General features: G+C 37.4%; 6 protein-coding genes across 8 annotated transcripts in view; 3 read left to right on the top strand and 3 right to left on the bottom strand.

The window, feature by feature from the left end:
* The window catches only part of LOC131312643 (uncharacterized protein At2g27730, mitochondrial-like), a 5,838-nt gene extending 3,470 nt beyond the window's left edge, over positions 1-2,368 (top strand). For both annotated transcript variants that reach the window (XM_058340546.1, XM_058340547.1), the window contains exons 3-4: positions 107-145; positions 1,851-2,368. In XM_058340546.1, coding sequence (XP_058196529.1) covers positions 107-145; positions 1,851-2,063 — 252 coding nt within the window. In that variant the 3' untranslated portion in view covers positions 2,064-2,368. The remainder of the gene's footprint in view (positions 1-106; positions 146-1,850) is intronic.
* A 15,514-nt stretch (positions 2,369-17,882) lies between these two features.
* LOC131313889 (protein FAF-like, chloroplastic) lies at positions 17,883-18,671 on the bottom strand. The gene has a single exon (XM_058342385.1). It carries the CDS (start codon positions 18,669-18,671, stop codon positions 17,883-17,885), a length of 789 nt encoding a protein of 262 aa, XP_058198368.1.
* Positions 18,672-20,460: 1,789 nt separating this feature from the next.
* Positions 20,461-26,786, bottom strand: LOC131312642 (rho GTPase-activating protein 5). The gene is made up of 5 exons (XM_058340545.1): positions 26,067-26,786; positions 24,104-24,224; positions 23,852-23,971; positions 21,875-22,105; positions 20,461-21,312 (listed from the first exon to the last, which is right to left on the bottom strand). Exons 1-5 carry the CDS (start codon positions 26,450-26,452, stop codon positions 20,710-20,712), a joined length of 1,461 nt encoding a protein of 486 aa, XP_058196528.1. The 5' UTR covers positions 26,453-26,786; the 3' UTR covers positions 20,461-20,709.
* Positions 26,787-42,911: 16,125 nt separating this feature from the next.
* On the top strand, positions 42,912-48,863 carry LOC131312641 (DNA polymerase II subunit B4). 2 transcript variants are annotated; one of them, XM_058340544.1, is made up of 4 exons: positions 42,912-43,252; positions 44,163-44,281; positions 48,260-48,287; positions 48,396-48,863. In XM_058340544.1, the coding sequence occupies exons 1-4, from the start codon at positions 43,044-43,046 to the stop codon at positions 48,535-48,537; spliced, it is 498 nt and encodes a 165-aa protein (XP_058196527.1). In that variant the 5' UTR covers positions 42,912-43,043; the 3' UTR covers positions 48,538-48,863. The 2 variants fall into 2 exon arrangements, with proteins under 2 accessions (XP_058196527.1, XP_058196525.1); XM_058340542.1 differs by having other exon boundaries at positions 48,260-48,863.
* Positions 48,864-50,765: 1,902 nt separating this feature from the next.
* LOC131312636 (probable calcium-binding protein CML48) lies at positions 50,766-56,066 on the top strand. Its single transcript, XM_058340533.1, has 5 exons — positions 50,766-51,221; positions 52,435-52,481; positions 55,474-55,649; positions 55,746-55,764; positions 55,852-56,066. Exons 1-5 carry the CDS (start codon positions 50,903-50,905, stop codon positions 55,954-55,956), a joined length of 666 nt encoding a protein of 221 aa, XP_058196516.1. The 5' UTR covers positions 50,766-50,902; the 3' UTR covers positions 55,957-56,066.
* Positions 56,067-60,191: 4,125 nt separating this feature from the next.
* LOC131312635 (glucan endo-1,3-beta-glucosidase 14) lies at positions 60,192-65,785 on the bottom strand. Its single transcript, XM_058340532.1, has 4 exons — positions 65,633-65,785; positions 63,681-64,717; positions 63,384-63,548; positions 60,192-60,487 (listed from the first exon to the last, which is right to left on the bottom strand). The coding sequence occupies exons 1-3, from the start codon at positions 65,691-65,693 to the stop codon at positions 63,492-63,494; spliced, it is 1,155 nt and encodes a 384-aa protein (XP_058196515.1). The 5' UTR covers positions 65,694-65,785; the 3' UTR covers positions 60,192-60,487; positions 63,384-63,491.
* Positions 65,786-71,620: the final 5,835 nt, after the last annotated feature.

Below are 71,620 nucleotides of genomic sequence, written 5' to 3'. Positions count from 1 at the left end.
CGTTCTGATCTTTCATCTACAACAATTTGCCTTGTCTACTTGCTTTTTAAGTGTCTAGTGTTCATAAGGTGGGAACACCTCCTAAAAACTATCAGTGCTGTTGCAGAAAATTGAGCAAGAGAAGTTGGAGAAGCTTGCCCACAAGGTATGAGCATGCTACATACTTTCTTTGTATGCCCCTACTGCGTTTACACAATCACATATTTTCAAATCTCCTAAATGTATCCAGCAGTTTGATGGTACTGTTGACCATTCCTGACAATAATATGCCTTCACAGTGGCAGAGCGGCATGGCGGGTGGGGTAGGAACTTGTATACGAACAACTTAATGTTTCGTCCAACTAATGTAGAAATTGCAATTTGAGAAAATAACAGTCTGACCATAAAAATAATATCTCAATGCCTTCCATTTGAATACCACAAAATAATTGGTCCAAGACTTTATTATTTAAAAATAAAAATAAAGCCCTTGACATATGCAGAGTTGCAAAAGAAGTTAGGGCCTGCATATGCTCTTGGAGAAATTGAAACCAACTGATGAGAGCAGGCTGTTGACTAGGGATTGAGGAGTGAGCTCTAGAAATTTTTTGATGCTGTGTAGCTTCTGTGGCACACACTCGTTCTTGCTTCTTGTTATATTGGTTTTCTCTTAGTTTGATTGTTTCAGATTGGTCTGGACTGTTGTAGGGCTGTGCCCAGAGTTTCTGGTTTGTTTGCTTTGATAAATGGTTAAATTTACCAAATGACAAGGAAAAAAAGCCCACAACAAAGCCTAATTATATGACTTTACACTCAACTTTCCTCTTCACATGTTTACACGAAACATGCGACAAAGTAAGTAGATTCCCATCAAACAGTGCCACTCCCAAGTCCAAACATTCGCTCTGCTACTGTCAGCTCATTAGCTGATACGTTAATTCCCGATACCTAAATATGTCCCAAAGCTCTACCTATTTGTTTTTTTGTGCTTTGCTGATGGATTTGTCACCATATAATTTGCTTTTTTTTAATCCTAAGTTGCTTTATCCGCCACCATATAAGTTGCTGTTCCAAAACTCTACCAATTTGCGCTAGTTTAACAGTTGATGGAGTTGATGTACAAACCTGTTCAGCTTTGAACATAGATGTATGCAGGGTTGGCAGACTGATCACCATTGGTGATAATGATTTTACCATTGTGTACTTCTACTTTACTACTTCCAACAGAGTTCGGAGTTCAGTTCAAGTATACTTTATTACCTTCAGCACATTTTGGAGTTCAATTCAAGTATTTTGCAAATTCGTTCTATGTTATAAAACACTTACAGATCAATATTTCAGTGTTCGAATTAGTCGTCTAGGTATTGTATTTATTCGTAGATGTTTAGGTTTGCGATGCTGGAGCAATTTCTATTTTCCCTTTTAGGGGGAAAGGAGAACTTCATAGATGATAGAAGAAAAGGTACACTCAGCTTATTTACAGCTCGAGGAAAGGAAAGAACAATACTGAAATTAACCAATTTTCGTTTGAAGCTGCAAAGCAAAACACAGATTCCTCGCCATTTTAGATTTCAGTTTCTGTCTTCAAGGATGCCTTACTGTCGTCATTTCATCCATTGTCAAAATATGTATATACCTCTTTATATGTCAGATGGCTGCAAATCTTTCCATCGTCAAAGCCTGCAATAAAGCCCTTTTACTTTCATACAATTCGGCCATATTCCCACACGCCCTTTTACTTTCGAAAAATTTGGTCATATGTACATGTCATAAATAGGTCTACTTGGAAACAAGAATCCTACTCTCATTTGCTGCTTTGTTTTGGTATTTAAAACGTGAGGCTTGGCTTGTGGTTGTGCTGAAATATTCAGGGAGCTAAGCCAGAGGGAAAACCTCCAACTAGCTCGGAGGGTACTGCATCTGATGTGAAGCCAAGTGCTCCGGCGGCCTCGACGACATCCGGAGTATCAACTGACGAGTTCAGAAACTATGCAGTTGTAGCAGGAGTGGTTACCGGCCTCAGTGCTTTGGGATGGTGGTACTTCGGATCCAAGGACAAGAAGACGGAAGAAGTGCATGACTGATGTTCATCTTCTTTGTTTTTGAACGGCACCAGCATTCATCTTCTTTGATATCCCCATTGAAGAAAGAAAATGGCTGGCTTATGAACTTTTTGCTTCCTTATGGTAGCCTTCAGAAGATACTAACAGATACTACTTGTGTAGCGCGCACTCATGGAATTTCTTCTCCTTCAGTTGCGGCCTTTTACCTTCAAGTGCGAGTCCGTTTCTGTCTTGCTTTTACTTGTTGCGATAGCGAGAATTTTCAGCAGTTAATTGTCAAACCATGGTTATTTGAAGGGTATTAATTTTCACACTTTTTTGATAAATGCACCTCCTTTTTTGCCTTCTAGTGAAACTTTTATGTGTAATTTTTTCACTAAAAAACAAAAAATGGGTTGCGTTTTATTAAAAAAAAAAAGTGAAAATTTCTGTTTCTTCTTGGGGTATCTGCTGCCACAGAACCACCACCGATGCGGCGCGGCTACCTCTCTCTCACCGCCGTAGCCAACTTTTGGTTTGCAGAAAATGTCATCCGCCATTTTCACTAAAAGCAACACATTACACTGTAGCGATTAAACATCCCACCAACATAAAGCAGACAATCAAACTGGTTGGATCAAAAAAAAAAAAAAAAAACTGGTTGGCAAAAAGGCTGCAGTTTAGGTCACGAACTCACCACCCGGTACTACTCTAAATTTTGCCATAACAAATCTTGCAAGAACAGAAGTGGCAGATTTATCATAGAAAGCACAAAAAATGGTACAAATGCATTGGGGGAAGAGCTTAAAAACTCCGTGCGTGTGCTAATTGCTACTATATAGCAGTTATCGTGCTTCTTTAATCTTCTTCGACACCGCGAATATGGCTCCGATCACCGCCACGACCACCCCGGAAATTATAACTGCCGATTTCAGGGTTTGAATCCCATCTCTTGTCTCTTTCTTTGCGGCTTCCTAAAGAGTCCCGAAAGGCAAAACTTCAAATTCCAAACGCGCACACAGAGAAATTTGTTTCTAAACATATTCAAAAGAGAGAACGGGAGAGACTTGAGCGCTAGATAATTACTCACCTCGAACTGCTTAGAAGTAGTATACGCAGGATCGACGTGAAAATCAGCATCGAGTTCCGGGTCCAGCTCTCCGCCGGCCTCCGCCACCACCGTTGCCGCCTGTGCCACAGTGGCAGCCGCCAAGTCCGGGACGTCGGGGGTTGCCGCATCTAACTCTTCTAGTGCTGCCATCCTCTTCGCCGGAAGATAAAAAAGATACTGTATTAGTTCAGCTTTGTTTTATCCTGTTTCTCTGCTTTTTCATAGTACTAGAGAGGTTGAGAGGAGAAGACGGTTAGTGTATCTTTTTATTCGTTTCGGGGGGTTCATTTTTTGTTTGACGCGTGGATCATAGTTGTCATTTGTTCTTGGTTAGGTGTCATATGCACCACTGTTCCGGCTCCCCCACAGCTCTCATTCTCATCGTCCAAAAGTGTTTTAACGATTCAGATTTTAAAAGAACTCTTTTAGGGAATTCAGACAATTGATTGCCAAGATGGAAGGTGAAACTGAGCGTTCGATAAAAACAGAGCGGTGGACGCAGTTATTTTTGTGTCATTTATCGAATTAAGGATTTCCTCAAGTTTGATTCGGCAAGGTTTTAGGCCTAAATAAATTTCGTTTTAATAGATTCTGAAACTATTATTATAACATATCCAGAGTCAAATCAAATGTGTCAAAACCCTATAACGCAGATACTTGTAAGTAAATTTTTCAACACGATTTGGTTCAAGTGAACTCAAGTTGCTCTTTCTCCCCCAACACTGAAGCACGCCCAAGTTTTATCTCAATCTTGGGCCATTGGTGCGGCTGGTTGGACGCACTTCGGCCTCAGCTACGAGTATATTATGGAGTACTAGTCAATTAGTAGGCATGTGATGCACTCATTTCGGATTAATTCTTACATATCCTCCCATAACCGTTCCACACTTTTCCCATAAGTTATTGACGAGGGGAACCGAACCGAGATATTAGCAGAGAGCAAATCCTTAAATTCCAAAACATAAAGATTAAAGAAGCATGCATATATATGAATATGATGCATCGCCATTCTGGTCGGTTGCCATTTCATTTCAAACGAACTTTGCTACCTTTACTAGAACCAGGTATCTGGGACAAATGGAACATTTAGGATCCATCCCAGTAGTTAATACTCCATTCTTAATCCTTGTGCTTATTATATATCTTTTCAGTTTTGGCTTGGTGGAAACTTACCTATTCTCCATTATGCTCTTAAAGATCAAAGCTCGAATAGTGCTGGAGCCTGGACTTGTGGGTCTCCAAAAAGGTCACTACCTGGAATGATGGATTCACCTTCTGTTTTCATCACAAGCAAGAAATTATTATTAATCTGTCCAACATAATAATAAGTTCCATCATTGCGTCACAGGTTCAAGTCGTAGGTACAAATCTCTATGTAAAAGAAAGACAAAGTTGGAAAAAATGCATTGTCTAACCTTTTTTTTTCTTTCAATAACCAGATTTCCGAGCCATCTCGCGCACACCGCGATTAATTCTGGAGCCTTGAAGTTAATAATGTAATAAATCATCCAGTGGATCCAAGGTTTGGAATGTTTAGCTATTGTGAGATGCACACATATGATCTCTTGGAGGACAAACGTTTATTACTTTCTCATGTTGACGAACGTTTATTGCTTTTTCGTGTCTACGCGATCAAATCCCTGAGTTTATGTCTTACCATAATATCCGCGAGAATTTGGTGCAGGGGACTTCTTCTTTTTTACACCTTTACGTGTGTGTATATTAGGACCCACCATATTCACATAAGTCTCAACCTATCACGTGAGAAAGGAGCCACTTGAATGATACATACTTTGAAGAACAGCCGCCTAGGATTTTGAGAGCTGTAAGGTGATTTTGAGAAGTCACAGCAGCCGACCTTTTCTAGTTGTGGGGAGGCGCCCCTCTCCCTCCTCCTCCGGGCTCCTTCTCCATTCGTTTTCCCTTTTCTGCTCTCCTCTTTCTTTCCCCGCTTCTCTATGGATTTTTCTTTTTGTTTTCTCTTCTCTTTTAGATGTGACCCTCTCTGTTCGGCGGGCTCCGCCATCACTAAAGTCGTTTGTTAGCGTGTAATTTGTCGCCGGAGCCCTTGTGGCAACAACGGTGGAGGCAGTGAGGGTTGCGATTTGTTCGGCAGTTTTTGGGAGGCTGAATTTAGAGCAAGATCTAGGGGAGTTTTGTCTCTCCTTGTGAGAGTAATAAAGTTTGTCTTTGGACAATTTGTTTATTGTTCGGGCTCGAGAAGATTAGTATGCATCTATTGGTGATTTGCTAGAAATTCATTAGTGTGTTCATTTCTGGTCGAAGTTCATCCGATCGTCTAGGTTCTTATTATCTTTTTTTCTTGGCTAGCAATGTATCTCTTTTTGAGACTGTTATAGGAAATATGAATTTTCCGCTCAGTAGAAGGTGCGACAGACGATGCTTGGGCTAGGGATGAAAGACATCAATCGTCTCGTTCTTTCTCGTTATGTAATCAGTTAGATGATTAGTTTGGCTTTGTCCAAGTTATCTGTAATGAATTTCGTTATGTAAGTATCGTTGGACTTTATCAATGCAGTACCTCACTTTTGTCAAAAAAAAAAAAGAATGATACATACTTACATAGTGACTTTTTACATGTAGTATCAAAAAATCTACACCCACCGTTGCACTTTTTACTTCTCCTCTCTCACTCTTCAAAAGTGTTTTAGACGATTCGGATTTTACAAAACTCTTAGGGAAGAGTTAAACTCTTTTTCAGGAGAGTTTTATTTTTTATTTTTAAATCCGAACCACCGATTGCTGAGACAAACGGTGAGATGATAGAATAGAACTTTGTTGTGCTGCGAGTTTCTGTGAAGGAAAAACAGAATCACTTTACAAAGAGTGATGCTACAGACCAGGACATCAGCCCATGCTCCAACCCATGCTCACTGTGATTGGTTTAGGTTATTATCCTGTGTGGTGTAACTTGATTGTTCGTGGTGCAACTGTGTGTACTAATTACCCTTTCCCCTGGCTACTTCTTATAATTTCAGTTTAGTCTTAATTTTGGAAATGTTTTGCTTTATGATACTGACCTTGTGCTTCGGCTAACTGTTGCTCTAATTCTCTAAGCTTATCCTGTTCTTTTCCTATGAATCTGGTAAGTGTACTACTATATTGAGGTCTATGGACATATAAGGGTGTACGTAAGAGTCTATTTACCAAAAAACTCTGAGTAAATATTTCTTCTCCTAATCTGCGAATATAAATTGAAATATGCTCTCTCTTGTTCATGCATGCAAAGATATAAACTTGTAATCGATATTTGTAAATCCTACTCGGTACTCACCACCACATGATTCAGATAAACTGTTTAAAATAAATTGGATAAACTGAATGATATATATGATTACCCATTGATTAATCTTTCCTTTTTATTATCACTTTACTTTATGTGCCAAAACATTTTCAAAGAAATTCCTTACTTTCCTTATTAACCCACCTCCAAATACTATGTTCCCTCAACGCCACTCTTTGGCAAAACGGGTTTAAGACTCAAGAAGGCTTTATGATTTAAAGGCCTGAAGTTATTTCTTCGTTAAAATTTTGGATTTTAAATACTGATGATAATCAAAACTGGATTAAAATCTTTGGGTAATGCAGACATATGATTCATACAATATTCACTTTATTTATGATCATAGGGGTTTTCCCTTTCGGGAGTCCCTAAAGAACAAAAGAGCTGAAGAGAAACTTACAATATTATATTACTGCAAACTGCTAATTACAAAGATCAAAAGATCCACTGCTGAAGATTGACTCGACCAAATACAATTGCAACAAATGCTTACAGATAGCAAGTGTTCAAATGCTAGGAGAGTCGTGCTTACAAACGAAAGACTCGATTCTATTTATAGACAGTCCTAAAGTTTTATGACTGGCAACCTATTAAGAAAAGTGATCCGGTTTTCTAAAGAGAATAGTAGATGCCGCGTGATCGCTGGTCCGCATCGTCACATCTTTCAACTTTCTTTTTGAAAAAGAAGACCGACCCTCTATTATTACAAAGACTAATGACCGAAAGTAGTTGGACTAATTATGTCTGTCTGGTGAAAGGTAGTTGAAATAGTAAAAGCTGTCCGGCTGGTGGAGAGTGGTTGAAACTGTCTGTCAATCTTTGCTTTCGGCAAATACTTCCAAATTACATAAAGTATCGACCCATGTGACGACAGGGTTGCTGTTTATCATGGTGGGATACCTTGACCTTGCTTTTATCCTTCCATGGTATTATTGAGATTATGGACGTCTTCGTCATCAAAACCATAATCTTCTTCTTCTTCATGATCGAGTGGAATGGATAAATCTTCTCCTGTTATCATGGCTTTTTGCTGGTCTTTTTGCTTCAAATAATACCTGACTAAATTATCATGTCCTGTTTCAAAATGAAATTTTAGTTCTGGAATGTGATCATTGGACCTAATTTTTTGAAATAGGTCTTCACATATTAATGGTGCCTTCCCGTAGTCATATAGACTATCATAATGAAATCCTTCAGCTATAGTGAATGCAATGGCATGTCTGATCTGCTTTCTTATGGAGTTTGTTTCGCAAATCCATGGGGCATCATTATCACAATGATAAATACGTCTGAGGATTGTATTTGCTGGATTGGTGTTGATATGGATGTTGTGGTAGGCGGGAATGAGTTGTCCTGTAGACGTCCATTCTGGAAGTTTTGATTCCACTACCGCTTCTACTGCTGTACCCTGTTCTGCCATGGAATTAAGAACGCATGCTGCAATTTTTCTTCCAAATCTGTTAGTATCTTCTGGGTCATGGAATATAATTTGTTGAATATATCCAAAATCCAAAAGAGTTACTTCTGTAATTTCCACCTCTTTATCTTTGAAATTAAGATAAAAGGGTTTGAAATGCTTCATGTCTATGTTGGCCATGGGAATGCTGTAAATGAGTTGGCAAGTACAGGTCATTCGTTCCAAAGGTGTTTGGATGCAAGTTGGTTTGATCCCTGGGCATGGAACAACATCTTTTTCTTGTAAATAAAGGGTTTTTCAGGAAATAGTGAGTCCCGGAATACAACCTTCATTCTGATTGATCTTGATCAGTTCTGAGAATAAGAATTCTTGAAAATGAGCTCTATCTTGCCTGGCTAAGTGCTGAATATGGTTAATAACATCTGGGGGAAATTTTGAAAGAAAAGTAAAAGCTTTTGGTTGCAAAAGCTCTATTGGATCATATTCCTTACTCCACTCACTCTTTTCTTCATCTTCCAGTGGGGAAGACTGCTTTCTCACTTTTACCAGTGGGGTAAAAGGGCTTATGATCTTCTTGAGCTCTTTTTCTGATTCTAACAACTTCTTTTTGAGAGTTGTTATTTCTTCCTCAAGCCTTCTCTGGTTATTGATTAACTGTTGATTGGCTTGTTCAAAATCTTGGTTTCTTTTATTTAAAAGTCTGAAATTTTTTGTCATTGTTTCGCAATGACCGCAAAATCTTATTTGCTGAGCAAATGACTGGTTAAGAGGTGGTTGGTTAAAAACTTGGTTATTTTCAAAACCTGCAATCTCAAGGGCTGCTTGAGTATTTAATCTTCTGGAAGATTCAGAAATATAAAAATTATTTCCAATGGCGCGATTTGCCCATTGATTTGCTTCTGCAAAGGTATGAAAGCCTTTCCATGTTGAGGAAGGGATTCCATCTACTTGTTTTAAAACTTCTGGCCAATAAGAATAAATTTCTGGGACACGGCCTATAGCTACACAATAAAACGAAAATCTTTTTGTTGGGTTTGACCCATTTTGTTGATTAAAGAAAATATTTAAAACATTTAAACAGGCTAAGAACCTCGGAACATCTTTGTGAGAGTCCCAAAGATTATCTAAAAGACACTTCTGTTCCTCACTGATATTATGGATGAGGTACCTGAATTTAGATCTGGATTGTTCAGGAAAAACTCTGAGAGTCACACTCCCAAGTGTTAAAAACTTCTGATCTGTTCTGGTTAGACTGGCTGTGTTGCTTGAAGATGCCATCTGAAAAATTGAGAATGTTAGCATTTATTTCTCTGGATAAATAATTTGCTAAAGTATTTTCTTTTCCTTTAATATGTTCAAATTCTACTGTGTAACCATTACCTGTTATTGTATCAACAAAATTAAGCCATCTACGAGTGCTAATCTTTTTCTCATTGAGAAGCTTATGGAATTTAACAATTGCTTCACAATCTGTTCTGACTGTAAATGGTTTGAATAACCATAACTTAAAGCTATTAATAGCGTTAATGACTCCTAATATTTCACAATCTATACTAGCTAAATTTCCTTTTTCTTTGTATTTTCCACTGGAGTATCTGCAAATTTTTTCTGTAGATTTTGCTGAATACTTGGTAGGTTTGCTAAGGAGTATAGCTCCCCATCCTTTCTCGCTTGCGTCTACCTCTATTACTATGTAATCAGATTCTAATGGTAAATCTAGTTCTGATAGGTTTCTACAAATTTCTTTGATTTTTCTAACAAGATCAATATCTTGCTGGTTGAAGTATTTCTGACCGGTTGGGGTTGTTTTACTGTACAAGGGTCCTATGATTTTACTAAGGTCTTTTATATAAGGTCTGGCATAATTTAGGGTTCCTAAGAATGACTGGAGTTTTTTCTTGTCTTCTATTTTGTCGGGAAACTCTAATATCTTTTGTGCAATGTGTGGTTGTAACTGGATTTTTCCCTTTCTTATTCTTACTCCTAAATATTCTATATATTCTTTATTTAATTCCATTTTCTTTTTACTAATGATTAAACCACTATCAATGAATATCTGGAAAGCTATCTTAAGATGCCTATAATGTTCCTCCTGTGTTTTACTGAAGACAAGAATGTCATCAATGTAAACAAGAATAAAAGAATTATAATTTTTAAATATGCTATCCATTTTTTTTTGAAAAATGCTAGGGACTGTTTTCAAACCGAAAGGCATAACAATCCATTCATAACATCCTTGGGGACATGTGAATGCTGTCCATGGTCTGCTGAACTGATCTAACATAATCTGCCAAAATCCTGATTTACAATCAAATTTACTAAAAATTGTTGCATCCTGAATGCTATTGATAAGTTGTTCTTTACTGGGTATGTCATAACTATCTATCTGAATATTATCATTAAGGCGCTTGTAGTTTATGACCATTCGCGCTTTTCCTCTTTTGACTTCTGCATGATTTCTTACCATAAAGGCTGCACTTCTGTGAGGACTAATACTTTCTGTGATTACCTTAAGATCTAGTAATTCATTAATCTGTTTTTCAAATTCTTTTATATCTAAAGGACTATATACTATTTTCTGGGTACTAATCTTAAAGTCTGGATTAATGATTTCTAAGTGTGCTAAAGTATTAGTTTTATTCCAATGTTTGATTGGATTTTCTCCTAAAATCTGGGTTTCTTCTGCTAATCTAATTAATTCATCTAACAGGTCTTTATCCGTTCTTTTTCTCTTTTTGCGATCAAGAACTGACAAAGAATGTTCTATCTGACAAAAATCTATTATATCATGGTCTATCTGGATTAATTGTTCTTCTAACTGTTCTTCCATTAACCATTCAGATTCTGTTTCGACAGTATCATCTATGGTTTCTTCATATAAATCTAGGTGCGTATCTGGAAATGGTACATCTCTTAATGCATCTGCTATTTTTTCTGTTTTGTCTGTTTTGTCTATGGTTCCACCACGCTTAGCTGACAACTCTGATTCTATATTCTGTGCATGAAGTGTTTTTATCTGAAGACTACGTTTATGAAACGTCACAAAGTGTTTACTAAATGTGATGCTTCCATTCATGCTGTCTATAAAGTTTAATCCTAAGATAAACTTATAGCTGTGATTAATATCTCATATCCATACCATGGGTAATGGGTAGGTATGCTGCTGTTGAAGTCTGTTAGTAAACCTGATACTGCTATTCATAAGACATGTATCATAAATAATACTGGTGTTATTCATGAGATCTGCTCTAGCTATATAACCTGGTTTTGTAAAATATTCAACTGGTATAAGGTCACGACTAATGTGACTTTTGCTGGCTCCTGTGTCTACCATAGCTTTGATCTCTATGATTTTTCCTGGATTCTTTCCTCGAGCTGGTAATAAGATCTCACAATTTATTTCTATGAGGCTATTTTCGCCTATTCTGTTGATCGACTCAACAATGTTGCAGTGATCTTCTAATATCTCGACTGATTTTAAGGGCTGGTTTTTCTCATGTAACTGGTTTCTTAATCTACAATTTTCTATTCTATATGTTTCTATTTCTATGGATAAGATTTCTATCTTCTTCTCTAACTCACTTACTTGCTTTTTAAACTGAAATCTGGTTCTATCCAAATCTAATCTAACTGTAGCTCCTTCTAGCTTGGCTTCTTGAAGTGCTAATTTTGAGTTTTGGTTTAAAACTGGTTGCTGTATGCTACCGGCTAAATCTATCAAATCTCTATCTATCTGATGGTTCTTTTTGAGACAAAATTTGCAAACATTTTTCTTACAATGTTCACAGATGCTTCTAAATAATCTAAAAGGATAACCATTGCATTCTGAGCAAGGTTCACTATCCTGACCTATATTATGTTGCCACTGATGTGTACATTCTATACTAGAACTTTTAATCATAAAAGTATATTCTGGTAGATAGCTGGGAAGTTCATCTTCTGAACTACTACTACTACTGCTATCATTATTTTCTAAAAAATTTATTTCTTCTGGTTCTGTACTGATCAAACTGTATATTGACTCAGTATCACTATTTTCTAATTTTACTTCTATGAACTTAATGTTATCAAAATCCTCTAATTCTGTAATAAGATTTGCTTTCTCTATATTCTTCTGGTTTTTCCCTTTATTAGGGCATCTATTGGCTAGATGATCTTCGGAATCACATATAAAACACTTACATTTACGGTTCTGAGTTGGCTGAACTCTTTTCCTAAAATGTTTCCTAGGTCTTGGTCTGAATTGTTGTTTACTGGGTGCTTGACTGTAAGACTGACTTTTCCTATATCTCTTTCTAGGATAATAGCCATGTTTTTGATATCCATAATTATATTTTCCTGTCTGTGCTATTTTCTTATGGTATTTACTGGCTTTCTTCTGATATTTATAAAATTTGTTTTTCTTTTTCTTTTTCTTTTCTTTGCCATATCCATACTGTTGTGGAGTATATATGACTTGGCTACAAAAGTTTAACTTGTTTTTCTTTATGCCTTTCTGAATTTCAAGTGTGGTGCACTTGTCTCTTAAGACTGAAAAAACAAACTGAATTCTAGGGCCTATTCCTAAATGCTGGTTTTCGTCTCCATTAATAGCCGTCCATTTTTCCCATATTTCTTCTCCTAATGGACCTGGAAGTTTTCTAAAGAATTTATCACTAATTTCTAAATCAAGTGCTCTTCCTGTCTGGGATGCAAGAGCTATAAAGTCATTACAAAAACTGACTATATATTTCCATTTATGTAATTTAAGCTGTTCTAACTGTCTCATAGCTACATTCTGGTAGGTGGTATTTCCTCTATTAGGATCTGCTCCTATAATTAAGGTTTTAACTAAACTGGTGAAATTGTAAACATTTGGTCCTTGGGCTACTAAAGCCGCATATTGGGTTTCAAAGTCCCTTTTGTAGGCTTCTACAATTCCTTTTGCTGTATCTCCTAAAAATGATTCGCAATATGACCACATCTCTGCTGAAGAGTGCCAATTGGTCATTTCTAAAAGTTTTCTAACAAGGCTTGTTCCCATCTGTCTATTACTGCTTTGTGAAACTGAGGATCGAATGCTGCAATGTCTAGCATTAATCCTATACCTGCTTGTGCCATAAGAGTTATATCTCTATCTACTGGTAACCTTTTCCCATAGGTTTTGAATTCTAATTCTTGGGCCGATGGCTCAATTCTAGACCTACTAATTGGAATGTTTCCCATCTCATATACTTGATTTGGGAGTACTGGTGGAGTACTATCATATGTTTCCATTTTAACCTCTACCATATGACTTTCTGTGTTCTCAACTGGTGGTTGGTAATATCTGGATCTAGGGTCTGAGTGGCAAAACATATCTTCAACTGAAAGATTGTTTTTCCTACTGGTATCATATTCTAAGAATTTTTCTTCTAAGACAAATATATTATTTTGTATTAAATATTGTCTCTGAGAACTATCATCTAATTCTGGATGCTCATATTCAAGTTTCTGGGTATAATATCCTTCCAAAATCTGGTAATCATAATAATCTAAATCTGGTCTATAGACTGGTTCCAAAAGTTCTTTTAACCTAATTATGTCTGACTTACTAAATTTAAATAATTGATCTAGAGTGAACTGTGGCTGTTCATATGCTATGTAGATATGTTCTGTTTCTATATCTGACTGAATAGAATTGCTTACATCTGAATGTCTTCCTGCTGAAACATAATTACTGAACCTGAGATTAACTTCTCCTGAGCTATTGGTGTAAAAACTATTATTACTGGGCTTAAGCTGCTGCTTGGGAACTAAATTTGTGACTTTCCATTCAAGTCCTGCTAACATCTCTGAATCTTGTTTTTTGGCTTCTATGACTAGAATTCCTCTAGTGCCCAAAGCTTTCAGAGCTTGATCTGTTCTGAGCTTATATTTAGTGCTACTGTGATTGCTTAACTTTCCTACAAAACTTACACATGCTAAAAGGTTTTGTGCATCTGGGATCATATGATATCCTCTTGCCTTAATTCCTATTCTTATATGCTGGTAGAATTCGTCTAGTGTTAGCTGGAAATCTGGTGTGCAATAAACAATCTGGCAGTTATTGTTCATGTCTAATTCCATGCTACCTATCAAGGCTTGCTCTTGATTTGTAAATCTATTGTCAAAGATCATGACTAACACTTTGGTTCCTAAATCCTGTCTAGCTAATCCTTTGATTCCTATGGTGATTAATCCTGGGTGTATAAGACCTAATCTTAGCTTTTTGAGCTTGTTAAAGCTCTCCTGAGTAATCATCTCTAAAATTTCCAACTGATCTTCTGTTATTACACTGATTGGTTTTTCTTGGTAGCTGGTATAAGTTCTAACTCCTCTATTGAAGAAATTCTGTGATTTGTATAATACTGCTGGGTCTAATATCTCTAAACTATGATTTCTGAATTTATCTAGCTGCATTTCTGGATTTATGATTCCTTCTATTCTATTCTCTTCAACTGGCTGTTTTCCAAATACTCTGTTTAATAAAGGAATCCCACTAATTTTGGTTTTACTGCTGGATGCCATTACTAAGTTCCTGAGGGATTTCTTGTTTCTTTCCTTTGTTTGGATCGGGGGTGCCAAATATGTTATAATAAAAGGTATGGTTCTGCAAAGATCTATTGGATCTTTTGGGTTCTAGATATCCGGTCGAAGTTGAGATACTTATTTGGTTTATCTTGGAGGTTAAAGCTTCAAGAGCTTTTCCTTCCTGGAGTTTATCTACTCTAATAGATAATTGATCTATCTTATCTGATGTTTCTGCTAGTCTATGACTAAGGCTGATCAAAAGTTCAATAATTGTATTATTCTGCTTAATAATAGTCTCGTCTGTCTTTCCTGTTGGCTTAAAACTGGATAATCCGATAGAATCTGGTTGAACTTTTCCCGAATTTTCTAATGCTATTTTATAAAATAAACTATCACAACTATTCATTCTCCATTAGCTAATCTCTTAACTTCTTCTAAAAGAATCTCTATTTTCTAGAGTTTACTATCTAATTCTGTCTTGATCTGGACTGAATTCTGCTTAATCTTATCTACTTCTATCTTAAGACTTTCAACTAAATTTTTAGTTTCTGTTTCAATATCCTTAGGTTGGGTAGTATCTAACTTACTAGTTAGGTTTATTATATCCTGTTTGCAAGGTAATTTATCTGATATTACTAACTGTTTTTCTTCTAATTTACTAATTCTTCTGAGTATTTCTGAATGTAATTCTTTGAAATAATCTAAATTTTCTAACTGCTTGCAAGATCTGGATCTACTAATTCTATCCAAAATCTGAGTGGTCTGTTCAAGAGATTTTACTGAAAACTCTTCAAACTGATTTCTGGTTACTATGTTACCTCTTACCTCTAGACTAAATTTCTTATCTAGACTATAACTGAGTTGTTCTACTAACTGGAAACCTATTTTAATTTGAATATTCTGTTTGGATTGTTGAGATCTAATTTCGCTCAAACTAGAACTAATTAATTCATTACTCATAACAAACTTAAACAATAAAAGCTAAACTATAACAATACACAATACTAAGGACAATAAACAAACTAAAGATGACTAAGATCTATAATCTGGCTACTTGAATTAACAAATAGTACTGTAGGCTCTGATACCAATTTTAAGCTGGGGTACTGTGTAAATAACATGCGGAAATATGAATGATAGAAAGTAGAAATACAATGAAATTTAAAGGGGTTCTAACTGTGAATATTCAAAAGTTCTGGTAAACTATATAAAAGGTACTGTAATTCGTCCTAAATCTTCTAAAAATATTGATCTAAACTGTAATTATCTTATTGTTTCTTATGTAATTGTTCCTACCACATCTGATTATTTTCTGGCCTGTCCTGTTTTATGTCGTGGGTCAGTTGTCCTGTTTCCTAGACTTTCTGCTTTACAAAACACAAGATGTCAGAGTTGCAATCACCTTAAACAGTGGTTTGTAAATTGGAGTAATTAGCACATCTTTTTCCCGGGATCTACTCCAACTTAGCTGGAATCCCCAGCTACCTCAATGTGACAACGTACCCTCCTCAGTTCCCAACTGGCCAGGGAAAGGTCTAAATTTACAAAGACTAAAGTCACCTTTACAGCTTTTTACTTAATTGAACCTTTTCCTCTCCATTCGTCTATGGATTTTTTGACTTTTTGGGAAAAAGAACTGAAGAAATTGCCAAGGATATTGGCTGAACTTCAGGGCTTTCTTTATGCCACAGGCACTTTAACTGGCTTGGAGAGCAAGAAAAAAAGAGTAGCAGATGATATAGGGAGAGCGGAAAAACTCCCGTCTATGCTCACGGTCGCACATGGGGCTGCAAATGATCCGAATCACTCGCAAGCGGCTCGTAGCTCAGCTCAATAAAAGCTCGACTCAACTCGGTTCATAACTTAAACAAACGAGCTCGAGCTTAAATATTTATCTTGTTTGATAAAAGAACCGAATTCGAGTTGGCCCAAGCTCAAGCTCGAGTAAGCTCGCAAGCCAAAAACATATACATATTTATGTGTATTAATATATTAATGTAGATATTTATATTTATATACATACATATATATATATATATATATATGTACTATATGTATAAGAAACGTTTGTCATCTTTCAAGGCTGAAGCAAATGATATTTGACTGCCAAGTGGCAGCACATCGTCCAGTTGTCATTTCCTCCACACGAGAAGAAAAAGGGAGTGGAGGGCTTTATATCCAAAGGAGTGGCTGGTGGACTCCTTTGTTTTTCGATGCTGGACAAGCAAAGTGAAATGCAAAGAGGAGAAGGTTTCAGTCCCACATCGTCCAGATTACAAACTTCCCTTGAAAAAAATCTTATATATACTGTGAGCACCCGCGCCCCACCTGCGGTTTTTTACACGACGCCACTACTTAGCTTACTCGAGTTGAGCTTGAGCTGGAAGGTTCAACTGCAAGCTGAACTTGAGTCTTACTTTAGTGGCTCGTTTTGAGCTCGGCTCGAGCCAAGTATATTTTTGGCAAGTTGAGCTTGAGCATCTTAGAATTCGGTTTCGATTACACCTGTATTCGCACATGCGCATCAAGACTTCTGAGAAAGTGGATTTGAGTTTTGTCCTCGAACCAAGTAACTTCTTGTCGTTTTTTTTAGAGCCAAAGTAGAATCGCCAAAGCCGTTAACTTGATACAGTGTCAACAGTAATAACTTGATACAGTGTCAACAGTAAAAAAAGAAAAAAAAAAGAAAAAAAAGCTTATTGCATGGGTTTGGTGTAATTTTGCCTCAATCTCAAAACCAAACTATCGGTGTAAACCTATCTCATTTCACGATACAAATCAAATGGCTTGGATAATGTAATAAGTTTGGCAATTGTCAAAATTGATGCCATATTGTCAAATTTGTTATAAAGAATGGCATTGCCGAAATTTGACATTGAATTTGGCAAAAGGTGGAGGAGATGATTTTGCATTCTTAGTGCCAGATTTTGACATTGGCACGAGATTCGACTCAAAGGTGGACTTGGCTTGCTCTTACCATGCAAAGGAAGAGAAAATAAGCAACATTCCAAGAAGCAAATTATTGTTTTTGGGGAGAGAGGGAACCACACATCGCACTTGCAAGTAGCAGTCCCATTAACTGGGGATGGTGTTGTGCATCCCAGCATAGCACCGTGTTGTGCGCATTCAGACTGTTGATTTCGACAATTAACAGTCCAGATTAAAAACAAACTTTTATTGGTAAAAGATATTTATTACGCGTCGAAGTTAAAAAATATATCTCAACTATTGATGGCCGATATCAATAGTCTAAGTGTGCACAACACGATGCCTCGGGATCCATTACTCAAGAGGTGGAAACTGCGAAAACAAGCAAGACTAATAAAATTTTCTAAAATAAAAAAAAAACAAAACAAAACCAAGTTCAGATTCACCCCACATTTCCCCTGTTCTCATTTGCAAATTAAAAGAAACATGAAAGCAGGAACGACCTGAATACATTTACTACTTTAGCATCTCAATTTCCATGCATCATTAGTATTCCTGTCCAATTAATCTTCATCTCCCCATCATTTCCTCCATTTCTTCTTCTTCTTCTCCAACAATCCCATCTCTCTCATCATCATAATCATCATTATAATCATCATCATCATCATCATCTTCTCCATCCTCTCCATCCGCCTGAAAAAACTGCAACTTCAACCGTCCATCCTCCCTGCTAGCATGCAGAAACTCCTGATTCGGCACCCTTATCTCCTTCAAAACAAACCTACCATTCTGCCTATAAGACTTGAACCACACCCAAGGCTTCCCACTCTCCCCAATGGAAGAAATCGGCGGAGGAAACTCCCCCCCACTTTTCCTCACCCTCCTCATCAACTCCCCCTTCCCACCACTCTCACCATGCAAAAAACTCTCCTTCCCAATCCCTACCACCTCTCCCTTCTCTTCCCAACCGTTGATTTTCGTGTCGGATCTCAGTTCCTCCACGTCGGCGGAGCTTTCGAACCCGAGACCCTCCGTGCACAGCTGCAGGGACTCTGAATTCATGGATGAGAAAATGGTTGAGAGGTAATCTGGTGATGGGTTTTTGTTGGTGGTGGGGGTGGGGGTGATTTGGTCATTTTTGGTGGTTGAGGGAGGAAGAGTGGGAGGGGAAAGGGAGGGTGGGTATGGTTCTGGGTTCTCTTTGAAATGTAATTCCCCAAAGATTTCTGTGAAGGATGATGAATCTTGTTCATTGGGTTTTGTGGGTTTGATCTGGTTCCAAGAGAGGGACTCCAGCAGTGTTGGGTTTTCTGGTGGGGGTTTCTTGAAGATGTGTTGGAGGCTTCCACAGACAGCCATCAGAGAGAGAGAGAGAGAGAGAGAGAGAGGCACTGAGACTGCTAGTAGGGAAGCTGTTTTGGGGGTACCTCTCAGTTGGGAGTGAAATAAGGATGGGTGGTTAATATAGAACCTGGTATCCGTTTGGTGGTTATAAATGCATATAGATTTTATGCATATATAGATTTTTGTTTGTCAGCACGAACTTTTGTGCAGAGATATTGATACAGATGCATTTGGAACCAACGGTTCGACGCACGTAAGTCAAATGATACGATGATGAGTTCATGTGCATCGAATATTTTTAAATACATTATGTTCGGCTTTGTACACATAAATGTATTTCTAACATTACTCTTCTTTCAAAAATTTACGAGTTCGAAAATCATATCAAGTTCATCCCAATCAAGTTTCAATAAGCAACTCAAGAAAGCGTTGCGTTACTTGCCAATTTCGCTGGCCAATTAGTGAGTTTGAAGAAATCGTTAAAACTTGACTCATATGGATTAGCAAGTCGAACTCAAATAACTTGTCTTGTTCACTTCACAACTCTATTTAAAAAATATTTTTCAACTCAATCATTACTATCATTTCTCTCTCTAACTTTGCAATCATTACTCTCTTTTCTCACTCTATCTCTCTTCATTTTTTACCCCCTCTTGAATCTTACTCTCATTTCTCTCTCCGCTTATTTTTCAAAAAACACTACTCAAATCACAAACCAAACAAAACAATATCAAGAAGACATGACGACAACATTGTAGTTTGTAATAACAAGGGGATTATTACAGGCTGAATATCCTTCCAAGGCTAATAATTGAATCCCTTGAGTTTCTAGTCACACTGGGAAATATGATGCTTTACAGAAACCACTGATGTGATTGCCAAGAGGATATAAACCCATAACCAACCCATCTTGCCATATCTACAACTTCCTTCACCTCCACAACATTTCTCTAATTTACTAAACCAATCAACACAGAAACACCAACACATCTTAGCTTAACATATCAAATAATCACAATTCTCCACTTTGAATAAACTTTTGGAACGTATAATGAAATACTACACCTACCCAAAAACATAATTAATAGGGATGAAATCCGGACGCATCAAAAGAAAAAACACAAAAACGGGAGTTTTTCTGGGGTCAATCAATTTGGCAAATACCGCTATTTGCTATCAGTTTCTGTATTTGTCAGTTCCTAAAACAACATAATATTCCTATTTGATACTTCTCAATTGCCGAATCTCTAGTGGGAAAATGACTGCCTGTCATTTTTGGTCCCCATCTTAGCTGATTATAAAGTAATAAAGTGATGAAGACTGCACTGGTAGCAGATTGAAGTATCATGACCACATGGCTCCACCCCACATTTGTGGTGGCTTAGTCTGGTCCTTAAGAGATGTCTATGCCAGTAATGCATCAAACAAAAATAATAATATCTGTAACATGGTCCTCATGCATTGGAATGTCCCTATTCTATGATGATTTTTCCATGTGAATAGTATTCTTATTGATTTCTTAGTTTTCGTTCGCAGTACTTGTTTTCCAAGTTCCAGAAACGAAAACAATGAAAAGTACGAAAATACTCTTACATAGCATAGTGTTTGTATCTTCGTGCAAAAAGATTATCCAAAAATTCAAGTCGTGATTTTGGTATTTCCAGAGAAGCGAGTTCCTATCGGGAAAGTTTCACAAAAGCAGTTAATCAAACTTGCTTTTTTCCAGATAAGGTAAACATAAAGCAGAAAGAAAAACATTACTAGAACAGAACCTTCCCAGGGCACCCAACTCAACTACAAAAAGAAAAAGAAAAAGGGAGATGACATTTCATACATGCACAAATTGAGACCACATGAAATCCTCTGCATAGTTGTAGTTTCCAAAAGCAAATTGTTAGTGTGCAAAACCACTCATACCTGATCCCGCAATAGGATAAGAAAACCAACCAGCAACATAGAAAGAACAAACAACTCACAATTCACAATCCCCCCACATTCCAAATCCAAATTGTCGTCACCATCACCTAGTTGTGGACCACTGTCGGCCTTTTCTTCACCGCCAAGCTTCAATCCTCTCTGTTCTTGAATTTATACGACTCAAATTGCTCATCTCCTTGCTCTTCTCCACATGTCCCATCACCACCTGAAGTACCGCTGGTTGTTGCTCAATTCCAGGACACTTCTTTGTCAGATTCGAAACACTAGATTGGCCAATTTTTTCTCCAAGGCCCTTCTCTTCTTGTACCCCAGATTTTAAACAATTATTAACCACTTCCGCATCTATGTCAGTGTTGTACTCATCAGGACTATTATAACTTCCTTCATAGGATCCTTCAATAGATGTTGAATCGCTACTGCATGGCTCTCCTCCATCAGTTGCGATGTTATCAAGCTCATTAGAGTCTGAAGCGCTTTCAGTAATGGGTTCTTCAGAAATGAAGTGAGGGTCGATCTCGTCATTTTCGTGGGCAGCGACTTCCAGACGAGGAGGCTGTGAAGGGCTTTCGCGACCATTCTTATCAGAAGGCTCCAGGAGAGAACTAGGAGCCGGTTCTATCACAGAATCCTCTCTTTCACGTAGAATCTTCACAATAAGTCTCTTGAGGAAGTTCATCACTTGGACCGCATGCATTAATGCTGTCAATGGATCTGCCATCTGAAAGTACAAAAAGAACACGACTACTATTACATACAGTGGGGTAGATGAGGGATCAAGTACCCCTATAATAGATTTTCATCAAGAACATACAAAACCCACCCATCCATGATCACCTCTTATTTATTTATTTATTTTTGAGTTAAGTATTTGAATCCATAGCAACCCCTCATAGTACTGGTTAACAATCTAAGAATGGACTCTTCTCAATCTTTAGGTTTTCCATCACATTAACAGTTAGTTCTTTCTCCTTTCCGTTAGCTTTGCCATATAAAAGTTGGTGGAATTGCAACTTTAAGGAGAACTTTGGTTTCCTTCCTACAAGATTTGCAGAGGCAACTGAAGTCAAGTAGTTGGATCACAGTCCCAAAAAAAAAAAAAAAAATCACCATCCAGACTAGAAATGGTAGAACTTAACGTCATTCGCCCGAATCTGATTGCTTTGTTAATTAGTTCTTAAAACAATTTCAGCTTGATGAAAATCATTCATAACACCTTGATCAATCAGACTGGTCAAATTATTGTTAATGGTTTAGTACCAGAAAACAATACCCAATCTAACCTGAGTCATGTTTGGTGCAAAAACCATTGCAATGTTGTGTGCATTCATCTTGTTTAAATGTTCCTGTTGAACAACATCACCCATCAGGTTGATTGCCCAATCCAGTAGAGCAGCTTCTGTTGGAGGTAGGAGCCTCACAAGTGCAGTACAATCTTCCTCAGACTGGCACTGCATTATTTGCTCAGGTGACAGAGAATCCAATACTCCAGTTGGGAGTTCTCTAAACCAAGCCTACAGATTACAGTAACCAAAGTTAATTCTAACTGATCAAGAAATCAAGCAATTTCCCAAAGTAAGCATAAGGCAATTCTTTGGGTCACGCATACTGCATACATATACTTTATTTTAATAAAGAACTTGTGTTATGCACATGGAATGGTGGACATTTATTTTGCAATGTCTCTTCCACAAATTTAACTTGAAGAATTGTTCTTGTCTTCAGCACCATAAAAGAATCCTAATTCCTAATACCAAGTAGGTCACTATCACTTCGGGGCATTGTGTGTGAGTTTGGAAGGCTGTGGCTCTTGTTGGGGCTGCATGTCTTATATTGCACATCCAAATGGTGATAATTAAAAAACCAATCACATAAAGGATCTACATCTAAGAAACATGTGAGATTCTAAATCACGAGCGTAGCATAGGCTCATAAATGCAACAAAACAGAAAACACACATGACACTGGAAAAGACCAATGAAGATGCTATCGCATAGATAACATTAGTTACATTACATACAAGTTAACTATCCAACATTAATCTAATAATGCCATTTATTAAAAAGATACTAGAAATACATATGAATATCGAGTAAGATTGGAGGTAATAGAACCTTAATCCACCTTACCTTTCCTGAAAAGACCTTGCCCAATATCTAATAAGTAGCACAGACAGTCAGACACCTATATGGAGGAGCCTAGTCCATGTCAAGTACCGCACTTTTCAGAAAAAAATCCTGGAACTATGTCTGGCACTTGTAACGGGACCTAATTCAGAGATCTAGTTTCATGGTTTCGAGTCTTCCGACACTTCAATTGCATTTTGCAGATACTACACTGACACTTCCAGATCCTCCCAGAAAGACTCCTGTTGTGCATCTCTTAGAGGTAGCAATGTTTAACATTGTTGAGAAAACAACTTACACACCCAAATGTGCTTTGAAAGATTTCACAAACCAATATAGCATGCAAATGACCAATATAAAGTATGTAATGAACAAACCTCTAACATGGAAATATTATACCCAACCAATTGTAAGAAGAGAAAAGAAAATACTTAAGTTTAACTCTTGGCACTTTTATTAAACTCCAAAACATTAACACATAATTTTCAGCTACCTCTCTTTGTGGGGTAATGTGACCTAGAGGCTTGGGTCTCAACTATGGGACAAACTATCACATACCTTTATAGGTCCATATCATAATGTATTACAACCATGCCATTAGGAAAGTGGTCACTAAAACCTATTCTAATGACAACGGAAGGCAAAAGGTAAAAAAAGAAAAACAACAAGACAACCAACACAAACTAAGGGAAAACTAAGGGTCAACTAGAGATATGACAGAACCAAGTTATTGCCAGAACTTGCTGTTGCTGGAATGGGAGCCTTGTGTATTGACACTGCAACACTTGATACCCAAGCACTACTGATGACCAATTACATAAATCTCCGAAAAAGTGGACCCCATACTCAATAACAACGACCATAGATCATTAGACATAATCATGGATATTTCTAAAACAGAAAACCTATCCTTAACAAAATCACTCTGCCATAATTTTCCAGATTTCCCAACCTTGTAGCTATATAGGTTGCCATGTTTCCCAAGTTGGATATAAGACACTTGCACAAGTCCAATTCTAGAGAAGAACCGAAAGGAAAGTTGATGAGTCATAATAAATATTCAGCTTCATAGATTGCTAAATGAACACATGACAAACAACAAGAAATAAAGTGAATCATATTGCACGGCTAAACCTTGATAAGACCCGCTAAGCAATGTACATCAATGCCTTGTGGAACGATTCCCCTATTCAATTGATCCCTGACATACTCCTCCTGGCTGTTTTCCCCATTTATTCTGAAAATACCTTCTGCCTGCCATGTAAATTCAGTAATTCAGGAATTCTTCAACAAAATGACAAATGTACATGAAAGACGTTGTACCAACCATATCTTGCAATTATCAGTATGCATTTTAAAATAAGAGGGATTTGGTTCATCATGTACCTGTAGGCCTCCTTGGGCATACAAACGTCTTTGCATTAGCAGGAGTATTGTTGGCACACTGTTCCCTCTGGAGTCATATGATAGCTGCATGGATTCTGTGGAAACTCCAAAAACAGTGGTACTACAAATGGAGATCATAAATCAAAACGCTGATATACAAAGGACTGCAAGCGGTCAAGGAAGTTGTAATGTATCTTTGAATACTGCATTAAAATCAAAGAACTGAACATTTCCCATGATTGCATGAACAAGTTTCTAAATTTTACCCGACTCTACGCTGCATTTTTCACTAACCCACTTTTACGGTATTTGAATTGAATAGGAACAGAAATACATGGATCAAAATACAGGGAAGGTAACAAGGCACAGCAAACAGATTGTAGCCAATCACTAGGGTTAATCACTAATGGTTGCTAAAGACCACTAAGCAGTGATATGCTGATATCGAGCATGGAGTAGACAATAAGAGATAATTCTAGCATGACTTTTAATGTATACAAGAAGTTTGGCACATGGTTTCGGTTACATCATTTTAGAGAGCTATAGTTGGAGAGATCAAGTCAGGTTGACACTTATGAAAGAATGTGTGAATTTTGACAAAAGAGACCCTAAAGCTCACTTTCTCTATTTGCACCCAGCAAGGTTTCCAAGTAATGGCAACTCATAGCCGCTTAAGAAATGAGGAAAATCTTTGAAGCGCATTTTTTTCTTTTTGCTTTTTGGTTGACACCAAGTGTGCCATTCAATTGTATGTGTAATAATTGCTTGATCCCATGACCATTGTTGCTGACTGCTCTCACTATTCTCCATGAAACTGTATTGTTCAGCAAGGAGAGAAAATTTACGAACATAAAAATGAACCAAAATGAAAGCAAGAACACCGAGAAGGTATAACAGAAACCCTAGCGCACAACTTAGAAGCGTAGCCTCCAATGAGTTGTTGACCCTCTGGCTTTTATGACAATCAATGTTTCATATGTATCTAATAGACAAGTAGGATAAAATTGGAAGGTTGTTAGCGCTTGGGAATTAAAATGAAACAACTCTTCAGTTCAAGTTCACCAAAAAATAACACTTACCAGTAAAAAAAAAATTGAATATGAACTTGCGTAACTTTCAATTGCAAAGACAAGAAGCAGAAGCAAAAGCAAAGCAAGGCACAGACATTAATCCTTGGATGCACATGATCTAAGTAATCCTTCCATTACTCAAAATCAAATTGATAATGTAGCTGAAATTGCATTTGCAAGACACAAACAAATAAGCACAAAGTAAATCAACACAAAATTCAGCGGCGTTATGTTTAAGGCAAGAAAAGGTCAAATTAGAACAAAATTGCATTGCCGTACTTGGAAGTATAATCCAAAAACAAAAAATTAACAAATTACAAATTCACCAAATGGTGCTTCAATAACTCGCACAAAAGTAAAATCGATTAGAAATTCCCATATAATAGGCCAACAGCAATTCCCAGAAGTCAAGGAGAAAACAACAAACAAAATGCGACACACCATCCTGCAAGTCAACTATCGAGAGTTAGAACATTCAGAAACCGATAAATTTACCAAATATAAAGTCCTTTCAAAATTTCCATCAAAAGAGGCCAATATTCAACAGCATTCCCCAGAGGTCGAGAAACAAAACCCAGAAAATAAGTAAGACATGAAGAAAATTCAAACCCATTTTCTAATTCCCAACGCAGTAAGAATGTAGATCAACAAGAAGGTCCAAATCACTACCAACAAGAATGTAAATCAAGAAACTGAGAATTCACAAATCCAGAAACAGACAAAATAAACCAAATATAAAAATCCTTTCTTGAATTTCCATTAAGCAAGGCCAATATTCAACCGCACTTCCCACCCAGAAAACAAGTAAACATCAAGAAAAGTCAAACCCATTTGTTTTCCAATTCCCAGCGAATCACAATGTAAATCAACAAGAAGTTCCAAATCCAACGTACCTGGCACTAGGAGCCCGCCTAGGCACTTCCGGCTCAAACTCAACAGGCAAGCCCAAGAACCCATTGAACCTATCAAACGTGACGTGCGCTACATGGCGCACATTAGTCGGCCACCCGATCTCCATCCCAGCACAAAGCTCTTCCCTATCAGCCTTGCAAGCAGCAACCCAGAAGGATTTCCTGAAAAGGGTCAACAAAAGTGCCAAAAGGGACAGTGAATCTCTATCCTTGTCTTCTCTCTCCTTCGCTTCATCATGTTCACCGCCCGTAACCCTAGACTCACCCTCAAACAAGGCGTCGTTGCGGTGGGGCGTGGATGAGGGTGCGCAGGATAAGGAGGAAGAAGAAGGGGAAGAGGATGGGGAGGAGTGTAGGACCTCTGTCATGGCTATTGGGATTCTTTTTGTTTTCTTTGAGAGTTGTACTCATGTGATTAAAGAAACCAAATGCGGGTACGGAAGTGTTTGGTGGGAGGGAAATTAGAGGGAAAATTTTGGGGAAGATTTTTGACCTGGGTTTTGGGTGGAGTTGGATTGAAGGAATGGTTAATGTGGGTGGGACGTGAGGAGGATCATGAATCAATGGTATATTTTATTTGTGTTTTTTCTGGGTGTATTTTTTTCATTGGGTCTGCACTGGATCTTGACTGGGATTTGATGTGGATTTGGATGGTGTAAACACAAAAGAATAATTCTGATAAAAAAAAAAACAAAAAACACAAAAGAATAATTGAGAGAGAGTATGTAGTTGTAGTACAGTACTACTTGTGTGCCCGTGCATGAGTGCGACTAATGTTACGGGCACATTACTCGGTTAAACTTCGATCACATCACTCTCACATATGTGTATTAACATCTTTCGAAAACTTTTATACCCATCTGTTCCCAATTGATGGTCCATTATAAAAAGAAATGCAATTTCGGATAAAAAAATAAAATACTTTTGCATATAGTTTTTCATTTTTATTCGTACTAAGTTAATACCGAAGAAATTTGGTACGAAGAAATTCGAAAAATTACATACGAAAGTACTTTTAATTTTTATTCAAAAATTGCATATCCTTTCATAGTAGACTATCAATTTGGAACCGAGGAAGTATCACTAAAATTCATGAGCTTGTCTTTTAGGGCAGGAGCGTATAACAACGTTTGAGAGCAAGAGCGGAAGATCTTAAAAAGAAGATTATTTGACCTATGTACTACTATCTTTATCATCTCACTAAATTATTCATTATGTCATTATGCGCAAATCAGCAAGAATGATAGCAATAGAACATCAACATTGTGTATTTGGTTTACGAGGTGTTCACGTTTAACATCATATCATCATTTTTTATTAAGTATAAAATATAAAATATACTTATACCCTTTCAAAAATGAATAAAATATACTTATATGCTTTCGTATTCCTATAGAAGCTCGGGTTATTTTTTCACAGAAATGTTATGCAATTTGAAGTTAAGAAAATGAAAGGTTTCAATGAAGTTAAGAAAATGAACAATTTGAATTATACATCTGGATCGAGATAGGGCCATTATAAAGTGAAAAAAAATTTCAGAGGAGCAATAAGAGATGAAGCTTATATGGTAGCAGGGCATCCCAACACCATGCAATGTGATTGCCTATGCCCTTGTTTGATAGGCTTCACTTACGTTCACGTATTATATGCAGGTATGCTTAAAATTTTAACTTCCCAAAGCCCATTTGGTTCTTAACCCAATATAATTTCCCTCTAACCTCACTTATGTAGACAAATTTTGACCCCAAAAAAAATGACTATTTTCATTAGTATAAAGCCTCGAACGAGGTGAAAGAAATTCCGCTAAAGGAAAAAAAAAAGGGTAAAAGGCATAATTAATTTTTTTTATCAAGTATTAATGCTTTCATAGCATTGATTATTATTTTTGCTTATCCTAAAAAGATAGGAAGAGACAATCAGCGTATCAACCTTTTTAGACATTACCATAACGGCTCTCATGTCTTGTAGAATGTCAGATTTAAGTCATACTCCCTCCGTCCTAATTTACTTGTCCCAGTTCTATTCTAACTGGATTAAAAAATTAGTTATATCTTTAAAGTGGTAATGAATTTTATATCCAATATACGTCTTGTTTGATAGATCTCGATTTGTTCTATTATTCAATATTTTCGAAATCACCTAAAACATTATAAATTACAAAATATAATTAATTGAAAAGTGGCACGAACTCCAAAAAATGACAAGTAAATTGGGACGGAGGGAATAGTTACTATACGAAAAGGCGAGCCCGTCAACTTCACTCCCCCAAAGTGCTAGCTAGAGCAGGCCAATGGCCCTATACACGTGTGATTCACAGGACTACTATCTGCAAGCGAAATTCGAACCTGCAATGGTTTGTAAGGTCCGGAACTTTTCACCCTCACACCTTAGCCATCTAGGCTACCACTTGGGTGGTCATAGGCTCACAGCATTGATTATTCTTTAATGGAGTAACATTTCGATCTATGTAGAACCATAGAATTGTAGGCCCTCAAAATTAGGAATTCTTAGAAATACTTTTATCATCTAAAAAAGCAAGATTTATGTAATTTTCTTTAAAATAAAATAATTTAAAGATTTCGCCTTAAGCCTCCAATAATAACAACATTGCTATTGACACAGATAAAGCACGCACAGATCGTGTACTGATCTCAATTTGGAGCCCACTACAGGTCCCCACAAATGATTTGAGCCGTTCATTAAAATTAAAACATTTTTTTCAGTGGGCTTAGTTAAAAATCAGCTTAATCCGATACCTGAAAGTACTCGATCTAATTATCTAACTTTTCATCCAAATTCGAACTTGAATAAAAAGTTAAATGATTAGATTGAGTACTTCTAGGTATCGGATTGAGCTGATTTTTCGCGGGGCTCTTTGAAAAAGTATTTTAAATTTAATGAAAATCCATATTGCTTGAAAATCATTTGGACGGCCAAGATGTGCTCGGCACACCTGCCAAGCACCCCTGCTTGGCAAGGTCTCCAAGTCTTGTAATGAACCCTACATCAAAATCAATACACAATCTGTGCGTGCTTTATCTGTATCTACAGACTTACTGCAATAATAATGGGCTGCACCTTGATAGGTGCTTGGCCCTCCTTACTGCAATAATAATGGGGTGCTTTATATGTGTCTACAGACTTACTTATTGCAATAAGGCACCGTTTCAGAACACCTTGTTAAAAAATAATTATTTATTTTATATTTTTAAACTAAAAAATAGTGTTAATAAAAAATTATTATTTATATTTATTTTACACCATATAAAAGATCTCAATAAGATCTATCAAACAAGATCTATATTGCTAGAAAAATTATTTGCGTAGACACATTATTTTTTAGCTTGAAATTGCTTTCTTAAAAAATAAGTACTTAAAATGAGTTCCGGAACGGGCCTTAATACCCTCTCACCAGTCACCTCACATTTTGTGAAAATCATATCGTGAATTATTAGAGTCCACTCAAAATGTCTGGTGAAGATTATGGTTGGTTGAAGCAGCAACATAATAATCTCTCGCAGAGGGACAGATGAGGTTTGCTTTAATATTATTGGCCAGCAAGTAGAAGTTGTATAGGTCAGCAAATTGTAATATTTTAGAATTGGAGGCGGTGCTGCGCAACGTGTTGTGCACGGAAAATCACTGCCGCTCCGGTTTCGCTTCGATAATCGAAATCGTTCACTTTGTAGAGCTCGTCGAGTAGAATAAGTAAACCAAAAATCAGCTCTATCGGATAAGTGCCTCATCTAGACATTATTATTTTGAAATTATTAAGTGTACCAAAAAACAATGGATTTTATCTAATGTTTCGGATTCATTCGTTTCAAGATAACAATGTTTGAATGAGGTACTTAATACTATCCGATCGAGTTGATTTTTGGTACACTTGTTCTACTTGACGAGCTTCACAAAGTGAATGTGTCCAATCATTGGAGCGAGACCAGAGTGTTGGCAATTTGCCGTGCACAGAACCGCCCTCGACGGTAGAAATGGCAACGTGGCGGTTCGGTTCAATTATTAGAAAAACCAAGACCAAAACAGGAATGCATACCTAAAGTAAAAATCATAGCCAAAACCGGCGGTTTTTATTTTACCGAAATGATATTGGTACCGACAGTTACCATAGGGAAAATGCACCAACGGTCGCACTAGGCCGTCTCCAGCCACCGGATTGCCGATCCGAGCCGTCCAAATTTAAAAAAAAAAAAAACCGAGTGGGGTTGCGCGGGAATCAATAGCATCTAACGTGCGTAGGTGTTCGATCTAAACACCCCATTTTTTCTTATATACATATATAAACATGTATATACAAAAAAATGGGATATTTGGATCGAGCACCTACGCACGTCGGATGCCGTTGATTCTCGCATAAGCCCACTTGGTTTTTGTTTTAAAATTTTTTTGGACGGCTCGGATCGGCCGTCCGATGGCCAGAGACAGCCTGGCGCGGCCGTCGGTGCATTTTCCCTATGCTATTGGTCGGTACCAATAGCAGTTTTCTTTATTTTATTTAAATCATAACCAAAATCACTTTTACCAATTTGGTTTGATTTTTCACCGAAATCAGTGGTCAACATTTTTAGTGTCTAACAACAAAAGTTACAAAATATCCAAAATAACCAACAAACTAATACACCATATATTCGAATCATTAAAGAAATAGTCAATACCATCTATGAATTTCATGAAAGAAATATACTCCTATTCACTAACCTCATAGTATTATGTGAACTAGCGCTGTCCGCAGCCGCCAAAAAGGAAGAGAGATCGAGAGAGTAAGAGAGAGACGGGAGGGAGAGAAAAAGCCTCAACTTTCCAATGATCGCTGGACTACTACCCTTGCAAAAATTGAAATTTTGACAATGTATTACAAGATGGTCCCCCAAGTATTTAAACATTCTTCTGTCCTCTCTCTGGTCATGAAAAAAATTTTCTCTGAAAAACAAATGGCATCCCTCTACTTGTTATTGTGTGCTGTGATATATAGGATGTTCAAAAACAAAATATGGCATGATGTATCAATTTCAACTAATTAATAGATGATCAATTTCCTCAATGTTTTGTATGTAACAACCAATTTATTCATAATTTAACTTCTAGTTTTTTTTTTAATTTTTTAATTGCAACTAACTTCACTCCCTGAAGTTCAATTTCTGACTTTGCCACCAAATCATCGCATTTTTATAATTTGAGAAAAGGGAAAAAAGTCAAACATATAACATCAAGCAACTTTCGTATTTGTGTTATTTAGTTTTGCATAATATGTTTGAAAAAGCTTTAACATGTACACATAGCTGTTACCTACTGTATATATAATATATAAGCAAGAAATGAGTTTTGGTCCCAAAAAAACCTCAATAGATTTTTGGTGCCAAATGTGATATTGCAATCCGGTAGTACGGTAGTACAGAGTCTGGAAATTCTGTAGAGCGGCTGATCCGGTCGTCCATTATGACGCCGACAGCTCGGATTTAATCCTTCTTTTGACCCGAGCCGTCTGTTGTCGAAATGGACGACCACATCAACTGCTCTACAGCCAGGAAGCCCACGATATAGGATCCCCCTGTACACAAAAAAAAAAAAAATGCACCTCTAAAATGCCTTAATGGACCACCCAAACTACCTTGATGAACCCACCCAAACTACTTGCATAAATATGACAACAAATGCACCTCTACAGTACCTTGATGGACCCACCCAACCCACCCAAGCTAATTTCACAAAAGCTCGTCATAAATTAAATGAAAAACCCCTAGCCTAAAAGGCGACGCTTGGTCTCCGTCCTCCTCAAAGGTTCTTGGCTCTGATTGCGATAAACTCGTAGCAATTCAAAAACATGCATTAGATAATCTGCATGGGACTAACCTAAACAAATACACTTTGAGAAATAAACCACCGAAAATGAATTTCACAATGCAACGTGATCATTTATTAAAAAGAAAATTCCCTATTTGTACGTGTTGAACACAGGATCCGCGATATAAATATTGTTGCAGGGATTCACGATGCCATCCTCCTCCTCTCATTGCACGTGAGATGTACGTGGAGTAGCTTTACATTTAAATGCTTGATTGGTGATCTCGAGGAGATTTCTCCTTTGATAAGAGCCTTCTTTCTATATATTCCTAGCGTGGGATATGAGTCTCGCTCATGCACGTACTCGTCCGGAAAAAGACTATTAGGGTCGCATCTTTGATCTCGTTTTGGACACATGTTTAACTTGTCGCAATATTTGATCTGTTGTTGGTCATAAGAATGGAGGTGAGATTTGTGCCCACTTCTCTATGGCTTGGTTCCTACCAAACCTTACTCGCTAGTGGAGGTGACTAACAATCGGCCACTCTGGTTTTATCGAGTGAATGCGTTGAAAAGGTCGGGGGTCATAACTTATTCTACTTGTAGTCAAGTAGGCTATATGATCTTTGCTAGCGGCATCTCTAGCTATTCGGTTAGCGTCTTTCACTTGAAGAATCACATGATTTTCAAAGCATCACTATTCCTGAGTGCATATGTTATTGAAAGGCTTTGTTTGGTTTAAGTTTTAAAAAGTTATTTTTGAGAATTGAGTGGTATGTCTGTCGCAACTCGCATACTAAGAGAAATGTCAGAATTTTTAGGAGGCAAGGCATGGATAATACAAGGGTTAGCTAGCTCCAATATGTTGGTAGATACGAGGAGTCGGTTGTGTTTGTGGAGACAGGTGCAGTGGAAGCTTCAGAAGATAACAAGAGGATCGAGCCAAGAATGAGGCTTATCTCATAAGGCAATTGAGTATTTTCTCTCTCTCCCCTTTTTGGTTAAGTAATTAGATGTTGAGACATAGCTTAATTAGCGGTTAAGCTTGTCAGCCGCGTAGCTAAGAACTTGTAGTAGTGGGGGGCACTACGTCACGAGAATTTCGACGGTAGCCAATTCCGACAGCAACCCACACACCCATGAGTTGATGGTGGTTTGTGATGCGAAGGCTGTTTGCGGTGTGAGAAAGGGGAGTTTAGGCTAGTGTAGAGGGTCATTTAGGGTGAAGATTACTCAAATTTGCGTAGTCCACCTTCGAATTTTACTTCAATAATAAAAAAACATCCATTGCATAGTGGACTGACATCTTGCTCTTGTAAGTACGGTTTAGTGAGATTGTGTTCACGCGATAATGATACCCCACTAATACCTTTAATTGGTTATTGGATGGGTTGAGATCACGAGATAATTACTCCTAGTAATGCTTTGGTTATTGGATGGGTTGAGATTAAGGGTTTGTTTGGAATCTAAGAAAAAAAGAAAAGGACGGATAGGAAAATGGAATCAAAATACTTACTGATTTTTCTCTTTCTTTCTTTTTTCATTGTTTTCTTTTCATTTTTTATTTTAAGTGATGGATCTTTTTAAGATGTGACTTAAAAATTAGAGTTTCGAGTTCCACTCAACTACCTTTAGATCAATGGCTTGAGGAGGCAATTTTTTTTCCTTCTGCCTGTCAATGTCTCCGACCTTCCTGCACTGACTCAACTGGGTATTTTCTGCTCAGACAACAAAATGACTAGGACTATGTAAGTTCACGCTATTGACTAACAGATAATTTTGGTAGTTTCGGTATATGGTTCAAAATTGTTCACTATTTAAGACAATTCATTTTCCTTATCTAATGTATTAAATGGTATTTTTGATATTTTTCGTGGAAACAAGTGATATTTTGACATTAGTCTAAAGACAAAAAAAAAAAAAAAAGTGTGAGGTCACCCTAAATCCAACTCCAACACGCCCCATTGCCATCCGTGAACTAATACATAAATCTACACTGATATATTCGGAAAGGTGTAATGAATTCTAGAACGTGTATTGATAATTAACTTCAAAATGTGCATAGAAATATGAGTAGCAAGACTATTGTAAGAAACACATTACTGACTTTGCTAAAATATATCGGGACTAGAAAAAGGAGCATAGATGTTTTTGTTACATTTTGTTCGAAATATATATTATTATTTTACTTTACATTTTCTCTCATATAAATAACTTGGTATATACTATAGAAAGAAAATTCGGGCAGAAGGTATTAATGGTTAAAGAAATTAAACTTTTCACCAATTCAGAATCTTAGGTAAATAAAGCTTATGAATTAGTGGGGACGTCCGTTTAGAGGTAATAACGAGCATGCTTAAGCTTAGGTTGGTTATGAGACAAGTCAATCTCAAACGAGTTTTAATCAAGCCAAACACAAGCCGATTTCAAGTAGCTTGAATTTTTTTATGCAGAATAAGCCAAACAAGCCTAGTAGTATCTTGTTCAAGCTTAATTTGAAATCTTAACGAGTTTCAAAAAATGTTAAAGCTTGGTTCGGTTATATAACAAACCAAACCCAACCAATCTCAAATAAATTTTTAACAAACGAAGACGAGCTTAGACTCAAGTAGCTTTGGTAGTCTCGTTGTTATTTGAACTAACTAAAATTCACCAATATTTTCTTAAAGGAAATAATTAAATAAATCTAACTTGATGAATTCTTATCGATTCCAAGAAAAAGGCTGTGATTTAAGTCGAATGTATTAGTGAATGGTTGCGCAGGAATTCTTTAGTTCGCATACATGAAACACAATTCTTTCCATGGTTTGAAAGAAACAAAACTAATCTTCACACTTACCCAAAAAAAAAAAAACTAATCTTCACACGAATAAACGAAAGAAAGACTTAACAAGAATTAACTAATGGGAATGCGACAGTCGACTGACCTTGATTTAATTAAGAACAAAGGAAACAACTACAAGAACCGATGACGTTTTACGAGTTTATCAAACAATTACTCCAAGAAGATAGTCGAAGAAAACAAAAGAAAGAAACAAAAATATCTCCATTGTTAAAACCAACAAGAATTAACGAATGTGGAAGCCTTAATTGCCACGGACTGAAACCTTTTCAATAGCAAGCAAGCAGAAACGTTTTGAGAGTCAAGAAACTGGAAAATACAACTCATGCTAGAGGAGGCATTGCGTTAACCTATTGCACAATCAACTGGAATGATTAGAAGGGGTGGGTTCCAAGTGTGAATCTGTCTTCGAAGGTCGGATCATATGTTACCACTGCGTACGGCAGCGGTAGCAGCGAATGGGGTTGGAGGAACAGATTAGCAACTGCCGCCGCTGCAAGAACACCATTCGGGAGTTGATTTGGTGGTGATGGTGATGAGTAATAGGAACTGCAAATGAGGGTATTTTTATCACTTCACAGCTAATACTTGACTTGTCAGCACATGGACCATAATTTCTTTGGGTTTGGACAAAAAAAACAAAAATTCCTACTTAATTTTAAAGTTGAGGGAGTGTAAATTTATGATTTTAAAGTTGAGGGGGTCTAAGTCCCCTATATACCTCAATCACATATTTTGATGTGCGTAAATAATTGAATCACAAAGAAGTAAAAGGGTTTAAAATGTACGTTTTAAGTCGAAACATCAAAAGTACACGAAGCATGAACTGATTGGGTTAGGCTCTCCTCTATACCTCAATCAACCATATACCTACATACTCTATTTTTATGATCCATCCGAAAGTCACATTAACAATTCAAACTGTTGATCTTGAATACTAAGCATGGAAGAGCATTCATGTAAAAACTAAGAGATTGAGTAGATATTGATAGATATGTGAATTAACTTAAACTAAAATCGTCCATTTTATTTAAGTAATTCACATATCGATCGGTATTCAGTTAAGTTTTTTTCTTCTACGAAAATGTATTCACATACATAATGTTCAAGATCAATGATTTAGATTATTTATGTGGGTTCGGGATGGGCCACAAAAAGAAAGTATGAAGGTTGTATGAAGGGGACTTGAAACCCTAAACTGATTGCCCATAACTGAAGATCTGTATTGGCCGAAAGCACTCATTATCTTCTTTGCCTCCACGTACGTTGGCGATCGGTTCTCTCTCCCTTGGTTTCTTCTCCACCGATCGAATCTCTTACCCTTAGTTTCTTCTTTGTCGATTGGATCTCTCTTCACAACCCCTAATTGGTTATTTTCTTCATGTGGTTACTAGAAGAGACTGGTTATTTACCAAACAATTGTAAGTGATGAATGCGGTTGAAGGAGGAGGCGATGGTAGGCACTGCCGGAAGGTCGAACCCATTTTTGGGTTGTTGGAGTTGATCTTATGCTCCCAATAACTCCTCACAATAGGAGGATGATGAAAAAGTTGTATTGAAAACACATAACTATTAAGTTCTTTCAGTGGGTGTACTCGTAACTCCAAGCATGCATCTCACACATAAGGCATTCTTTGCTTTTTATAGCCAGTCTTGATCCAATGACTCATATTTTGCTTCGGGAATATAACTATTATTTCTTCATGCTTCCATAACGTTCTTGAACTCTTCACATAAGTCTAGTTCTGGAACATTTCAACTCTTTCAAAACTCTTTAGGCTTTCCCACACTCAAAACATGTTCAAAATGACTCCTTTCCACATAAATTTTAAACACTCTCTAAAAAGATAAGTAAAATAGAATACAACTCGATAAAAAGGATATAGTAAACTGTGTGATTTGTTAGTTGAATTGCCAACACAAATGAGCTTGGCTTCTTATAACTTACAATCTCCCCTTTGGTGTTTGCATGACAAAACCTATTTGGAAAAAAATCTATCCCTAACATGAGAACCACAATAAACCTACCCCCAAGCTAGGGACTCCACTTTGAGATCAGTTCAAATATAGAACCACAATAAACCTACATCCAAGCTAGGGACCCCACTTTGAGATCAGTTCACTATATATTTGAATTACCTTTTACTACGGTAATACATGATCTTCGGTTGAATTCAACTCGAAAAATTAGCTCATAAAATGAGAGTGTTCTCACGCTTATATACTTCATGTTATTTGAATTACCTTTTACGACGGTAATGCACGATCTTGGGTTGAATTCAACTCGAAAAGCTAGCTCATAAAATGAGAATGCTCTCACGCTTATATACTTCATGTTACTTTCATACCTAGGTGATGTGAGACTTTGCTTCACACCTTCCCTCAAGCGCACCCTGTCCATCTCTAGCACCTAGCTATGATACCATGTTACTCAACCCCAAAAGCTAGCTCATAAAGTGAGAGTTCCCTCACACTTATATACTTCATATTACTTTGGTACCTAGGCGATATAGGACTTTGCTTCGCAAATACTTGGATGTGGCATAGTGAGACCATCTGTTGCTTGCTTGGCTCTATTTTACGAGACCCAATACATTTGTTGGATTAAGAACTCTTTTTTATTTTAGCCAACTTAGACTGAGGCTAGCTAAGTTGGTTAGCTTATACACTTCGATAGGAGACTAGCTTATACACTTCCATAGGAGACGTCAGAGTATCCATCCTTACCTTAATGGGAGTTATTCTTTCAGTTATTTTTTGCGGTAATAGGTTTTTACATTTGACTTCAAAGTCTCCTATGTAACGGGCATATATCCCCTCTTTTCACAAAAAGTGAAGTCCCCATGGCAAATCAAACTATTTTGCTTTGGATTTTGTAAAGCATATTAATATGGTGTTCATTTATTGAAGATAATTGTAGTTTGTTAGCAAATGATGCCCAATAAACTTGAATTTCTGAAGAGGTGTTATATGTGTCAAGCTTAACAAAGTGAATGGTTTGGATCACATTTTTTAGCTCGGGACAAGGCCCAAATGCTGGGGGCACAGCAGGGGCTCCTTCTCTACATTTGGCCCTGGTTGTTATCACTTATGTGTTTGGTGTAGCTTTTTATAAGAGAATTAAAAGTTCAAATTCTATTTGATGAATACGTTGCAGAATAGCTTATTATCAAGTAATGTCTTAATTAATCGTAATCATTCCTCTTAAACACTCTTGAATTAAGTATTTTTCCCTAAATGGTACTTGTACATACAGATTCAAATAAGCAGAAAAAGCTAACAATTGGAGTCTTAAAATAATCTCACTTGTACATATGCAAATTGGAAAAAGCTAGGTGTCCTCAGCCAGTTAAGTTCTTCTTTTTTGAAATAAGAAGTATCAGCTTTTGGCTCAATCCAACAGCAATTCAAGAGCTCCCCTGTCCCATACAAATCCTTATAAGAGAAATCATTTCCCAATGTTTCAAACAAACCACTGGCTAGAAAGTAGAACACCCCACATTTTCCAATTTGCATGCCTTGAATTTTAAACAATTCAAGCAAAAATAATAATTCGTTAATCCCTATGTCCGTTACAATTTGATCAAATAATACGTGTCTTGCTTTAAAATTATCGTTTAGATTTTAGACAAAAAATTTGTATAATTTGCTCAAGCATTCATGAATGTGCAATTCATATTATTTTTTGAGGATTGATCAAAAGATTAATAAGTCTTTCGTTTAGATTTTTTTCAAAATAAACAGTTTAGGTCTTTCGGGTGGGACCTTGTATGAATACGAAATGAAATAGGTAATGTTCATCCCTGTTTTTTAGTGAGTGAACAGTTGGATATGTGCGTATTTGTGCGAAGAAATAAATTAGTACTTTTTTAAATATAAAAAACTTAAAGTGCAATAAAAATTTTAAAAAAAAGTGTAGAGGGGGCACCTTCCTCCACTGATCCCTTCCCTCCGCCGCTGGAGCTCGCTCTACTTAGAGCTCCTCCATATATCAGGTCAGGAGTTCAACTCTCACCAACCCTCCCGTCCCCCTTAAAATATGATAGATGTAGAATTTTGCATTTCAAAAAAATTAAAAAGAAAAGTAACGTAATTGGTAGGTGCCAAATTATTAGTTAATCAATTACTTAAATTCCACTGGCATTATTTTCTGAGTATAATCACTTGTCAGTATTAAGCAAATTGCATTGGTTTTTTCAACTTTAACTCGGCTCTGCTAGTGAATGGCGAGATTGATCCCCAGAATTAATTAAGGTGAACGTAAACTGAACGGATCGCATGAGTTATCAAAAGAAGAAAATGAAGAAGAAGAAGATGTTGGGATTAAACACGGAAGCACCCAAGAACCGAGATTCAAACACAACTACAATCGTAACCAATGGAAATACGATGAAAAATAAAAAAGAAAGAGACACGCAAGAATACGTGGTTCGGCAATAACACACCTACTCCACGGAGAGGATCCCCTTCTTTCACTATGAGAGAATTAATAAAAGAGAACACCCGAGTTTGAAAACCCAAACCCAACCCCTTATACACTCACTCTCACCAAGAACTCACTCTCACACCTAGTACAAGACTTGACTTACACTTGCACACACTGTTTTTTCTCTTCCTCTCTGTTGCCGAAAAACACTTCTCATGCCATTATATAATCAGTTAACCACCTACCAATTAACCCCTGCATTAATAACATTTTACATGTTCCCATCAAGGAAATTGGAAGGTCACACGGCAATGGAGGAAATCAGCCAACACCAGCATCACTTCGGTTCCAGAGACAAAAAACCATGTGCAAGACTTTTAATTAATCTGGAATTTGAACCATCCCAACAAATCTCCACCTTGGTGAAAATTCCACGCATCAATGCTCCACCACCAAGCCTTGAAAATGGCAGCTACACGTCCCGAATCAAATTAAGGTCCAACAATTTGATTCAAACCACACGGCCAATTCACGTGTGTAGCTGCCCCATGTCAATAATTAATCATCAATTGACACGAGAGTAGGACCTCGACCCGTCCTCTCCACCAGCAGGATTTACATTCTCACAAACATTGGCAACTTGGAAACATGACTTTGTCTTTGCCGCAAAAGACTCACACCTTGGGTACCCATTTTCTTGTGCACGCTGTTTCCAAACCTTTGTCAAGTAAACAGTTTTGCCAATCAACCTATACAACCCCTTGCACTTCTCTCTTTCTTTAGGACCTTACCGCCGCTTGTGATTTTCATGGCTCCACCTCCAGCAAAATACTTGTAGCCAATGGAGTCCATCCGGCTAAGTGAAATTAGATTCCTTTGTAACTTCGGGACATAAGCCACACTACCCAAAGTACGAACCGCTCCATCAAATATTTTTATCTTTACATTCCCAAAACCTTGAATTTTACAAGGAGTTCCATCGCCCAAAAACAGCGACCCACCATCTTTTTCTTGGAATGTATCAAAAAATTCTTTCTTGGAGCAAACATGCATAGTAAAATCCGAATCTAAAATCCACTCATCACGAGAAGAAGTGTTTATACCTTCGGAGACTATGAGAAGATCTCCATCATCTGCTACCACCAAAGAACTAGCACTCGAAGCATCATCAAATTTCTTCCCTTTGTTCTTGCGCAAAGGACAATTGCACTTCACATGATCAAATTCTTTGCAACTGCAGCATTGTACACCCTTTCCTCTAGAACTAGACCCGGACCTGTTGTTTCCTCCGGATCTACCATCAGATGTCTTTCCCCGATTCTCACTTTGAACCGCAAGTGCCGAATTTTCTCCACCCTCAGAACTTGATTTTTTCTGAGTAAAATGAGAAATCAACGCGACTGCACTTGCTCCAAACTCACTGTATCTTTTCCATACAAGAGAGTCATCACCAAAATATCATAGGAAGTCAGAAGTGAAGTAAGAAGCAAAAGGGCCTTGTCTTCCTCTTCTATCTTTGCATCAATTTTTTGAAGCTGGTCCAAATAACCATTGAACACGTTCATGTGCTCTATGAGGTTCCCACCTTCCTCCATTTTTAGCTTGTACAACTGCTGCTTCAAATGCAACTTGTTGGTCAAGCTCTTCGCAAGGTAGAGCTTTTCTAACTTCTCCCACAAGGCTGATGCCGAATCCTCATCCACAACATGGTTGATAATATTATCAGCAATACAGAGCCGAATAGTGCTCACACGCTTCGACTCCAACTCCTCCCAATCATCATCTTTCATCGTCTCTGGCTTCACATCCTTTCCCTTCAACAACCTAGCCAACCCTTGTTGAACAAGGATGTCCTTCACCCTCCTTTGCCATAGGGTAAAGCTATCGCTTCCATTAAACTGCTCAAGAGAAAACTGAGAGTTGATCGTTGCCCTCATTGTGGATGTAATGGAACCGAATCTCAAACACCGGTCAAGAACCAAACCTGGCTCTGATACCACTTGTTGGGATTAAACGCGGAAGCACCCAAGAACCGAGATTCAAACACAACCACAATCGCAACCAATTGAAGTACGATGAAAAATAAAATAGAAAGAGACACGCAAGAATTACGTGATTCGGCAATAACACATCTACTCCACGAAGAGGATCCCGTTCTTTCACTATGAGAGAATTAGTACAAGAGAACACCCGAATTTGAAAACCCAAACCCAACCCCTTATACACACACTCTCACCAAAAACTCACTCTCACACCAAGTACAAGACTTGACTTACACTTGCACACACTGTTTTTCTCTTCCTCTCTGTTGCCAAAAACACTTTTCATGCCATTATATAATCAGTTAACCACCTACCAATTAACCCCTGCATTAATAACATTTTACATGTTCCCATCAAGGAAATTGGAAGGTCACACGGCAATGAAGAAAATCAGCCAACACCAGCATCACTTCGGTTCCAGAGACAAAAAACCATGTGCAAGACTTTTAATTAATCTGGAATTTGAACCATCCCAACAGAAGAAGAGTAAATTGCGCTGATATTATCTCCATATATAAAATCCTCGGCTCGCAGTTTTCCTTCATAATTAGTACTCCATGTTTACAACTGAGGATGGAGCCGGTGCCCAAAAGCAAGGCCAAAGTTATGGAGTGCTCTGCTTGTCCAATGTTGTTTAAGTTTAGCGGGTGGTATTTTTCTTTTTCTTTTTTTAAAGTTTTCCTTCCGAAAATTGATTTGAAATGACACAGTTAATAAATGGAGATAAGCCAAAAATCTCTCATAGTTACATTTTTTTAGCTCAAGGACAAACACATTTTGCAATAAAAAATAAAGACAAATGTGTTACATGATTACTAAAATACACTTTTTGCAAAATTAGTGAAAGTTAATAACTGAAAGTCCTGAAACCCTAGGGTATCCAATAAAAGTGCCTAAAATCGTAAATCATATGAAAGTGCCTAAACTACTAAAACCCTATAATAAGAAAATGCACTCTAAAATCCAATGAAAGTGCCTAAATCCTATAATACTTTAACTTAGGGTAGTTTTTCCGTGAAAATATATTTTGTTTTTATCGCTCAATAACTCAAAAAGTTGAAAGACCTCTACTAAAAACTATTTTAATGGCGTTCTTCCCCTAAATGAAAACTATTTTATCGTACTTATAGCTAATTTTTCCTATAAATAATAAAAAAGTGAAAAGAGGTGTTTATAAAACATGGTATGGATTTGGGTATCCCCTTATTTGGCTAAGAGCATCTCTAGATTCTCTACTACCTAACCTTTTCTTTTTACTTAAACTCAAAATTTCAGTAAGATCCTTTAAAAATCCACTCCACTTCTTTACTCAAATCTATATTCAATTGAGTTCTACTCAAATCAAGGAATAAATAAAATTTTCAAAGCTATTTCTCCCCTCCTAAATTTATAACAATAACGTTTTTACTTAAATTTCTGCTGAGATTTGGGTTTGCCATTTGGAATATTTGGTACCAAAATGAAACTTTTACTCATACTCCTATTTGAGTAAAATTATGAGTAAAAGGTTGGAAATATTCTAATAAAAATGTTAAAACTCCAAAAGGGTAGGTATTTGCGATGAATCTTACTTATTTCACACAAAATTTTCAAGTTTATTTTTCCTATTAGTTAATCCTTTGCCTATTAATATTGGGAGTGAGAGGATTCTATATTGGTAGTGAGAGGGGACGAGTGCTTACGAAATAGTATAAATATAAATATAAAGAGATAAAAGGGGTAAAATATCGGAGATGGGCTAGTTTACCTTTGCAGTGGCGGGAACGAAACCTAGAAAACGCGCCACAGAAGAACATCCTATTCTGATTTTGTTAGAGAGAGAGAGAGAGAGAGAGAGAGAGAGAGAGAGAGAGATGGCGGAGAAAACAGCGGCGGAGAAAGCGGCGGTGGACAAAAAAGTAATACCGGAGGCGGAGGAGCTGCCGAAGGCTATCGTGCGCAGGGTGGTGAAGGAGAAGCTCTCCCAGCTGTCCAAGGACGGCGCCGACATCTCCGTCTTCAAAGAAGCTCTCATGGCCTTCTCCGAGAGCGCCCGTATCTTCATCCACTACCTCTCCGCCATGTACGCTATTAAATATACATCTTTGCTGAATTTCTGAAGTAATTTTCGAATTTGTCTGCGAAAGAATTAAAAACGATTTCTACTGAAACACTAGGGTTATTAGTCTAGCAATTCTAGGGTTTTTTCTTTTTACATTGCCTGCGTGTGTTTGTTTCTTGTACTCCATACGATTAGAGCTTTTGTTTTTTGATCGGTTAAAAGTGTGTATTCATTACCCAATTTCCTCAGTTTTTAAGTCATGCATTTGGTACTTTGAAGTCCTATTTGCTGTTAGGCATCAAATTGGATTTGGAACATCTCCAAGGGGCCAGGAAAGTTGGGCCTTTTACCGTAAATATCAAGCGATACCCTCTTTTCGCAACTCCATTTGGCTAGGCATTTTGCCTATTTGACTGTGACAATGCCGCATTATGAGTCATGTCACATCTCGAACCATGTTAAATTAGATTCAATGTACAACAAAAATAGAGAGTAGGGTTGGAGTGTATACGTGCAGAAGTGGGCTTGGGAAATAATAAGAAATTGAAGAATTAGAACCTTATAGATAAAGCTCTCTTTCGATTATATCAGATTGACTGTTAAATACAACATGATGCTTACGTTTGGTGCACTTCGACTGGGCTATACACTACTTTTTATTTTGTGGATTTTTTTTACACACTAAATACAAAAGAAAGAAACAGAAGGAACAGAGATGCAAATGCTAAGATGGCATGCTTATTGAACTTTGGATAAAGGGAAATTCCCCTTATGGATGGGTATGAAGTGTGAGTTACGTTGATGGTTGAACTTGACATGAATAATCAATATGTATTTGGCCGTAAAAACCTTGAAGAAGAGAATTTTTACAAGATGGTGGAGATGAGCTAATAAAAACAGTAACATTTTTTTGAATGATGTCAATGTGCAGGGCAAATGACATTTGTAAGGAGTCTAAGAGGCAAACCATCAATGCAGAAGATGTATTTAAAGCACTTGAAGAAATGGAGTTCCCTGAGTTTGTTGGGCCGTTAAAAGCTTCTCTTGAAGGTTTGTGAGTTTGAATGAATTTTGTTCTCTTTAAAAGCCCGTTGGGTGAACTTCAAGCTCTTAACTGCAACTAGAGATAATTCTGTCTGGTGCCCAATTACAAAGGGATAGAGTTAATGTTCATTTGTTGCTTGGAGTTGTGGAGGATCAACATACCAAATACCAACACAAGGAATGCGAGTTGCATTGTTTGTAAAAGTGCGAATTTGGACCAACTATATGTGGAAATGCTATATAGGAGAACAAGTTTACCATCAGGTCCATCACATATTGCCGGCTTTAAGCCTTTAACCATACGTTATGCATCATGACAAATCAACAGTGCTTAACGCTCTAATGTAGCAAACTTCGAAAATCCGGCAATCAGCATTCGTTGCAGTGTGACACAATTACATAGCGAGTTTATATTTGCAGTACGATTAGACTTGCTGCGAAGAGTTTATGTTAGAGCATTCCAGCATAGTTGCTGGAGTTTGAGGCTTTGTGCACAATTTTACAGCCTATCCACTAAACCTCACAATGAAATTCCCCTGCAATAAACTTAACAGCCTGTTTTCACAGAGTCTTCTTTACCGATATCTCTCTGTACATGTGTACATATACATAAGTGTGCATACTTCATGAGAGTACCTGGCCACTCACTTTGGGCGCGTATCTCATTTCATTTCTTTTCCTCTTCCTTTCCCTGAAGATTTAGTTGGTAGATTCTTGGTACTTGGTGGCATCAATGTCAACCTTCAAGTGTTCTTATTTACAGAAGTGATCCGATCTCGTTGTTGGTAATTGTGATTTCAGTCATCTACATTTTGTGTCCAACAGCAAAATGTACATTTCTTGGGCTTGGTTATGAGTTCTCTTTGTTGAAATGGAAACTAACATGACTTCAATTAGGTAAACGAGGCCCTGTGATGCATGTGGCTCTTGTAGTTAATTTTAAAAGAGTGAAAAGAAAAGAAATACCTATTTTTTAAATTCGGACATCTGTTTTTTAGGATTGGATGTGAGGGAGACATTAGTTGTAGATGTGATTTTGGAGCTTGACGATGAATGATGACTAACTTCGTATAAGTGTCAATGTAGTTTGTCTGCTATCCTAAAAGACTGATTGCATGTGTTTGCAAGTAAGAATGTTAGTTTAGGGCAGAATTATACTTGAAGGGTAGGATGAGAATACTAAGGCTTTCCATTTGTTGGTTAACATGTAGAGTAAATTAAATAAGCTACGAACATCGGTGGATTGCTCCACAAGAAACGTTGGAAGTTCCACAGATGGTACTTACGAGTATTAATTGGTAAACGGTCAATAACCTATTAGGTTTAAGGTTTGATGGTGGGATTGTTCTTGAACAAGTAGACTGTAGCCAGTAGAAGGGCCCTGTGTAGCAGAATTCTTAAAGTATTAATCAGACAAAATGCTGTAAGAGCCCTACTTCCTTGGTGAAGTCTTGATGGTTCCTCCCTTTCATTTCACAACAAGAAAAGCATTGTTGTAAATGAAAAAATATTGTTTGATGTGGAAAAAGGGTTTCTCAATCTGAATGAGGCAAAAAAGACAGTACAGTAAAGTTAGAGGAGCGTTTCTTTTTTTGATTGACAACTACACTGATATGACAGTCATGATCAGGACTGGAAAGCTGCATTTGCTTTAATTTACTAGTGTTTTGGCTATTTTTTCTCAACTAAAAGAATTATAGATGGGATTGAAGAGTAGATTGCTGAATGTAGGAAGCTCATCTTCTCTTCCTACTTCTTCACCCTTTCTTGCAATTGTGCTTAGGATTTCAGGGATGTTAGTGTGGTACATAGGGCTGCAAACGAGCCCAATTAAGCCGAACTTTAGAATATTCAAGTTCATTTATTAAGTTCTCAATGAAAATTCGACTAGCTGAGCTTGCCCAAGTTTGAGTCGAACTCGAGCTTGTTCACGGGCTTAAGGAACCAAAATTATCATGTATTTATGCTCTCATACAGGTCACAACGACAACAACAATAGAACCCATGTAGTCCCCAATCATTGGGGGTATGGGCGGGGAAAGATTGGAGACAGACCTAACCTTTGGCAATATGCACAAAGTTGCTGCTCTCAGAATACCACTAAAACAGTGGCCCCTCTCATACAGGTCTAGAGCTAAAAATAAATTTTTTATTATGTACATAAATAAGTTCAAACGTATCTAGTTATAAAAACATATGCATATGTGATACTCTGTATAAGTTTATAGTACCTGTAAAAGATTATAGATGTACAAGTTAATTTTTTTGATTATATATACAGTTATACACATTATATAAGTTTATTCATGACATTCAAATGATATAAATATATGCGAAGTTTGCGAGCCTAATGGCGCCTAATATTGTCAGGTTCGGTTTCGGATCATTCATTAAACGAGCCTAAAATTGAGGCTTAGGTTTGGTTCGTTTAGTAGACGAGCCGAACTCAATCAAAGCCTTTACCGAGTCGAGCCTCAAATACTTCATGAACAGCTTGGTTCATTTGCAGCAAGGCATAAGGTTAAGGGCTGGGATTCAGTTTTGTGTGGAGACTGTTTTCATAGGATTAGTGAGTACCTTGTTGTAAAGTTTACTAGCAAACATTAGATGTGGATTCGGGATTCCTTGTATTGCGGAGATGATAATATGGGGTGGCATGTTATTGTGTCGATGACGTGGTAGACTATGCCGTATATCTATGTACCTACAATGGAAACAAATTTGCCTGCTTCTTCCCTACTGATGAAATGGCGGTTTATTGAAGAATGTTGTGGAAATCATCCTTAAAATATCCTAGAGACATCAGGTCAATATCAGTGCAGAAGGATGGGTAAGACTTGGAAATCATCTTTCTAAAAATTTCCTAGACACATCAAGTCAATGTCAGTGCAGAAGGATTTGCAGAACTCTGATGTGTTGCATGGAGAATGTATCTTTCCTATTGCTGTGAGAATGTATCTTTCAATGAAATCTATTATTGGTTGTATCCCGTTTGCGTTGGTGTTGTCATGCTGTTTGGTTTAAAAATTGCATTATAATAAGAAAATACAACAGTATGAAGGAAAATTGCCTTCTAACGCAGAAATTGTTATGAGGACAGCCAATAGCTGTTTGGCCATTTGCCTTTTGCGTTTGATGGCTACAATGAGAGCCAGCAAATTAATGAATATAGAATAGAACTGGCATTACTCATTCTAGATTCCTTCTGCTTCTTAAATTTGTCATTTTCCAGAAGTTTCTTTGTGAGATTAGGCCCTTGTCTTGAAAGCAAACTGTCCTCCCTGAACAATTTTTGTGGATACAAATGCATGGAATATAAAATATATGGGTCGATAATTAGAGAATAGGTTGACCTAACCCAAACCCTTCCGGCTAGTCTTGGACCTTTGATATTAGGCAGGTTGGTGGCTTCAGTTTCCATGTTCACTAGGTTATGAATAATTTTTCTTGGTCCATTGTCGATATATCCCCGAATTATATGTCATATGCTTCGGTCTATCTTCTATTTCTTTACTTCCAGAAGTAGGTTTTGCGGGCTTAGGAGCATACGTTTTCTACCTTAATCAGTCCTTTTGTGTTCTTGTAGGTTTTCCTACTACTACTAGACTCACTGCTGGCTTAACAGTCTCTTTTGTTGCCTCTGTGCATTTCACAAACTTTGATATGTGCGATGTTCCCTTGAAGGAACTGTAAGAAGATGAAGTTAAATATGTGGAGGCCATCTCTATTTTGAAGAGTATGGAAGCAGTAGTAACAAATTGCTGTATTGCAAATGTATGTGGATCTTGGATTTGTGGAGGGAAAGGAAAATATATTTAATTCTTCTTTACTACACAGGAAAAGTCAATCCAGTTTAGAATCTTTCTTCTTTCCTTCCTTTCAGAAAATTCAAGATCCAAACAGATATCAGGACATGCTGGCATTCGCAAGGGTGCTTCACAATATTCCCATTTCTCTATTGACATATATATATTTTTTTGGCAGAGTTTAGGCGGAAGAATGCTGGAAAGAGGTCTGCATCAAAGGCAAAGGAAGCCAATAAGAAGAAGATAAAGGAGTCACCTGTGGAAAATGGAGGTGAAGAAGACATGCAAGATCAGGGGAAGAATGCTGGAAAGAGGTCTGCATCAAAGGCAAAGGAAGCCAATAAGAAGAAGAAGATAAAGGAGTCACCTGTGGAAAATGGAGGTGAAGAAGACATGCAAGATCAGGGGGACGCTAACATTAATGAAGATGAAAATGATGCTCCTGATGACAACTAAAGAAGCATTTCTACTTGCATACCTACTGGACAAAGACTGGGACAAGCCTCTCTCATAGAAGGTGAGTCCGACAGTAGCGGTCACACACTAAAGAATGGTGTTCTTTACCCTAACAACCCTGTGTTATAGTAATTTGGTAGCTTAACAGTGAGCTGCAGGACCATTTTATAATTTTTTTGTTTTCGTTTTCCAGTACGTTATCATGGCCTATGCTGAACTAGTCCACGGAAGCTGAAACAAATTCGTTGTGCTCCAGCCATCCTTGTACTTAATCCTGACAAATATTATTATATTTGGACTTTTATTGTTTAGCTAACATTTTTCTTCGCTTCTGTGTTCTATATGGAAGAATGCATTCTCAGAGTTTTTATTGGCGAAAACCACAAGAAGAATCCGTGTAATTCACCGTCAAAGAATGGTCGTTGCTAGACCGCGGTTGGTTAAAATATCATGCAGAGATTTCAGCAGAGGAAAAAAAAAATAAAAACCCGGAGGAAAGCAGAGAAAAAGATAGCTTCACAAATTTATTTCCTAAACAATTTCTTCATTGTTCTTACCCAAATAAACAATGACAAACATTGCAAATTATTCGGTGTATCTGGAATAATGTATGTGTCACTGAAGAGGGAAATTCTTTATAACACAATAATTGATACTACGACATCGTGCACATGTGGCATTGTTTCATTGATACTGGGTGGATTGATGTTTTTTCGATACCCAATGAAGCAATGCCACATCAATACGTGTGCATGATGTGCAAAATGTTGCGTTTGTAGCATAATCAGACCGAAAAATCTCCCTCGGAATGCACCCATCATAATCTTAAATTGTTGATTAGTCACCTTCCATATTAAAATTCTATATTTTATCCTCTGTACAAGAATGCGAAAGGATATACTCAATTCTGGTGTGCCCAGGTGATGCAATGCATAATCATCGTCATCCATTGGAACAACTCCACCAAAATTCCCAAATGACGGTCTTATTTGGTGAGGGCCTCAGCTAAAACGTTACTTGGATGTTCCAGAAGGGCAAAAAAAGAAAAGAGGAAGGAGCTTTACAATTACCGTACAAGAGAATAGGTCACCAGTCGTCAAACGTGTAAAATACCTGGTTTTCTAGTCTTAATAATGACCATTAAATTCAAGAAGTTGCTCTTAATTTGGTTGTGAAACTACCGTGTGTAAATGACAGGAGCACGTATTATTTTCGATAACTCAGTTTCGACTAATTTTGAGTGACCAATCTCACCGTTCACTAGTGACGGGATCATATTATGCTTTCTAATTTCTTTTTCATTTCCCTTTCGATAGATAGGATAGGATGGTTTCTACTTTCTAGCAAGCTACTATGCCATCCATTTCATCAAGAACTTTTAGAGGAAGAGGAATTGGAAAACAGTCCTGTGGGATACCGAAATCTTTCTCAGTTAATGTTTGTTTATTGATTTTATTTCAAAAATTAGTTTTCAATAGCAGATTTACAAATTAGTCGGTTGACAATTTATGAGTATTGAAATTTTTTTGTCAGTAATTTCGAATGCCCTTTCTGTTAAAAGTCAATGAGGTATGGAAATATATGACTATAGATTACAAAAAATTAAAAAGTAAGAAACTTACTCCATCTATCTCACAAAAAAGTCTCCTACAAACAGTCTAATGCACGAAAGTATTTTGAGTTTTTTAGAAATCATCTTTTCGTAATGGGCTTTCTTTGCAGAACGAAGGGAGTATAGAAACAATATGAAAAAAATCTTAAACACAACAATTTGTATATAAAACATTGTGCACAACATGGCATTGTTTCTTTTTTTCCTTTTTCTTTTTTCTTTTTTTTTTGGAAGGGGGTCAAACGGAAATTAGCATTGCTTCTTTAATAACTAGGTGGATTGATGTTTTTCGATACCCAATAAAGCAATGTCACCTTGACATATTATGCGTAACGTTCTGCAAAGTATTGTGTTTGTAGCATGTCTCATGCAATATTTGTTTTAAACTAGCAACCAAACATGAAAGATTTTTTATTTCGAAAATAGGAATAATTTTCGAAATTGCTCACCGACCTCGTGTTAGCCGAATACGTTGTCAACTTTGTCTCTCTCTCTCTCTCTCTCTCTCTCTCTCTCTCTCCTCTTCTCTGCTTGTTTTAAATATTTCTCTCTCTCTCTCTCTCTCTCTCTCTCTCTCTCTCCTTGTTTTAAATATCTCTCTCTCTCTCTCTCTCTCTCTCTCCTTGTTTTAAATATTTCAAAACTGCAAACCGCCTCCCAGTACATCATCTTCTTCTTCTTCCAAAAAAAAACTCCACGCACTTTCTTCAATTTTCTTTCCCCCAACAACCAAACAGAACAGAACCCAACCCCATGTCTTACCACTCCCAATCCTACGCCCCCTCCGCACCACCGGCGCCCGATCCCAACGGATCGGGCTACCCGTACCCTCCTGCACCCACGAACTACTACGGTCATACCAGTTACGGGTCACTTGGGCACTCTGATTTCCCACCCGGGACCCACCCGGAAGTCATTCGGAGCTTCCAGATGGTGGACAGGGACCGGAGTGGGTTCATCGACGAGTTGGAGCTCCAGCAGGCTCTTTCCTCGGGTTACCAGCGGTTCAGCCTTGACACCATCCGGTTGCTCATGTTCTTGTTCAAGAATCCCCGCGAATCTCTAAGAATTGGTGAGAATTTTGGGACTTGTTTTTTGTTTCTGTTGCTTTGGTTAAAGGGACCGGCTAACGTGTTAGAACTCCGATACATCTTTCACCGATATCCATACACATTTTTGAGAGTATTGATGTACCTTTTTTCTTGTTGCTATTACCCAAATCGCAATGGACTTTAGTTAGTATTTTTCCTTGGTTAAATTGGGTTTCATTCAGTTTAATTGGTCTATAGTTGAGTTTGGTATCTTGATTCTTTAGTAATTGCTACTATCTTGATTGGTTTTTAATATAAAGGCTCTTCCGCTTTCTTTTTAAACTTTTTTTTTGAAAAAAAAAGGTAATTTCAAGCTCAAATATAATAAAAATAAAAAATAATTTTTCAATTTTTTTGCACAATTTAAAAGATCTCAATGAAATCTATCAAACTGGATCCATATTGATAAAAAAATTATTTGCGTAAACACATGATTTTTGAACTTGAAATTACCTTCATTTTTTAAAAGTTTTTTTTTTTTTTTCAAAACTGGAACGGGCCCTAACAACCAATCCACCCAATTTCTTAGGGAATAGATTTTTGATAACTAAATTCGATTTTTCTTAACCATACTTATTCGGTCCTGTTCATGAATCGTATGGAATGGTTTTAGTTTTTGTGATTTCGAAAATAAGAGCAAGGGAAAGTTGAAATGTCCAATGTTCTTAATTGTGAAGCATCCTTTTTTCCCCTGTACTTTTTTTTTTTTTCTCATTTGAAAACAATTACTCCACTAGACAAGTTTCACGAGGTTTCTAGAAAAGGAAAAAAACGGATATTGTAAACGAAGCCAAACAAGTTACTCCCTCCGTCTCAAATTGGATGACAATTTTTGATAACTGTTCTAATTTCAATTCCTTATATTTTTTAATACGAATATTAAAAAATATGCAATATGAATCTTGTTTGATAGTTCTCGATTAGTTTTATTATACAAAGTTTTCAAATTCATGAAAAACATTATAGATTGAGAAATATAAGTAATGAAAAATAACACAAATTTCAAAAATTGTCATCTATTTTGGGACGGAGGAAGTATTGTTTTTCAAAGAATATATTGTGTGCGCGTGTACAGATTTGGTATTGTTTGGGGGGAATCCATGTCCATTTCAACTTGTCTTCGGTCAAAAGTGTCATTCTCTAAAACTGTGTACAATGTTCAACTTATTGAAAATTGTACGTGTGTATTGACAGGGCCCAAAGAGTTTGCTGCATTGTGGAGTTGTCTTGGTCAATGGCGGGTGAGTGGCCTTTATTTCTTTGTTGGTTGGTTTTTTTTGAACCAAATATTTCTTTGCCGGTTCAACTAAGGAATAGGAAACATAGAACTAGTATCGTTTCTAAGCTGTTGTTTGATAATGTAATTCAGCACTTGAAACTGGATGTGTTAAGGGATACTCAATTAAGTAGTTTTGATAATCATATGCTTAAAGTTTTTAAGTGACTCTTAAAATGTATGCTAAAAAGTTCATAAAAATAAAATAGCTTACTGTTTACTTAATTTTGGCTGAATTTATAAATAAATGTTACCACTTCTTGAACCACCACCATCCACAATCGCCATCGCCACCAACACCACTAAAACCACCATTTCATTGCCGCCACCACCACTCAAATCGCCTCCACCGCTACCACAACCACAACCAGTTCACCATCTTTACCACTACTTCTACCGCCACACCGCTCCATCATCGGTACCACCACTGGCTGATCACCATCTCTCACCACCACTGCTATTGCCCGAACCACCACCATTGCTCCATCTCTCCACCATCTTCCACCGTTATAGTGACACCCCTCTTTACCACCATGACTGCACCACCACTTGCTATTGTCATCACCGGCAACACCCCCTGCCACCATCCTTCTACAACCACCACCATCTGTCCACCACCTTACACCATTTAAATCACCCATCACTTTACCACCATGATTGCACCACCACTCGCTACCGTCATCACCAGTACCACCCCCTACCATGATCCTTCTACAACCATCACCTCTGCTACAACTCCACCATTGCACCACGGCCATCTCTCACCGCCACCACCACAGCTCCAACCGCCTCTATCTCTCCAGTACCACCTTCTACTGTAGCAATTAAACCACTTTACTTTCAACACCATGACTATACACCGATCTCTACCGTCACCACCAACACCACCCCCTACCATCGCCATCTTTTCACCACCACCACCATTAGCCCCATGACACCACCGAATAATGTAACCGCCTCTCCCACCGCTACCACAAATGCATAGACAGGGACGGAACTAGAATTTTGTATACGAGGGGGCCGCAAAAGAACAACGAGATTTTAAAATTTCAACGTTCGGGATTCTAAGCATTTAAATATCTAAATAGCACCCATACAAAACACAATATCTAGGTGCCCTTAACAAACCAAAAGCAACTAAAAGGTGGAAAAAATAAAAGTTGCCCATTGGTTTACCTCAACATGTATAAAAATGGAATGCGATGCTCCCTTAGATCCCGAAACTCATCTATGATTGAGTCAGAACTGATTTTCACAGCAATTTTCTTCTCGATAAATATAACCAATGCGTCTGTGAGAAAAGGGCCACATACCTACTCACTTTCAATTCTTTTTTGGGAGTGGAGCACCATGTAAATTTCAATTTATAAAAAAAAAATGCAGTGAAGATTTTGAGACAGGAGGTGGCCAAGGTCCCCGTATGCCAACTTGTGCTTCCGTCTTTGCGCATAGACCATTAGTAAAGCTGAAATAGAAGTTTTTCTTTTTCTTTGGATCAAATAAGTTATTTGTTTTAATTCAGCTCTTAACATTTTAATGAAAAGCTTTTTCGCTTAGAAAATTGAGCATTTTGTTTTCAGTTCTTAATTTTCAGCTTTTAGCTTCAGCTTTCAGTTTTATCAAACAAAATGTAAGTCTTATTTGGTGGTTTTTGAAACTACCAATTTCAATTGGTGTGGACTTGCCAGAGTCTTAGACTCCCACGGTCCATGTTTGCGCTTAGCATCCAAAGTTGAGGGAATGATCAGTATGATTCCCACTAGGCATTTTGTTTTGTTTGAAAGGGGAGATTTTATTAGGGTTTTCTTGATGAACATCGGAATCATGTGTGATCCAAGTGACAAAGAATTGGAAAATGACTCAGGAACACTTGGCAGTTATTGGAATGGAGGGAAAGGTTTCTTTTTAGGTTCTTGTTTGCCTTAATAGAGAAAACTTGAGTATTTTTTTGTGTGTGTGGAAACAATGAGAGAATGGCTGCAAACCTGCATAGTAGAGTATATGAACAAACAAGGAACATGGACTTGATCCGTAGAAAGAACTCCGTTCAAACCTTATTCATAGGAAGATCCCAATTATAGCTCCTCCTGCTACTTCAAATTGAATGGTAGAAATCTGAATTCTACAACTTGAAGTAAAATTACAAGAGGACTAAAGTACAAAACTAGGACATTGGCTTGAAACGAAGTCTTAAACTATCATGATACTACCTTATGGGATGTGACGATTAGTGCATCTTTCGAATAGAAGCCATGAGCCATCTTTCTGGAGGGATTGATGCAGTTCTCCCAAGTGCATTCAACATATGCTGCAATTCTCCCATCCTGCAATTCTGCACTAGTTCTACGTTCTGCACTATTCAACACATGCATACCTGGTATACTACGTAACACATACGCATTATACACATCAATAGGGTTCTAAATATCGGCTGCACGAGTAACATTATTTACTTGCGTATAGACCTTCATGGTCAGGTCTGTAGCTCCACCCCTGGATACTGATACATATGCCCATACCGGGATTCAGAATCCTGAGTGTAGGCAAGTTATGCGTAACAAAGTTTTCAGGCTTTTGAAACATCTTGCATACAAGGCTCTATGAACATTACGAACGAGCTAGATTATGGTCAGCTTCGCATCAAAATATCTGTCAACCAAATCAATCTAATAAATTGGTTCAAGGTAAATAACAGGAACTGATGCAACTTAAACCTCAATCATTGAGTGGGGAGGCCATGTCTTGTAGCCTGTAGGAGTGGTCTTCTGAGCACTCTGACTGGAGATTGACCCGCATTGTATGTCTGTTCGAGTTGTTGACGTTATGTTCAAACAGTGTCCATTCTCCAATCAGTCAATGTTTCAAGGATCATGCTTTTTGCTTATATACTTATATCATTCACCTAGGACAATTTTATGAGCTCATGAGAAGTTACATTTATGCTGCTGCTACAACAGGCCATTTTTGAGAGATTTGATAGAGATCGGAGTGGGAAAATTGATTCCATGGAACTAAGGGATGCTCTATACAGTCTCGGATATGCAATTCCACCCTCTGTTCTTCAAGTTCTGATTTCAAGATATGATGACGGGAGTGGCCGTAGAGTTGAGCTGAATTTTGATAGTTTCGTTGAGTAAGGCTTTTTTTCCCTGTAAATACATTACTTCCGGTACTTCTAATACTTTGGATGTTCGTGATCTCTGAACAATGTGTTTTATTTGATGTACAGGTGTGGGATGATTGTGAAGGTGAGTAAAAAATTGCACTCAGTCCTGAATCTTTCCATTTATCTTAATTTGTTTGTAATCTCACTAATAGTGTCGATGCAATTTCAGGGTTTGACTGAAAAATTCAAGGAGAAGGATCCCCGTTACACTGGTTCAGCAACGCTAACATATGACACGTTTATGTCCATGATCATCCCATTTCTTGTAGCGTAGAGAACTTGTGACATGTCAACCTCGTAGTTGTCTAATGGTTTGGTTTTTGCTTTGCATTTGTCTGATTGAAGCAATATTTTCAATGTATAGAAGGATTTTTTATTTATTTATTTTTTGGTACATATGAATAGATCGAAGGATATGAATGGAGAGAGATGCAGTTTGTGTGTTTATTCAGCATTACGAATCCTTGTTCCGAACCTTGGATCAGCCATATTTCTAGGCTCTGGCTGTCTGATAGAGGGGACTCTGCTACTATATGTAGTAGTCTAGCTGCATCAGATGTTCTTTGGGCCGAATTTCGGCCCACACATTAGTGCTCTTTTTCAATTAATAACTAGAATGCTAGCCACTGGTTTTTTTTAGCCGATTCTGAAGATAACACAGCACAGATGAAGGGTCTGTCTTGTGGGTTGCGTTTCGGGTGTCTTTGAGAGTAAAGAATCCAACTGGTAAATAGGTAGATTGTGGTGGATTTAGGCTTACAGTTTCTGCCCGGGAATAAATCCGCGTAGTGTTGGAAAACGCTCTTTTCTCTCGGGACTTCCCTACAAGTCTCAGAATACTCTTAGACTGCCTATGTGATCTTTGTGGCTCATCTTCACGGCGAGACCGGGGTTTGTCCCAGTTGTCTCTACGTGCGGACTTCGAACCACCCCTTCCATATTTGGGGCCCTGAATCTCCTGCAGTGACCGACTCGTTGCCGCCATGTTTTTGTACTTTTCCTGCGCCGCTTTCTTTGGAGCATTCGGGGGTTCCAACTCGCCATTCTTGTTTGGATTGGTTTTTTTTGATCATCTGTTTGGATTGTTCGTTAGTGGGGTCATTGGCTCTGTCGACGTCATGATTGATCTCAAAGAACTACTCGTTTCGATGAAAACACAACTAGGAAACAAAGCCCATACTTGAAAACACAACTTAATTAACCAGCCCATGCAAGTAAAACCTGAAAGCCAATAAAGTCGTAGAGATATACATGATATGCTCGAAGTCGTGAGAATCGTGTCTTGGTCGAAAGTTTTAAGAGCATTCGCACCGGTCTCTCTAAATTTTGGACCAAATTAGAGAGAGAAAAACCACTTTATTACTTTAGCTATCCATTTTTAAAATGTCTACTGCATCAAACTCTTTATTTTCGCTCTCTACCCTTCAACTAAATATTCAAATCTTTTTTAAAATGGTTTCGTACATGTTTACAGAGCATTCCCAGTGGGTTTGTCAGCCCCTTCACCGGTGGGTTTGTTGACACGAATACTGAAATTGTATTTTAATGGAGAGAAAGTGAACAGTGCCTCTTTTCTTCTAACGAGGTACTGTAGCAAAATTAAAATTTTGTAAAGTAGCGACGAAGTCCACAAGCGTGGTGCAGAGAGGTTTTCAGTCTTTTGCTCTCTAATCTAGCGGCAGAAGAAGAATGGAGAGTGAGATGTGGATGCTCTAAGAAATCCAATCGTTAAGAACATAGTTTTGATCTTGTGGTCAAAGGCACAAGACTTAAATGCGAAACCAAGGTACAGAAATTGAATGCCGGCTCCGATGTTTGGATTGTCCAAGTCCGACCCTAAGTTTGGTTGCCACTTATTATTAACTCCTAAAAAATTTTAAAAAACATACGAGTCAAAAAAAAAAACTAAGGTTACATTTGTGCTTCTGAACTTGAATTACATCAAAAAACAAAAATCAAATGTAACTCTGGTTATAGTGCTTTATGATTCGCACAATTCATTTCGAAGAAAACAAATTCTTCTTACACATTTTTATTGTCCCATGGTGGGGGTTGCCCATACCCGAAGTCTTTGTGGGGCTTACTCTGATGCCGGCTCTGCAGAAATTACAAAGCTATGTATAGTTGCATCTAAGTAAATGGCACTTCGAACAATGATGAATTAGTGAGGGTAAACCTTAGATAGCTAGTGGTAGGAGAAAAGCATAAAATGTGTGAGAATTAATTTGCCAAATGATGATGGCAGAGACAATGACTATACTGGCCGGCCAGTGGCGAGTAACAACACCATAATTATTTAGATTATGATCACAACACCATAAGTGGGAAAAGAGAGAATGATCAGTAATGATGAATCATGATTTTTAATGGAAAATGTACATTTTTTAGTTGGCTGAGACTTGAGATGTTCGTTCGTGTAGGAAACTTCTTCATGGGGTATCCGCGTTTTGAGTTTTTTCTGTGTGTTTTGCATTCAAGTTTTCTTTGGGGATATCATGAAAAACAACAAGAAGAAACTTCATGTGTTCCATATATATCTTGTTTGTCTTTTCTTATCTAAATCATAGCTATTGCCAACTAATCATTGCAGCAATACAATCGACCTAACTGATCGTTTAAGATTATCATGGATTGGTAAGAAAAATGCAAACGGGCCCATTCCACCAATGTTATGCTGAGCCAATAAAAAAAAAAAGGGGACTTCCAAGCCTCTTTTTGGCTTCTTGTCTCTGAACCACAATTCGGTGAACTCATTTTCTGAGAATGGATTGTAGAATGAAGTTGCCCAACACCAAAAATGCAAAAATGAAAGTAACCAAACATGCCCGTATTCTCCTGTAGAAATAAAGGGAAATTCTCCCTCCATTTTGGAGGGCATATTTGACACAAAATAGTTTTTTTTAAGTCACATGGGTCATGTGACCACTTTCCATCCAAATATTGGACGGAATATTGACGGAAGGGTGTTAAGTGATAGCATCATAGATGGTGGGGTCTCCTCGACCTGGTTTAAAGATAAGTGGTGTTAAGCGATATTGTGACGTAGATGAGGGGGTCTTTCTGATTTTTACCTCCTTTTTTTTCCCTCGGCAAAAGAAATTTATTAATTTTGAAAAGGATTCAGACATATTGTCATATTAAACGAACTAAAGACACAACAACAAAGGCCACCAGAGACCCAAGATACTATTTTCATACACTTGCACATACTTGTAAACTTCGTTTTAACCTTACAGTAGTTCAATACTTAGTTTTAACAATTTGAAAAAGGACATGGTTCCTGGTTGATGCTTGCACTGGCATTATCAGAGAGAGAGAGAGAGGATCAAGAATCAATGGAATTGCTGGTTTCCGTACAGGTAGGCGGTAGCGCACATGGATTGAGATTGAAAACAGAGCATCTCACATGGAGGAAGGTGAAACACCACCACCTTCTGCGTCATGCGCATTGAGCACTGCGATCCCCCCAGTCTATGGGATACTCTCCTATTAATTTACTAGTTTGTGAAGAAGTAGGAACCTGCTTTTCACCGAGACAAATCTTCCACCACATCACAATCATCATATAAAAAGTGCCCCTGTAAAATCTTGAAAACAGAATCATGGTTATTTCGTTTGGAACTTTAATCACGTAATCCTTCAAAATGCTTTGCGTTTGCGCTCTCGATCCTCGCTCTTGTAAATCTTAGCAGATTGGGATGTGTTCCAAAGACACTTTCATGCGCTACCGCTCTTGTTCGCTAATTAATTTGACTTAGGTTTGGAGACTTTGGACCTTAGATTTGTATAGTGCTGGAGTATAACTAAAGCGACATGCATGGATCATATTCCCGCTTGTATCAGTAATGAATCAGGAATATTTTCTTTGCATATTTGTTTATTTATCTTTCTGACAAATAGATTACTATCCGAGAAAGTAAATCACAAAAGCGAAAGCCCAATTATATCTCGTATCTTTCTGTGAGTTCATTGTCAAAAGTTGACAAATAAACCTGAAACCTCCAACTTCTATCTCAAAATTTGTGGTGTTGTGAGCAAGTCTAGAAATCAGTAGAAGATAATATAATTCAAACAGACAGTATAACCAAAGGAGATAAATTTCTTGGTATTAGCATTTGTTTCCTCCAAATTAATTACATTGCGCCACGTCACCGTGTTCAAATAATTGGGACCGCTGTTTTGACGATGTGACACAATATAATTGATTTGGAGAAAACAAATGTTTACACTGGCGGTGTAAAGAATTTAATCTCTAACCAAAGTTATACAACACAGATAAACGATTCCAAAGAAACAACAGCACAATGCGAACCAGAAATGTCAGCAAAATTGGAACATCCATCCCTTGTGAGACGTGGGTAGTAAAACTTTTTTATCTGAACGATATTCAGAAATAGAGATCAAACAATAAATATAAAGGCAGTGGTGGTAAAGCTTTCACTATACAAGATAGAACCATGAGAAATTGGAACGAATGCCTAGCCAATAGAAAAAAAAAATTCTAAGGTATAATCTGCACTGAACTATATAATTATCCATAAATCGACGTATTTTAAAGAATAATAATGTAATCGTGGGTAATTCCACCGTAATTTCACTTTATTAACTAACTACTACTATTTCAAACTTTAAAAATGAAAATACCCTCTACTGTCTAATCGTTTGTCAAAGTAATACTACTACTAATAATGGTGAAAAGAAAAGACAAAATTCCCCGGATCTGACTTTGGTGGGATGAAAGATTAAGCGTAACGTAACAGGGAATGATGATCATGAAGAAAGCTCTCCGGCCCGTCGTTGACTCCCTGCATATAAACATAATTAGTTCCACATTGGAGTAATTTGGTAGCAGAAACAACCTTAAGGTAAAACTTAAGTATGCCAAAGCAAAAGAGCTTGTAAACCCATCTGGGGAAAATTACAAGAGAAGACTCCTACCAGACAATTTAGTCCCCAGTGGCGGGTCTAAATGACTAGAGACCAGGAGGGGTAAATGGGGTACAAAACTATTTTTCAGCAGAAGCGGAACCAAGATTTTCTTTTAGGGGTTGCCAAAGTTTAAAACCCCAAACATGATCAACATATTATGATGCAAAACTAAAATCTCAAAGAATGCAATATAGAAATTCCCCAGAAAAATACTCTTATATACAACTTCAACAATACTTTGGTTTATGCAAAATAGTAGAATATTGATCATCATATAATATGTATGCAAGTATACATATACGGGTGTTAGGGCTGCAAACAAACTGAGGTTCGGCTCGTTAGGGCTCGGCTCGGCTCGTTTCGTAAACGAGCCAAGCACAGATCTCGAATTCGAGTTTTGGGCTCAACTCATTTAGTGAACAAGCCGAGCTTAACACTCCAAAGCTCGGCTCCAAAAAAAGTAGGCTCGGCTCGTTTAGTAAATAAATCAGGCTTGAATCATTAAGGCCTTGGCTCGTTTACAGTCGAGCCGAGCTCAAACAAAATAAAACTTGGCTTGGCTCGTTTACAGTCCTACGGCTTGGCTCGACTCGTTTCATAAACGAGCCAAGCACGATCTCGAATTCGAGTTTTGGGCTCAACTCATTTAGTGAACAAGCCAAGCTTAACACTCCAAAACTCGGCTCGAAAAAGTAGGCTAGGCTCGGCTCGTTTAGTAAATAAATCAGGCTTGAATCATTAAGGGCTTGGCTCATTTATAGTTGAGCCGAGCTCGAACAAAACAAAACTTGGCTCGGCTCGTTTACAGTCCTATGGTTGTACTTGGCAAAACGTGCCAAGTGTACAATGCTGAGCGAAATACTCCATAAGTTTAGTGTTAGATTTAATGAAGCAGGAAAAATTAGATTCACCTAAATCCCCAATGAAGCAGGAAAAATTAGATCACCTAAATCCCCATGGCCAATGTAGTTGGGACAAGAAAATATGGGTCCACTTTCAACAAGTGGGTACACCAGCAAATTAGGTTGTTTCACCAACTAGTGTTTTTTCAAAAACTGCGGTAGAAAATAAAAGTCCATTTTTTCTGAGTATAATGGATGATATTATCTATCTGTCAATCCTATCTATCATCTCTGGGCCAATGCTGATGCAAGAATCCTCTTAGAGGGGTAAAAACATGGGCTCTATGATGTTGAGAGGCACAAGCTAAAGGTTAAACTTTCTGGGATGAGCATCAGTTGACGTTTACACGTTTAGCGGCAATTCTAGCTCACACAACAAAAAGTGGGATTCTGCAGGCTAAATTTTTGGACATAGAAAGGGTATGGGAGATATTTTGCAAAGAAACAACTTGGATCTTTTCCCCTTTTTTTTTCCAACTTTATGGATGTGCTCTAAAGGCAAAGAACCCAACTCTAGCATGGTCCAGGATTATAATTTGCTATTTTCCACAAAAAGAAGAAAAGACCCACCATATGTACTGATTTCAGATTATGTATGTAAGCGTGAAATTAATAACCTTATGGGGTTGATCGAGTGGGAACATGACAGCAAGTAAGAGACTTGCTCTCTGAGCTCACAGGTTCGACTCCCACCGCCATAGAAAACGGTCCATTGAAGTTTGTCTGGTTAGGCTCCAAGATTCGTCGACAAACTCGTAAGTTGACCGGGACACTCGGTTACAGAAAAAAAGAAGAAGTGTGGAATTGATAAGTTTGACATAGAATTAAATTAGGGACAACTGACGCGAGATATGTGAGCGATACTTCCCACCGGATAGTTATTGTCAATAAGTATCCGGTGGCAAGTATTAGATGATAATTTATTGTCCAATTGAATCCAATCATCATAAGTACGTATTTTTAATAACTGCAAACAAGATTGAAGTGCTATAATATCGTAAACGTCTCCCTCCGGACTGCAATAAATAATTGCTACGAAAATGAGTTGAGTGTATAGTTAAAATTGTTGACAAGCAACCCATTAGCCTAATAGCACTACTTTACAAAAAACTTCACTTTCAAGAGTGACGCTGTGTGTATATGCCCTTTGGGAAGAGATTAAATAAGATGAGACGGCATCTTTATGGGACCAAAAGACAATTCTGATGGCTTTCAAATTTTGACAAGTAGTATTTCAAATAAATAATCGGGAGGCCAGAAGATGAGGGCTGCCTGCCGAAAGATGGACTGTGATTGTGGGTTCTCCACCTGATAGAAGCCAATATGGACTTTTGTGAAGGTGAAGACAACAAGAATTTTGTTCAAAGTGTTGAGATTCAAATGCATGATTGAAAGTGGACGTAAAAAGGATGGAGACCCTTATCGTATCTTCTAATAAACAAATTCTCGTCTTGGGTCAGTCCATACGGGGCTTCATATACCTCCTAATTTTAATTGGTCTCCATTGCTCGTGAATGGTGGAATGATCTACCCAATTTGTCGGTCTAGTGGGCCGAATACCAAGTTATAAAAATACCGGAGCCGTTTAACACTTAAACTCCAAAATAGGGATTGAAGTAGATACATATGGGTGGCATAGGCTGGATCATTCAAATCTAAATTCTAAGCAAGGAATTGACGCGTATCCAAGACTAACGGACGAATAGCCTCCACTAGATAGTTTTATTTTCCACTAGGTGGGAACTCTTGGAAGGGTTTTACGGCTACGGCCTGCTGCCACCATGCATAGGCCGGTTTCCACTTTGGGAGAAGAAGAAAAAAATGTCAAATCAAAAAAATTAAAAAGAAGAAAAAGAATTGAATTTCTCACCTTTGTTATGTCTCCTTCAGCTATAGGGAGAAAATATCAACGAAACCCATGAGCCACTCCTTTTTTCCCCATCCCCTGTTTAAATTTTTTGACCACGGATTTCCAGGTTCAAGCACATAACAAGACTGCTATGTTCAAAACCAGAAAACTTAAATAAGAGAACACCTGCAAGGCAAAGAGTTCGCAACGACAACGCGTTAGGCAAATCGCTGTTTTCATTTTAACTCACAGAAATCGAATAAGAAACATCGCGAAAGGGGCATTAGTAGTAATCAAATATGGGATTGAGTTTCTTACATTTATGCTGGAAGCTGAGTAGTTTAACTGCGGAAGATTTCCTCCTTCTTGTAATCCAATGTTATAAACAGGGGAACCATTAGGATAATAGAGCCCATAATTCCTCTCTGAAGTCGGACCGGGCTTTAAATTCTCGTTAAAAAGTGCGAAAACATACACATCAATTGGGACGGTAGGATTCGCCGGAGTACCTTGCTTCTCCTGTATACGCTGCAACAAATTCCCATTATACAACGCCGCGTTCTCTACCGTTGCTCCTACCTGATTAGGATCCCCTTTTGAAGGCCAACCGGTCTCGGAAATCTTGATAGGGATATCCGTATGCCCCATCGCTTTCATCGCGAAATAAACGGCATCAATTTGAGCATACAACATATTGTCATAGTTCAAATTCGTACTCGGATCGACTGTCCCATTATTAGGCTCGAAAAGGACATAGTCTAGTGGTACCTCACCCGGGTTATCTGCATAGGCGAAAAATGGGTATGCGTTGATAAGAAACGGCGAATTGGCTTGGGAATGGAAACTGAGAATGGGCTGAATGTAGCTAGCGATAGACGGAAGAAAAGACCCGGCGGAAGGAGGGAAGGAATTGGCTAGAATAGCCAGGGAATGGGCACTCGTTACATATACTTGACTGCTCAGCCCAAGATTTCCGAGAGCAGTATAAACGGCTTGCATTGCTGGGAGGAGGTAAGACATGAGTTGGGTGTCGTTGCCCCCTAAAACCTCGTTTCCTACGACGATGCAGCTGATTTTGGTCTGGGAAATATATGGCTGAACGCTCTGTTGAATCCAGCTCTGGGCATTGACGGCGCTGGTCATGTTTTGGAGGTTGCCATTGCTGATACTGATGACGAATTCGACGTTTGAGTTGGCGAACGCGCTCAGTACGTTTGGATCGGCGTCGTAGAGCTTGACTCTGCTGACGTTTATGGATCTGAGGAGAGTCAAGACTTGGGCCGGAAGGGGGAGATTGTCGGCAATCTGGCCGTAGTTGATTCCAATCCCCAGGCTCAGGGTCGGTACGATTGAATCTGAAAAGCAGAATTGGGAATAGGAAATAATGAGTTAACCACATTAGCCGTTCAAGAAAAACAAAATAATACTAGTATCAAAGATCACATTCCAAATTCAGAGGAGATGAAAAAGTCAAGAAGGTTGAACATAGTCAAAAAGTGAGTCAAGAAGATCAAGGATTCAATACTAAAATTTAAGGGAAGAGCAAAAGTTAAGCAGTTTTTACAAAAAAAAAAACTCAAAAAGTAAGAAAAGACAAGAATGAATGATTAATGACCGGAGAGTAAACATGACTTGATTTCTATAAAAGAAAATCAAGACGACTTCTACTCTTCCAGCATTGCATACTAACAACAAAAAGGTATGAGAGAGAGAGAGAGAGAGAGAGAGAGAGAGAGAGAGAGAGAGAGAGAGAGAGAGAACAGCGCATGGATTTCAATCAGATTCACAGAAAACCCAGAAACTACAGAATTCTGATCACTCTGTATGTATAACTGAAAGATCACTTTCAATGTCCCTGACATTGAGATAGAGAAGAGAATCATCATAGTATACTAGCAGTGATTGCCAAGAATATGCTTCAAAGGAAAGGGAAAAAAAAAAAAAAAAAAACTCCTCCGAATCCTTCATATGAATCATATGCGTAACCTCAATCTTGGAGAACCAAGAAAACCAAAGAAAACAAAAACCCACCCATTTAAACACAAAATTAATAAGCTACTTTAAACCCACCCAATCAATCCCGAATTCAGGTTCCTAAGAAAACCCACAAAGAATCTGAACTTCTTCTTTCAATTTTTTCCCTTCAAGTTAATACCATCCTAAGCAACCAAACAGAAAGAGTAAACTTGAAAAAGGACACAACTAATGGACCAACTGAAACCAGCATTCGTTGAAGAACGAACACAATGGGAGAGAGAAAGAAGACCAACAAGATAGAGGAGAGAGAAGCAAAACAAGCGCGGAGAGGAGAGCAGAGAGCTTGGCAGCCATTGCCGCTGGCTGCTTCTTTTCTTCCTCTATTAAGAGATCCGACGTCGCTTTTTTACCTCGGGAAGCCCAACCTCTTAAACTAACAGCCACGGATGCCCTTATGGTCTATAATTGGGACGCTATATATATAACATACTACATGCAGTACATAGGATGATGTCTCTATAGCACGTGCACACGTTTGTATACGGCGCGATTACGTGAGTCATAATGCCTTGTTTTCTTTGCAACTTAAAAAAAAAATTTCAAAAAATTTCTCCTAGATTCTTCCTGCTTTTAACATTTTGACACTCTTTTTCATCCACGTGTCATGCAGTTACTTTACGTTGGGTCTGCGTAGCCAATAACGCGGGGCCGTATGGTTAACCGACGTACATCAGTACTACCTTAGCATGCCCATACGACTTATAATTAATCGCACTTCTTTTCTTTCCATTTTTGTTTTTGTTTTTGTTTTTCCTTCCATAAATGGGAGGGGGATGTGGGGGGAAATAATATTGTTCTTATTTGGGAATGTCTAAAATTATTCCTGTTTTAAAATTTAGTTTTGTCGAAATATTGTTCTTTTTTGGGAATGTCTAAAATTATTCCTGTTTTAAAATTTTAGTTTTGTCGAAATAATTCCTTATAAATAACTAGGAGCATATTTAAATACAAGAGTAAAGGGTTAACATTAAATTCACCAAGGAAAAGGGGTAACATTACCATTAGCAATGCCGAGGAAAAGGGGTAACAATGCCTTCAAATTTGATTGTAATTATTGCGCATCTCCTTAATCGCCTAGGGAAAGTCAAAATTCTAAAAAAAAAAAAAAAAATGTGAGACTGAGCACGTAATTTAATAGAGCTGAATTTCCTTAAGAAAACGTTAGATTTTAGACAATAAACGACTATGAGAAAATAACTTCAAGAATTTGGAATACTTTCTTATGAGTTTTTCTTTCAATAAACTTATAGTGGATCCTGTGGATGTAAGCTTTATTAGACCCTTAATTCTCATTAAGAATTTGCCATTGTGATGAAAATCACTCAATAACAGAGAAAGGCGTATTCCCTTTTAGCACATGTCTAGACTAAGCACGTGTAATGCACTCGGCGTTCTCTAAAATTTAAAAGTTCCACGCAGCTATTACCGTATAGTACATGATTGTACCTCAATTCTTGTTACTACTTCTCCTATTTTCTTACTTTGTACTATAGTTTTTATTCAAAACTCAAACTAAAGATGCGATAAAAATTTGAAATAACAAAGATGACAAGTTAGATACAGAAATAAATATCACATTAACTAATTTCTTAATAGCAAAAGCCAATCTTAACAAATATGAAAAGCAAATCAGGGATGGCAATTCTACCCATGTGTCGCAAAAATATTATGATTTTAAGCTATCTACCTAAGGAGATGTCATTTCCTAAAAAGCCCTCAATAATTCATAGTATAAATTTATCTCAAAATTACATGAATGAATCCTTTATTTAGATCTTTTAATATTTTCGATTACATGTTGGAGAGGTTCCAAGAAAAAGAAAATTCGATATTCAAATATTGCATAATTTTTATTTCAGAATAGTTTATTCTATCACACACTTGTGATCATCAGTTGAATATTTTAAAATTTTGTAGGTTCCCTTATAAGTATAATTTAATTTGTTAGATTTTATAGTTTACTTCAAGCATCTTCAAAAAAGATAGCAAAACCAAAACAAAACTAAATTTGAAGAGCCACATAAGTAAACACGCTTCAAGGGGATAACAAACTTGCCACACTATTTTGGTGTAACTCCCTCCCATGCACTATTCAAATTGCCATCTCATCGAATTCAATGCTTACTATTGGTGAATGTTGATTTCCTAGGCAAAGTGTCTTTTAGAGTAAAAAAAAAAAGTGAAAAAATAAGGATATATTGCCTAAAAACTAAGGGAGAGAGGTAGATTTATTAGAAAAATATTTTCTATATCGTTTGAAAAAGAAATGATCTGATGGCTACAACCTTAACATGAAAATTCAATCGCACGGTCATGGATGTTGCTTTGTTGTTATGCCTACACATTTTTTGCAATGTTTTTATTGTATATATGGAAGTATAGATATGTCTAATGATATTATGAAGCTTGTTTGACCGTCACTTACTATATTAGTATCTCTTTTCCTAATTAGTTGGTTTTGGTTCTACCCATATATGGTAGGTATTAACGAGCAACCTGTTCTAATCTTAATTAGATTTGGAATATTTTTTGGTACATCAATTAGATTTGAAAATCTAGTTATAATGAGAATGTATGTCCTTTTTAGACATTGCTAAGGTTAGCAATGTAAAAGTTTACAATAGCATAACTAAAACTGGGTAACCAAAACTTTCTGCATCACCTTTTCAAACTAAAAAAAAACTAGAAACTAAAAATTGTGCTAATAATTTGAATACTTTTTTTGAAAAAAAATAACATTTTTAAAAACAGTTTAGGGAAAAAATGGTTTATGTTAAAAACAGTTGTATAAAAAAAAATTCTGAAACAAAAAATAGTTTTTTGTAAATACATTTTTATTTAAATAACAGATAATGAAAAAACACAGTTTTGTGTAAAAACATTTTTGAAAAAAATTTAAAAATTCTGAAAAAATAGTTTTTTAAATTTTTTTTTGAAAACGTTGTAGAGAGAGAGAGAGAGATGCTTTTGTGTAATGATGAGTATACTTAATTCAGAAAATGTGAGGTTTATATTTGATTATTGGTAAAAGATTGCTAGTTTTGGTTATCCAATGGTCAAAGTTTGATTAATTGCTAAGAGGTTAATAATTAAGTTTAATTATTCCAATGTAAACATTTTTTTGAGCAAATATTACTAACCTTAACAACTTGTTGGTTTTGATTAGGCCATTGCCGATGTTTATATATTCGCGATTAGTATACGATCATATACTTTGAAAAATATTTGTTGTTTATGATGGTGACAATTAATATGTTTCTATTCAGTATTGGTTGTTTCTATTCAGTATTGGTTTGCAATACATCCGAGACTTCTTATTCACATGATGACATACCTCAATCACACCCCTCTCACATACAGGTAGGGCCCGTTCCAGTGGGCCCCACCGGTATGAGAGAGGGGTGTGGCTAAGGTGTGTCACATGTGTCTCTAGCATTTTTGTTAATCTTAAGGAGTCATTTGCTTTAGGTTGCGTTCTCTTAGACTTGACTTAAATTTAAAAGTTGTTTTTATTTGAATTTTTTTTGCATTTGTTAGTTTTGCGTCAAACTTTCGTGGGTTATTGATTCGTCTCGAAAAGAGGAATCAGAAAAGTTTTAAAAAATTTGGCTTTATTTTTCAAAATACATGGATAAAATTTCCCTTAGAGTGCGGACTCCAATTATTTAATAAGAATATGAGTCACAAAAATTTTACCCTAAAAATTATTGTGATAAGGTTTCTCACCAATCCTTTGGATAAGAGTAGCCCGATCGATCCAGTTTGTGAGGCTCACAACTGGTTTCTTTATTTTGTAGGCCTAGTGTAGATCATACCCTTTGACGGACTTCGGGTTGATGTTGTGCAATGAGGTGCACAAGCAGCACAATATCGTGCTACGCACTTCCGAGTCGTTGGATCTTGCATCCGACGGCTCGGATCTCATTTCGGCAATCAACGATCGAAAGTTGTTCATTGCCGAGATGGGATCCGAGCCGTCGGATGCACGATCCGATGGCTCGGAGGTGCACAACATGATATTGCGCACACTACTGCACAACACCATCCCCAATTCTTGAAAAAGGATGGCTAGCTTAGTTAAATTTTGCATTGATTGACATTTAAAGATGGTTATAATAGTTTACTTTTGGTGTCCGGTCAAATTTATTTATTTTTATGAATTAATACACTTTTCTTTTTTTTCAAAGCGATATACATCAGCAAGTTAGTGAGTTAATTGTTAGGGGGAAGGGGAATGAGAGGCCACTATATGAGTGAATCGGTGGAGCAGTTATAAAAAAGGCTTATCTACTTTCTTGGTCTTCACAAAATACATTCGGTTTCATTTTCGTCCTCAGAATAAATTTTGTTTTCATTTTACCCTTGTAGTTTCTTTCAGATTTCAATGTTACCCTTTCCGTTTAATTTGGACAGCAAATGCCTTAGTGGCTAACGGATTACGCTCACCAAATTTTGGACAACTAGGCATTAGGCCCCACATCCCTTCCCCCAATTCGTTCCTTATTTAATTTTAGGGCTCTTTTAGGATGATCATTGAAAGCTTTCGAGTAAAAAATTCATTATGACCATTTAGGATAAAATGATGAGAAAAATAAAATCTTCACACCAGTTCAAACAGATTGAAAATGATGATAAACTTTTGTCCTTTCGTTAGTCAAAATAGCTTTTTCTCCTTTTTAACTCACCTGATAAACTTGCTCCAAAACTCCTTATTTAGTTCTAGGACTCTCTTAGGGCGCTCATTGGGAGGTGTTATTCGGTGGGTTCGGGGGAAAAGATTCTGGGGATTAGGTTTTAGAGTCGTGCATATTTGGGGGGAAAAGAATTAGGGTTTTTTAATTTTACAGATTGTCCAAAATTGGGGGAAAATGACCTGTAAAAACGATTTAGTTTCACAGAGGCTCCCACTTGGCCAACTCACGTAATCCGTTAGCCACTAAGGTATTTGCCGTCCAAATTTGACGAAAAAGGTAACATTGAAATCTGCGAGAAACCATAAGGGTAAAATTGAAACAAAAATTATTCTGAGAACAAAAATGAAACCGAGTGTATTTTGTGATGACCGAAAAAGTAGATAAGCCCAAAAAAAAAAAAGTAATCGGTGGGGCCAGAGAAAGTATTCACAACACACAGTCACGTAATATCCAATTGAAATTAATACTCTTCTCATCTCTTTTGATCAGATGTACATTAAAACTCTCTTCTCTTCTGATAAGATCGATAAATGGTTGGCCGGTAGAATTATAGTAGTAGTGTAGTTGATCAGCATGCCACCATACATCGCCGGTTGTTCAGCATTATTTGAGCATACAACCTTATTAGAGTATTATATATTATTATGTTTCCTCGGATCATAGCAGTTGTAATGTTGTTTTCCAATCCTATACAGTGTGACATGTCAGATTGTTTGGTTTGGTTTGGTTAACATGTGGCATTTTAATATTTTCATGTATAATTTGAAGTTCTCCACGAAAACGGCAACCTTTTTCACACTACATTTTAAACAGTGAGGACCCGGATCAGAACCAGAACTCCCAGTCACCCCTTCCTGAGTTGGAATCAAATACGAGTGATGGTTCAGTTGTCCAGACTCTTGCATCTCATTAGATCAAAAATTCAAATATTTTTGCCTGATGATATTCTATTTTATTCGCTTGGATTATTTCTCCTTTTAATGGGACTACTAGCTGGGTTTTTTTAATCCTATTTTTCCTTGGGTTGAGTTTATAATAATCGTGGACTTATTGCAGTTTGATGTAATCTGATTCTTATCCCTTGTAAAAAAAAAAAAAAAAAACCCACAAAAGTTTGAATAAAATAAAGAAACGAAACTGATGAATAGAGGAGTATGAAAGAGAAACGCCTTTTCCAAAATAAGGAAAGTGGCGGCACGAAGACCAGTAAAAGCAGACGCACACACCACCGCCTCCTGCCAACAAAGTCCTACGCCGCATGGCACCCCACGCTGTGCTGACGCTGCTCAAGAAAAGGGTCGGTTGACAGATCAACATCTGCCACATCATCCTTGGCAAGCTTTATATAAATTATATTATAATAACAACAATAATACAACCGGCACAAAAATACACAAATGCTTACACACTCACAATAGGTGTGAACCAACTATAGTTGTGAATACCGTTCCGTAGTGGCCGATACCGGCCGGTATGTACCGATTTGGAGAGAAAACGGTGCTCCAACCATACAATACCGTTCCGACC

The sequence above is a fragment of the Rhododendron vialii genome, chromosome 13a (genome assembly GCF_030253575.1).
Source record: "Rhododendron vialii isolate Sample 1 chromosome 13a, ASM3025357v1".
Taxonomy (NCBI): Eukaryota; Viridiplantae; Streptophyta; class Magnoliopsida; order Ericales; family Ericaceae; genus Rhododendron; species Rhododendron vialii.
The sequence above is the reverse complement of the archived record's forward strand: the minus strand, read 5'-3'. Positions and strand labels throughout refer to the sequence as shown.

Bases quoted from the DNA above. Each gene is read 5' to 3' on its own strand.
- LOC131313889 (XM_058342385.1), bottom strand. From the start codon at position 18,671: ATGGCTGTCTGTGGAAGCCTCCAACACATCTTCAAGAAACCCCCACCA.
- LOC131312642 (XM_058340545.1), bottom strand. From the start codon at position 26,452: ATGACAGAGGTCCTACACTCCTCCCCATCCTCTTCCCCTTCTTCTTCC. The intron at 24,225-26,066 runs GTACGTTGGATT...CTCCATTTGTAG, and splicing joins AGGCGGGCTCCTAGTGCCAG to TACCACTGTTTTTGGAGTTT. The intron at 22,106-23,851 runs GTTTAGCCGTGC...TGTAATCTGTAG, and splicing joins GCTTAGCGGGTCTTATCAAG to GCTTGGTTTAGAGAACTCCC.
- LOC131312641 (XM_058340542.1), top strand. From the start codon at position 43,044: ATGGCGGAGAAAACAGCGGCGGAGAAAGCGGCGGTGGACAAAAAAGTA. The intron at 43,253-44,162 runs GTACGCTATTAA...GTCAATGTGCAG, and splicing joins ATCCACTACCTCTCCGCCAT to GGCAAATGACATTTGTAAGG. The intron at 44,282-48,259 runs GTTTGTGAGTTT...TTTTTTTGGCAG, and splicing joins GTTAAAAGCTTCTCTTGAAG to AGTTTAGGCGGAAGAATGCT.
- LOC131312636 (XM_058340533.1), top strand. From the start codon at position 50,903: ATGTCTTACCACTCCCAATCCTACGCCCCCTCCGCACCACCGGCGCCC. The intron at 51,222-52,434 runs GTGAGAATTTTG...GTGTATTGACAG, and splicing joins CCGCGAATCTCTAAGAATTG to GGCCCAAAGAGTTTGCTGCA. The intron at 52,482-55,473 runs GTGAGTGGCCTT...CTGCTACAACAG, and splicing joins GTTGTCTTGGTCAATGGCGG to GCCATTTTTGAGAGATTTGA.
- LOC131312635 (XM_058340532.1), bottom strand. From the start codon at position 65,693: ATGGCTGCCAAGCTCTCTGCTCTCCTCTCCGCGCTTGTTTTGCTTCTC. The intron at 64,718-65,632 runs GTTGGTCTTCTT...TCTGCTTTTCAG, and splicing joins GCTTCTCTCTCCTCTATCTT to ATTCAATCGTACCGACCCTG. The intron at 63,549-63,680 runs GTAAGAAACTCA...TTTGCCTTGCAG, and splicing joins ACTCAGCTTCCAGCATAAAT to GTGTTCTCTTATTTAAGTTT.